Source organism: Vigna umbellata, chromosome 1 (assembly GCF_029865625.1).
Source record: "Vigna umbellata cultivar VRB3 chromosome 1, Vumbellata_1.0, whole genome shotgun sequence".
In the NCBI taxonomy this organism is placed as follows: domain Eukaryota; kingdom Viridiplantae; phylum Streptophyta; class Magnoliopsida; order Fabales; family Fabaceae; genus Vigna; species Vigna umbellata.
Window position 1 is genome coordinate 96,980,059 of NC_142165.1, and position 55,231 is coordinate 97,035,289.

The following is a 55,231-nucleotide window of genomic DNA, read 5'->3' on the forward strand; positions in this document are numbered from 1 at the left end:
GTTAGTGAATCAATCCATTTAACTCACAAACTCGTGGTGGATCGAGGCGAGTTTGAATATTTTTAGTTCACTAATAAGTGAATCGAGTTAAGTTGACTCATTAAGTGACAAACCCGTGATGAATTAAACAAGGTTAAGTCGGATTATCCATTTTGATAGCTTTATACCTAGACCAGGTTTGTGAATATTCTCCCTTTTTGTTTTCTGGTTATCTAAAAGATGTATTTGTTAATACCACTAAAATGATTAATTAATAACTATTTTTTTACTGCAATCATTTACAGAGTTTATTTTAGGGACTCTTAATTAGATTCAATCTCTTAACAAATTAGGTTCCACATTTAAAACTCTTTTAAATTTAGTGGTTCCAAAATTAAAAAAAAAATCTGTTCAAATATTTATAAAGAACTAGTTAAATGAGTTTTTCAAAAATTCGTTGTCTCTTTAACAGAGCTTATTGGTATTTGAAAAACATTGCAACATAAATTAATAAATTATGCAATGGACAATAGATAGACAACAATAGATAAACTCGTTTCATACAAATGGTATTAAATAGTCTTAACAGAGAGTGACATGTCACTCAATAATAATTATATTATAATCAAATTCTAAGAATCTAAGATTAGGTTGAGTTGAACACAAGTAATTCGTATACAATATTGGTCTTAAGTGTGTAATAATTTCTTTCTTAATATTATATGATATCTTAATTTAAGTGATATAAGTTATTTGTGAAATAAGAGATATTTGTTAAGATTTTTACTTAATACTCTCAAATGCACTGATATCAACACCATTATCGTGTATAAGACTTAACAAATTTTAATTTAACAATATCAAAATCAATTATTATTTCAATCAAATCTATCACTTAATCTATGTATGTTAATCATCATTACTTGACATCATTCACTAGTTACATATATACTTAATATTATCAAAATCAACAACTTATGATATATTTAAGCTTCGCTTTCATCAACAAAAAAGTTCAAAGTAGAATTAGAAGTTACTCATCTAATCATATTATTTGATGTAACTTAAAAACCCATTACCTCCTGTTAACTTAAATTGACTTGAACTCCAAGAAAGATCAATCAACTTACAACTCTAAGAACAAATAAAATTTTTAATTTACTAAGAAAGATTACGATCGAGAATAAGATAAATTATGTGAAATAATGAACTCATTATTTTATAACCAATCAAATGAATGTATTTCTTAATTTTTTACCATCTACATGGTGGATAAAATCATGAAAGAGATGAGAATCAGAATCAGAATTGATAAAAGGGAAAAGCTAGAGAGCGACCCATGCTAAACTTTTGTTTCTGAAAAGAAAAGATTAAAAATAAGGAAAAAAGGAGAAGAGAAACGGGCCTTGGGCCAAGTTCTGATAGATTTCACCTAACTAAACAATATTTTACATATCAACTTTTACTTTTGTTTTTTATTTTTTTGTGATTTGTTGCAGTGAAGAAGTTTGAATAGTTAAGAACGTGTTTCGGAACTCCATATAACTTATATGTGTGAGAAAAAAAAAGTAGATATTGTTGAAGAAAGAAGATGATAACTGGACATTAAATTTGGAGATATATTAAGGATTCTATATCTATATCTTGTTTTTTCTATGACTGAAATAATTTTGATTTAGTATATCTCTTCAGCGACTTCATTGAAAACAGTTTTTGCGAGTTTGTTGTTACCTAATATTTTACTTTTACAAATTTCTTAATATAAATTAAAATACATTTACTTTATATAATTACTCTTCTAAATAAAATGTATCATCTTCAATATTTAATATAAATCAACTAACTTGAATATCTTACGGGCAACCTAACTATATGTTGTATCTTTTTAAAATAAAACATTTCAAAAGTAAAGAAAAAAGAAACACAGAGCTACTTCATTTCGGGCTATGCTATGATCAGAAAAAAAAAAAGTAACGAAAAAGAAACACATGCCTATCTGGTCCCAAATTTGACCTTTCAATTGTAGGAGTAACATGGCCTTACAAGTTCGGAACATTTATTTGAAAAATAATTAAAATATTATTTTGTATAACTAAAATAATTTTCTAAGAATACTTTCATTAAATTTTATATAATTTAGTTTTAATCAATACAAAAATTATGTCATGTTTTTTAGAATTTTGTAGAAAAGTTCATTCAAATATATTTTTCAGCTAGTGGTTCAAATTGAAATTCAATTTCGACATTATAAGCCTTCAATATCTCGTTTTAGATAAAAAAAAATGAAACAGAATAGAGCAACTTGTATCAGTTTCAAGATGCTTTAGCAACACTGCATTAATTTTACAGATCTGTTGTTAGAGCTACGCATGATGGGCTGGGCTATTTTCCTTATGGACGGCCCAAAATAAATAGGAGGGTTACTCCCTACACCACCCCACTTTACTTTCTACACAACCACATTTTTTATAAATTCTAAAACTATTTTTTATATTTTAAAATATCCTACACCCCCCACCTCTTTTCTTCAACGGATGTCAACATCTTCCGAAGAAGTGTATATTTTACCAGAATTTTCTTCCATAATGGTACGGAACAATAGTATCATTGAAGTAGATACACCAATCACTGTAAATATAAGAAGTCAAGTAAGCGGGTTGGTTCGATTGGAGAAGAAAAAAAAAAAGATTCAATTAAAAATATTTTCCGGGAATATCTATTTTCCCGGAGAAATGGATAAGATATCCCGACACAGTGCCATGTTGATACCACCGAGAACGGTAAAAAAAAATTCAAAAGGATCAAAAAAAAAAATGAAAAATTGGATCTATGCCCAATGGATCATGCTACATCCGTTAACGAATGTGCCACATCCATTAAGTTTTTTATTTTTTTTAATTTTTAGTTTTTTAATTTATTGTATTTTAAATTAATATATACATATTATTTTATTTTTAAAAAATTATTACTTAATTATTTATAAATTAATTTTATTTTATTTAATAAAACAATTATTATTAATTTAATTTATGTATTATTATTTAAATAATACTTAAAATATTTTTTATAAATGTATTAAAACGGATGTGGCTTTTTTTTTTTAGTTTTTAGTTTTTTAATTTTTTGTATTTTAAATTAATATATAAATATTATTTAATTATTTTAAAATTATTATTTAATTATTTATAAATTAATTTAATTTTATTTAATAAAATAATAATTATTAATTTAATTTATGTATTAATATTTAAGTAATAATTAAAATATTTGTTATAAATCTAAGTGCCACATCCATGTGACATTGAAGTTCTTTTTTTTAGTTTTAAGTTTTTTAATTTTTTATATTTTAAATTAACATATAAATATTATTTAATTTTTTTTAAATTAGTATTGAATTATTTATAAATTTATTTTATTTTATTTAATAAAATAATTATTATTAATTTAATTTATATATTATTATTTAAATAATAAATAAAATAATTTTTAAAAATTTATTAAACGAATGTGGTCAACTCTCAATAAATACGCCATGCTGGCACGTGCATGTTAACATTCCAAACTCAAAGGAAAAAAAAAACAAGTAACGCATTTTTTAAGACTTTGGAACAGTTAGTGAGAAATTTTGTAACTTTGGCATCCAGTAAAAATAAGTAAGATATTGAATATGTAGAAGAACTCATAAATAGGTTTTAAATTGAAAATGTTCTCTTATATGACTTCTTCCCCCGAATCTCTTCACAGTCTGTCTTCAAAAATACCTAACACAGTTTAGCCTTATTACTTTATCGTTCTTTGGAACTGATATGCACAATTGCAGGAATAAAAGATTTTGTGGGAAATCTGGTGAGAGGTGAGGCTTTGTCAGTCGGAAGTGATACTCAGCACCACCTGAATAAAGTTCAGTTTTCATTGGGCATCTACCTCTACTATTTCACTACTTTACTTTGGTCTTGGGATAATGAAAAGGAACGTAGGAAAAGAATAAGTTTGATGGCATTCACTGTAATTCGAGATTATAAATAAGGACCTTAACTAATTTTCAAGTATTCGGCCTTAAGCAAAGAATCTTCTTTATACTTTGTCTAAAAAGATAAAATAAATGTAGAGCAGGGCATCTAAAAATTCTTCCACACTCCTCTTGAGTTACAGAACATGACATCAAAGAAAGGCATTGCATGGTAAACTTGATTCCCTATAGCATGTCGATGATTGCACATCTCTAATGGAGGCTACAAATTCACCACATGGTTATGTTTCATTAGAACACCCGATCAAAATTCAAGCTTCTAGTTGCTGAATGAATAATTTGGAGGGACTATAGTGGAAACTGGAAAGTAGAAACTGAAAAAAAAAATGCGACCAACAGGAAGGGATCGAAGGATTGTCCGCAGAATGGCAAACTTTCCTCGAAGCATAATGGAGGGTATTTCAAGGGCAGTGGAGGATGGTATAGGCTTTATAGGAAGAGGAAGAGGAAGAAGAAGAAATCAACATGCTAATTTTCCTCTGCAGCCTCAAGAACATGTTCCACAATCACTTGATCATGTAGTGGTTCAAGAGGAATGGAGTTTTCTAGAGAGTTTTGAGCAGCAATATGGCACTAAACACCCTTTCTTTTATGCTTGCCGTCTCGGGGAAGCCTTGAAATTAGCAGAACAAGATCACAAGTTCTTGTTCATGTTCCTCCACTCACCTGACCACCCTTTTGCAAACGTTTTCTGCAAGGAAACACTGTGTTCGGAGCCAGTGATTCAGTTTCTTGATGTGAATTTTGTTTGCTGGGGAGGACTTGCATATAGAGGAGAGGGCTTGCAAATGGTTGCAACGCTTAGCCCTGACACTTTTCCCTGTTGTGCTGTCGTAGCCCCCACTCCGGGCGAGAGTATAGCAGTTCTGCAACAGGTTGGTCAAATTTCGTGACCCATATTTTTATGGATTATGCTTTATGCCTATGCAAGATGCTTTAAAGAATTTGGCTAAGTGAGTTATTGTTTATGTTGTATTTTCTTTTCTGGTATAAATCCTAAATCCAAACCCAAGGTAGGAATGCTACCTAGCTGATGAAACATCTAGATAGAAATGACACTTACAAACCTAGGAGACTCAAAAAGATTCAAATTATGACTTGTCGGATGGGAGAATCTATCTTACTTTGGTTGATCAAGTGCTTGTGTATTTTATATTGTTGCATTGATTATGTTGATCCATGACTGCATCACCAGTTATAAACTCAAAATATTTGACTATAGCCTGTATTATACGCATTTTTCTTATGGTTTTCAGCTAGAAGGACCCCTTTCACCGGCTGAGCTAGTGGGGATTCTACAAAGAACATTGGAAGAACAAGGGGTAGCTTTCGGAAGTGCTAAAGCTAATCAGGAAGAAAAGATTCGAGCAGACCGTAGGCTTAGAGAAGAACAGGATGCTGCATATCTTGCAGCTTTGCAAATTGACAAGGTGTATATCTCTTACACTTCACATTTTAGCTTAATCTAAATACAGTCTTTCATTTTAAGTGTTATTTCTTTCCTAAAAACAATGATTAACTAACACTCTGCTAAATACAGGAAAAAGACAAACTCAATAATTTACCTTCTAGAGAGGGAGTTCAGAAGCAAGTGGAAGCTCACAGCACCAAAAATTATGGGAAACTGATGAACAATTCTATGAATGTCACTAAACAGAACAGCAGAGTGAATGAGTCCACTAAGGGAGTTGCAAGTAAAGGAATCGAGTCTCAACCCACGCAGGTACGTATACTTGAGTACTACACGACAAAGTTAGAATCATGTGAAAGTTGAACTTGACTTTGTGTGTCAGTTTTGTGTTGCAGATTCTGATAAGGTTTCCAAACGGGGAAAGAAGAGAGCATACTTTCCTTTGCACAGACAAGATCCAATCCATTTTCTCATACATCGATTCCTTAGGATTGCCAGGGATTGGAAACTACAGATTGATATCAAACTTCCCAAGAAGAGCTTATGGTGTTGACCAAATGAGAATGACTCTCAAAGAGGCTGCCATGTATCCTAAGGCTAGTGTGTTCGTGGAGCCTTTAGGCGTTAGAGTCCCATAACCCCATTTAAGATGCACATGTATGCTATTTACCACCATAAATTTCAATTTGAATTAATCAAAACCAGACGACCTCACTTCAGCTCGTAAATTGATTGAGATTTGAGTGCATCTCCAACACAAATTCTGGACTTCGATTAGATGATCATTTCGAGACCATTTTAACTTGTTTTTGTTCACACGAAACGCATAATTTTGATGAGTCTACATTTTGGTTTGTATTTAGCATAAATTTTACTGCTCGGATAAGAAAAAAACATGCATTTTTTCATGATTTATGTTTATAGTAATAATATTTTTATTTTGTTTTTTGTGTTTATTGTGTACATTTATCATCATTCTTATCCTAAGGGTAGTCACAAACATGTTATCCAAAGAAAACACCAAAGTAATTATTAAATTATTATCTTATATTAATTTGTGATTAGTAAACCAATATCTTATTTGACAACTAAGCAGGAACACAGAAAATAAATATATACCCATACTCATAGTATATGTGTCTGAGAGGAACACAGAAAATAAATATATACCCATACTCATAGTATATGTGTCTGAGTTCTCATATTCGTTGTTATACTTGTCTCACACCTAATATTTGTGTCCGTTTTAAATTATTAAAGCATTTATAAAAGTAACCTAAATAAACTTATCTTCATTCTGTTCTCATGTTCTTAATTTTGTTTAATTTGAAAGGCCCAATTATTTTTTGTTACACAATTTTTCATTTTTTTAGTTGTTTAATTTGTTCAATATTCGCAAAAGATTATGTCAAATATATTATTTCTTCCACCACAAATTTGATTACATTTTTTTTATTTGGTTTGATTTAAATGATGTATTGTATATTAGAAAAAAAAAATTCATTAAATCAAACAGTTGTTGAAATATATATTTAATTATTTTTATTTAATGTTTATTTTTTAAACGAGATTATTTAAATTTTAATTTTTAAATATTCAATTGTATAAATTAAATCCTCGACGATATCAAATTTTCTATATAATAAAGACGAGACAAAAATTTATACTCTTAAAAACAAAAATAGAAAAAATATAAAAATAAGGATGACAATAAAGTTTTATTTAAAAAGTAAATATATATATATATATATATATATATATATATATATATATATAATTAATCTTAAACTCATTCATATAAAGAAGTATGACTTTGTAATAAACAACTAATAATATAATAAAGCAATTGTATAGAAAATGTAAACATTTGATTTCACATTAAGTTAAATACAAAATCATGATCACATGCAAACGTGAAATTCATCATTTGTAAACCTATTACTAACTCATTTCGTTAAAGAAAACTAATAAGATGAATAAATATATAATTTGCGCAAAGGGTTAAGATGCATAAAGATGGAAAGTGAAAAGTGTAGACAATGTAGAAAGGGTTAAGGTTTAATGTAATGAAAATGAAAAGAAAAATATATAAATGACTTGAATTGTATTTGAATGATTGAAATGTAACTTCTTTTAAGAAAAAGGAAAACGACAATTGAGTATATAATGAACACTAACTAAAAAATGTCAATCAGTAGTATTCTCATAAATTATTTTAATAGTCGATTGTACATGGTACATAGTTTCTTATTATGTATCGGTCGGAATAATAGCCATATGACAATTATTTTGAAATAGTAAATCTATGTATATGTTATGTCATTAATAAATAATTACAAAAATACATCATAAAAGTATAATAGTATAAATTATTTTAAAAAAATTTATCTGTCATGAGAAATACATTTTTTCATTAAAAATAACGAAACAGTAATTTTCTCCAAAAAGAGAAAAAAAGGGGGTAAGTTTTATTGTGTTTGTATGTTTATAAATTATTAGTTTTTTTCGTAGACTATAAAATTATAAATAGGTAACATGAGATCTTGTTCAAAATGTGATTTATGGTTTAGAATTTCCTTATTTTAACAGTAAAAAAATATCGTCAAAAAACCAAAACCTTCCCAGGATCGAGTCACGAAGCAATCTCAAAAGAAAATAGATTTGAAAGTTGCGGAGTATCGTGATCATAGCCACTTCAGTAGCAGTTTATGAGTTTTCCAAATTCCATCAGATAATTTTGGATCAAGCTACAGCAACTCTACAGCCACAGCTCTGGTAAATTCATCTTCTATTATACTCAGTAGTAGCTACAATTAGTGAAGTAGATCGCATCTCTACCAAGTACGCGTTTTCCTCAACCCCGATTTTGGAACTCGATTAAAAGGGGTTTTCATATGACAATTACATCATTTTTCTAATGGAAGTCCCCAAATCCCCTTCCAAATGCAAACGAATCGCCAAACACAAATGGCTTATAAAATTCGGTTTAGTAATTTTGGTGATGCTGCTATTATTTCTAGGTTTTTATCTTGAGTCAGAAACTGGAAAACTCAACGCGTCGTCGTATTACACCGTGGTTGTGGATTGTGGAAGCACTGGGACACGGGTGAATGTGTATGAGTGGATGGTAGGGGTGAAAGGAGCAAGCAAAGGGAACTTGCCAGTGTTGCTGCACTCCTATCCTGATAATACAACCAGGAGGAGTTCACTTTGGAAAGGTTCTTGTCAATATCACTGTATGCAAACTGAACCCGGGTTACACAACTTTGTTAATGATTCTTTAGGAGTGAGACAGGCTTTGGAGCCCTTGATTGTGTGGGCGGAGCAAGTGGTGCCGCGAGAAATGCGCGGCAGTACTCCTGCTTTTGTCTTGGCTACTGCTGGGTTGAGGGGGCTCACCTTGGAGGACGCTGATAGGGTATTGGGAGATATTGAGGCTGTTGTGAAAGGCCATAGCTTTATGATGAGCAAGAGCTGGATAAGGGTTTTGAGTGGGAAGGAGGAAGCTTATTATGGCTGGGTGGCTTTGAACTACAAAATGGGCACCTTTGATGATAACTATCCCAAGTCTCCCACTTTGGGACTTGTTGATATTGGGGGCTCGTCGTTGCAGATTGTGGCAGAGATAGATGTTGCTGTTGATGATGTGCATGTGATGAAATCAAGGCTCGGATCAACGGAGCATCGGATTGTGGCATATTCATTGCCTGCGTTTGGCCTAAATGAAGCGTTTGATAGGACAGTTCTTAGGCTCAGAAACAATCAAAGTGAGGAAAGAACTGCCAGTATCTCTGACCTCAGACATCCTTGTCTGTTATCAACTTATGTACAAAACTATACATGCCATTCTTGCTCTGCATTGGCTTCCATTTATGAGAAAAAACACAGTCAAGACCAGGAAAGTGAGCTTTATTCTTTACGTCTTACTGGAGAACCTAATTGGGAGCAATGCCTAGAACTAGCTATTGGTGCCGCCATGAACTCTAGTTCCAAAGTGTCACATCTGACAGTTAGCAAAAATTGCCAAGCTAGTTTATTTTCTGGTACTGGTAAGGGTATAATCATTTGTTTGCATTGTAGTTTTCTTATTTTATTAATTCACGCTTTACAATTTTTATGAAATTTTCTCGTGGTCTTCTTGAAGTTTTTGAATATACATGTTAATTGAGAATTATAATAATTTCAGCATGGCAAATTTTTAGCAGTTGGTTTGGTTTGTACCCGGTGGCTATATGTAGTTACTTTCATTTTGTCAACCTCTCACCCAATCTCCAAAACGCTACTTTGTAAAATCGTAAAAATGAAAAGTAGATCAAACAATAAAGATACAATATCGTATCCCCTCTATGATGATACCAAAAAATTCAATTGTTGATTGTGTGAAACTATATCACTTTTGATGACTAAGGTTGTTATACAGTCCACCTTTTCTCTATGTAAGTGTTGACATTGCACAACCCTAGCTCCCTGATAGGAACTTACCGTGTTTCATTACTTACCTTGCAGGCACTGATATACTTAATTTAACAGCTGTTGCACAACCAGCCAAGTTTCATGCATTGTCTGGTTTCTTTTTTGTCTACAATAAGCTAAATTTGAGCCCAAGAACCAACTTAACAATGGTTTGGGAATCAGGCAAACAAATATGTTCAAATTTATGGTCTGGTTTGAGCAGTGTTTCTGGTAATCCAGATTATGCTGGACTGTTTTGTTTCCAGGTGGCTTATATGGCATCATTGATTGATTATGGTCTCTGTCTTGGGGATGTTGAAATGGTATTTGGCCCAGGTGACATTTCGTGGACTTTAGGAGCTGCATTAATTGAAGGGAAATTTTTGTGGTTAAACAGTACAAGCTACGAAGTCCATGTTATTATTTCAACTTTAAAGAATGTCAAGGTCACGTCTTCTCCTACTGTTCTATTTGCTGTACTCGTATTACTTTCATTGATTGTTTATTGTAGTCAAATTAAGCTACCAATGCCAAGTAGAAGGGATTCTGCTCCTGGCTCATCTTTGCCATCTTATACTCCTGTAAGACGTCGATCTAACTAATAATATTTCGGCATTTTTGTGTCAGTCTTTGCATAATTCATTTTTGAAGAATGACATAACATTGGAAGTTTTAGAAATGAATGTTTATTTACTTTGACTCACTCAATTTTAAACCCGATACTTTAATAGGAGGAAACCAACTTTGTCCCCAATGTTTTGGTACCAATTGCACAATATTAATGAAAAATAGTTTAGGGATTGTCATGTATTGGCAGTTTCATTTTCAGTTCATGTAACCTGAAAGTATTTTATGACCTAAAAGCCATCCAAGTCATATTTGAGGAATTCTGAAATTAAGAATATGGCTTGAGAAGTCAAAAATATGTTCTCAATATGAATATTTGTCTATGATTCGGTGCTTGTACAATCTTTACATTTGATATTAATGACTTACCTTGCCTGTATAAATTATTGTTTGAACATCAAAATAGAAGAAATAAGTATAATATAATTGTAGTATAAATATACTTGCTATAAACATTCTAAATTCCTTTAATTGATATTTCTTTTGCCCATTCCTCTTTTTTTTTCCTTGATTTTTATGGGTCACCTGGTGGATCCAGGGACTGAGATAGTGAAAGATAGCTTTCACAGGCTGCTAACTCCTTTGGCCTCTAGACTGACCAGTTAAAGTTTTTTCCATAAGCAAAGAGAAATTTTAAATAAAACAGTAGCATTGATAACATAAGATCTGCTATATGAGTACAGGGAATAAACGCACCCAAGAATTATGAGGTGCGTACATGTTCTTGTTCACTACCATCATATATTACCAAAGACAAATCCCACCCCTACATGAAGTGACTAGTTAGAGTTAACCTTAAAGCAATGTTGTATGGAAGAGAGAAAAACGAAGAAACTTAACACTTTGTAATATGTTGACTGTAGTTGAAGACATTTAGCTATAAATACATGATATTTTGTGAAGGAATGCTACTACGAGTCTTTTCTAAACACTTTCTTTTATTTAGCAAAATTCACAGGCATGTCATCATTAAATGATGTAGGTCCCTCGCTTTATTTGGTAGGTCACACTCCCATGAACATGTGTGTTGAAAAGAGCATGCTATTGATGTCTCTCTTTTATTGTATTGCTTCTTGTTTGATTTAGTACTTTTATTTTATAATCATATCTACTTGATTCTTTGCTGCATTTGATTCCAATTTTTCTAGTTAGTGAAGTTCCCCTGGCCACACTCATTTATATATCTGCGGGAAGGAGTGTTGTGCCTCATGGAGCATTGAATTAACCCCTGAAACCTGATCTTACGAGGCAACATATTATACTCATCAATGGCAAATTTAGCGTTCCTTATGGCTACTTGAAGTTTGGACCTTTTATTTTTTTCTTCCTCCAAACCTATCATTAACATTTAATTCAACTAAGAATAAGCTTTCACAAATTAGGACAATATACGAGAGACATAATTGAAGTGACTCAACTTGTAAAAAAACCAGAGTCTCATGTCGCTCTTTGAGAACATTCAGAAAAACATCATCGTGGAGATATCTTGTCAATCGTGTCGCATATTCTCCAAACATAATTGAGGTTGGGACCTGCAAAACTAGATCACCTCCTTGAGAAATGACCCTCAACTTGATCGACCTACTGGTTCGATTCTGTTTATCACAAGAAATTAATCTCACTTTATAAATCTTCTTAACTCTAAACATGTTATTCATAAATTATGGTCTAATTCCTTTATGGGCGAGAATGAATATTGATACTGTATCAGGTCAATTTTGGTACGGTAATTTTCTCTTAAAACATTCTCCTCTTCAGATAATATGGCTTTGTTGTATACTGACTTAAAAACCAGCATGACCCACCATCCCTCGAAGAACATGCAGGATCCCATTTGCAGGATACTCAGTTCCAGCGTCATTTCCATGCTACGCTAACATGACTTTTCATGTTTCGTCTTCTTTTCCTCCACCCTTTCTCTCAAATTTTCCACCTTGGCACGCTTCTCGGCAACAAAGTTCCTGGTTATCAAGAAAGCTAGCCACGGGATAACGTGGAGTATGGACTATAAAGGAGGAGTTTACTGGTTCCGCTATGTGCATTCAGGCAGACAGGAAATGGCCGAGCCTTAGTCATTGCTATACTTCCAGTTCCAGCTGTAAAGTTGATTGTGAATGAATCTCAAACGTGGGCAATATGAAAGTAAGAAAATGGTGGTGGATCATATAGATAACGGGGCACGTATAATAATAGGTATGACTCAATTGACTGACAAACTTCAATATCAAAACCAGATACATAGAAAAATGGTTCCATTTGAACGCAAAGTTGAAATCGAATCAATTTTTCTCCCAAGAACATTAATTAGACTGTTTTGAATGCTTTTGATGTACTTTTAACTTGTTTCATAGGGTAGAAAATGGAGGATGAGTGTTTAAAAATATGCCTCCTTTTTTCCATGGTGAAGCTTTTACCAGACCTGGTTATAGCCTGATATGAATGATGGACTAAAAGAATAATATATATATATATATATATATATATATATATATATATATATATATATATACTTGTGGTCTAAAATAGTGGCGGATTGCAGACACAGCCACTCTAATTCTTTCTATTTATTTATTATTATTATTATGGATTTTTATAGGTGATAACAGTATTATTTCTACGCAGAAGATGGTCATTGGTAGAAAGCTAAGAAAATTCCCTATTAGGTAATGACTAATTAAACCATCCTAATCAACTGACAGCTGTCCAAAATAAGGGTTTTTTCGTTATCTCCACTGACCCATTTGAATTACCAGTTTAGCCTCACCTTCACAGTACTATCATACTAATCAGTGGCAGTATTGTCTTTTCACGTTTCCCACTTCACCTCTTCGTAGGTGAGTCTGAAAGGTTTGGACCTTCTTCTTCTATATAATATCAGACATTCTCCTTCTATATAATATCAGACCTTCTCCCCTTCTCCCGCTTCTTGTTCTTTTTTTTTTACCTTTTCTGTAAACAAATATCAGCCTTCATTTATGTTATCCTTTTTCATGTTATCTGCATCTTTGGACGTGTGAAAGGTTAGTCATCTGTATATACTTTTCCTTCTTTGTCCACTTTTTCGCTTTCTATGTTCATCTTCTCCTTTTTGGACCTCATCTCGCAACTTTTGACTTTCTTGGTCTATTTCCACTTATTCCTTCTATTTACATGTACAGAACTCGAAACTTGACTTCTCCTACTTTGTTTAATCGAACTCTGTTTCTTTTTATACAGAGTGTTATAAAGGATGAAGATTTGGTGAACATTGAGTTTATCAAGTTACGTATTTTATATAACCGAACACAAGTTTTTTATTTCGTGTGTGTATCTTTGTGGTTTTGGCTTCAAGTTTGTATTTTTATCTCATTAGACTGATTCTTCAACTATTTCCATCATGTATTAGAAGACAGAGAAATTTGACACGATCAAGGATATTGATGGAACAAGAGAAACATTGACACTTGAGAGAATCATAGATTTATGGTTTGTTGAATCATGGGATTCCAAACTACATATGGAGATGATTCTTACATATCAAAAGGTAATCTAAAGTATCAATGCATGACTTAAATTTGGCTTAATGTATATCAAATCTTCATTATATATATACATAACATGATAGATGTTATGATGGTCAGGGTGATGATACCTGCAATGATTGAGAAGGAAGATATGGGTTTGGGAGGACAAGAGGGTCAAGTAAAGGATATCATTGATGGAAAGTACTGTGCTGATTTGTTTGATTGATAAAAAAGCATAATGTTGATTTCTTCAAAAGCATATATGTTCTTCGTTGATAGATATATTTGTTTATAATTATTTGCTGATGTAGTTTATAATTTTTTACTTTTTAGATGTCATCGGTGTGGTGGACAATGTCAAAGAGAAACCCCAAACAAAAAATATTGTATTTGTTGACTTGAGGGATTTCAGGTTGGTTATATTATGTACGTTGTTTATATTACCTTTAAGAAATTATTTTTATTATGCAATTAAGCTTTTGTTGTCATTTCCTTCATTAAGTTGTGTTGTAATCTGCTGCACTTTCAAGAATTTGTATTGGGTAAAATTCATGACTTCTTGAAACTATTCTTGAAATTCTAATAAGTGTCTCTTGACCCGCTTAAATGTATGTAACCGTTATATAGTATGTGATGATTTTTGTATCTAAATGTTTCAGGCACTGGTAATTGAATAGTTTATCAGTAATAAATAGTGCATGTGATTTAGCAACTGATACTGGTATAGTTAACTAACCATTAACTAACCATAATTAACTAACAATAACTAGCCCACAATAATTAAGTAATCATAATTAACTAACCCTAGTTAACTCATAATTAACTAACCATATAGTTAACTAACCATAGTTAACGTAGTTAACTAACCATAGTTAAGTAACCATAGTTAAGTAACCATAGTTAAGTAACCATAGTTAAGTAACCATAGTTAACCATAGTTAAGTAACCATAGTTAAGTAACCATAGTTAAGTAACCATAGTTAACCATAGTTAAGTAACCATAGTTAACCATAGTTAGGTAACCATCATAACCATAGTTAACTAATCATAAACCAACCTTAACCATAAACCCTAACTCTAACACTAACCCTAACCCTAATCATAACCCTAACCCTAACCCTATCCCTAACCCTAATCATATCCCCAACCCTAACCCTAATCCCTAACTCTTAACCGAAACCTAAAACCGAAACCCTAAACCGAAACCCTAAACCCTAACCCAAAACCCTTGTCCCTGGACCCTGGCCATTGGACCCTGGACCCTGGACCTTGACCCTGACCCGCGCCAGGGCCCTGGACTCGGGACCTTGGACCTCTAACCCTGGACCCCTGACCCTGGACCCCTGATCCTGGACCCCTGGACCCTGACTAACTATGCCTAAACCCTTACCCTAAAACCAAAACCCTAACCCTAAACCCTAATTCCTAAACCGTATTCTCCTCTATGATTATACCAAAAACTTGAATTGTTGATTGTATGAAACTATATAACTTTTGATGACATTGCACAGCCATAGCTCCCTGATAACATGGAAGAAGGGTGGTTAAAAGTTTTGTTTGTACTATGTGTTGATAGGAACTTAGTGTGTTTCATTACTTACGTTGGAGGCATTGATATAGTTAATTTATCAGCTGTTGCACAAGCAGCCAAGTTTCATGCATTGTTTGGTTTCTCTTTTGTCTACAATAAGCTAAATTTTAGCAGAAGAACCAACTTAACAATGGTTTGGGAGTCAGGAAAACAAATCTGTTTAAATTTATGGTGTGCTTTGAGCAGTGATTCTGATAATCCAGATTATGCTGGACAATTTTGTTTCCAGGTAGTTTATATGGCATCATTGATCGATTATGGTCTCTGTCTTGGGGATGTTGATATGGTTTTTGGACCAGGTGACATTTGGTGGACTTTAGGAGCTGCATTAATTGAAGGGAAATTTTTGTGGTTAAACAGTACAAGCTACGAAGCCCATGTTATTATTTCAACTTTAAAGAATGTCAAGGTAGCGTCTTCTCCTACTGTAGTTTTTGCTGTACTCGTATTACTTTCGTTGATTGTTTATTGTAGTCAAATTAAGCTTCCAATGCGAAGTAGAAGGGATTCTGCTCCTGGCTCATCTTTGCCATCTTATACTCCTTTAAGACGTCGATCTAACTAATAATATTTCGGCATTTTTGCGTCAGTCTTTGCATAATTCATTTTTTAAGAATGACATGACATTGAAAAATGTATCAGTAATAAATAATGCATCTGATTTAGCAACTGATACTGGGATAGTTTACTAACCATTAACTAACCATAATTAACAAACCATAATTAATAAACCATAACTAACCAACCATAATTAACTAATCATAATTAACTAATTTAGTTAACTAGTAGTAGGCGAGTCTGAAAGGTTTGGACCTTCTTCAATATACTATCAGACATTCTCCTTCTATATATTATCAGACCTTCTCCCCGTCTCCCGCTTCTTGTTCTTCTTTTTTTAACTTTTCTGTAAACAAATATCAGCCTCATTTATGTTACCGTTTTTCATGTTATCTGCATCTTTGGACGTGTGAAAGGTTAGTCATCTCTATATACTTTTCCTTCTTTGTCCACTTTTTCGCTTTCTATGTTCATCTTCTTCTCCTTTTTGGACCTCATCTCTCCACGTTTGGCTTTCTTGGTCTATTTCGTCTTATTCCTTCTATTTACATGTACAGAACTCGAAACTTGACCTACTTTGTTTAATCGAACTCTGTTTCTTTTTATACAGAGTGTTATAAAGGTTGAAGATTTGGTGAACATTGAGTTTATCAAGTTACGTATTTTATATAACCCAACTTAAGTTTTTTATTTCGTGTGTGTATCTTTGTGGTTTTCGCTTCAAGTTTGAATTTTTATCTCATTAAACTGATTCTTCAACTCTTTCCATCATCTATTAGACTACAAAGAAATTTGACATGATCAAGGATATTGATGGAACAAGAGAAACGTTGACATTTGAGAGACTCATAGATTTATGGTTTGTTGAATCATGGGATTCCAAACTACATATGGAGATGATTCTTACATATCAAAAGGTAATCTAAAGTATCAATGCATGAGTTAAAGTATCAGGTTGGTTATATTATGTACGTTGTTTATATTACCTTTAAGAAATTAATTTTATTATGCAATTAAGCTTTTGTTGTCATTTCCATCATTATGTTGTGTTGTAATCTTCTGCACTTTGAGAAATTTGTATTGTGTAAAATTCATGACTTCTTGAAAATATTCTTAAAACTATTCTTGAAATTCTAATAAATGTCTCTTGACCTGCTTAAATGTATGTAACCGTGATACAATATGTATTGATATTTGTATCTAAATGTTCGACGCACTGGTAATTGAATAATGTATCAACAATAAATAGTGCATGTGATTTAGCAACTGATACTGGTATAGTTAACTAACATTAACAAATCATAATTAACTAACCCTAGTTACTCATAATTAACTATTAACTAACCATACTAACTGTAGTTAACCATAGTTAAGTAACCATAGATAACTAATCATAAACCAACCATAACAATTAAACCTAACCCTAACCCTAACACTAACCATAACCCTAAACCCTAAACCCTAACCCCAACTCTAAACCCTAAACCTTAAATCTTAATCCTAACCCTAATCCTCTTCTTAAACAGTAAACCCTAAACCTTAATAGCTAAACCCTAACCGTAAAAGCTAAAGCCTAATCAAAACTGTACACCATAAACCATAACCCTAACTCTAACCATATCCCCAACCCTAACCATAAACCCTAATTCTAAACCCAAACCATAAACCCAAACCCTAAACCCAAACCTTAAACCTAAACCCTAAACCCAATCCCTAAACCTAAACCCTAACCCAAAACCCTAAACCCTGGACCTTGGAACCTTGGACCTTGGAACCCTGGCCCTTTACCCCTGGACCATGGACCCTGGACGATGGACGATGGACGCTGGACCCTGTACGATGGACGATGGACGCTGGACGCTGGACGTTGGACGTTGGATGCTAGACCATGGACCATGGACCATGAACCCTGGACCCTGGACCCTGGACCCTCAACCCTAAACCCTTAATCCTAACCTTAACCCTCTTCTTAAATCTTAAACCGTAAACCCTAAACCCTAAACCTTAATCGCTAAACCCTAACCGTAAATGCTAAAGCCTAATCAAAACTGTACACCATAAACCCTAACCTTAACTCTAACCATATCCTAACCCTAACCATGAACCCTAATTCTAAACCCAAACCCTAAACCTAAACCCGGGACCCTGGACCCTAAACCCTTAATCCTAACCCTAACCGTCTTCTTAAACCTTAAATCGTAAACCCTAAACCTTAATCGCTAAACCCTAACAGTAAATGCTATAGCCTAACCAAAACTGTACACCATAAACCCTAACACTAACTCTAACCATATCCCGAACCCTAACCATAAACCCTAATTCTAAACCCAAACCCTAAACCCGGCACCCTGGACCTTGAACCCTGGACCCTGGACCCTGGACACCCTGGACCCTGGACTCCTTGGACCCTGGACTCCCTGGACCTTGGACCCTGGACTCCCTGGACCCTGGACCCTGGACCCTGGACCCTGGACCCTGGACCATGGACCTTGGACCCTGGGCACCCTGGACCCTGGGCACCTTAGACCCTGGACCCTGGACCATGGACCAAGGACCTTGAACCCTGGACCCTGGACCCTGGACCCTGGACCCTGGGCACCCTGGACCCTGCAGCCTGACACCCTGAAGCCTGGAGACCCTGGACCCTGGAGACCCTGGACCCTGGAGACCCTGGACCCTGGACCCTGGACCCTGGAGACCCTGGACCCTGGACCCTGGACCCTGGACCCTGGACCCTGGACCCTGGACCCTAGACCCTGGACCCTGGACCCTGGACCCTGGGCACCCTAGACCTTGGACCCTGGACCATGGACCCTAGGCACCTAGGGCACCCTGGACCCTGGACCCTGGACCCTGGACCCTGGACCCTGGACCCTGGACCCTGGACCCTGGGCACCCTGGACCCTGGATCCTGGACCCTGGACCCTGGGCACCCTCCCTGGACCCTGGGCACCCTGGACCCTGGACCCTGGACCCTGGACCCTGGACCCTGGACCCTGGACCCTGGACCCTGGACCCTGGACCCTGGACCCTGGACCCTGGACCCTGGACCCTGGACCCTGGACCCTGGACCCTGGACCCTGGACCCTGGACCCTGGACCCTGGACCCTGGACCCTGGACCCTGGACCCTGGGCACCCTGGACCCTGGACCCTGGACCCTGGACCCTGGACCCTAGGCACCCTGGACCCTGGACCGTGGAAACCCTGGACCTTGGACCCTGGACCCTGGACCCTGGGCACCCTGGATCTTGGACACCCTGGAACCTGGAGCCTCGGCACCCTGGACCCTGGACACCGTGGACCTTGGACACCCTGGACCCTGGACCCTAGGCACCTTGGACCTTGGGCACCCTGGATCCTGGACACCCTGGACCCTGGACCCTGGGCACCGTGGACCCTGGACACCGTGGACCCTGGACCCTGGACCCTGGACCCTGGGCACCCTGGACCTTGGACACCCTTGACCCTGGGCACCCTGGACCTTGGACACCGTGGACCCTTGACCTTGGGCACCCTGGACCCTGGGCACCCTGGATCCTGGACACCCTGGACCCTGGACCCCCTGGACCCTGGACCCTGGACCCTGGACCCTGGACCCTGGACCCTGGACCCTGGACCCTGGACCCTGGACCCTGGACCCTGGACCATGGACCATGGACCCTGAGCACCCTGGACCCTGGACCCTGGGCACCCTGGACCCTGGACACCGTGGACCCTGGACCGTGGACACCCTGGATCCTGGATCCTGGACCCTGGACCCTGGGCACCCTGGATCCTGGACACCCTGGACCCTGGACCCTGGGCACCCTGGACCCTGGACACCGTGGACCCTGGACCCTGGACACCCTGGACCCTGGACCCTGGACCCTGGACCCTGGACCCTGGACCCTGGACCTTGGACCCTGGACCCTGGGCACCTTGGACCCTGGACACCCTTGACCCTGGGCACCCTGGACCTTGGACACCGTGGACCCTGGACCCTGGACACCCTGGACCCTGGACCCTGGGCACCCTGGACCCTGGGCACCCTGGATCCTGGACACCCTGGACCCTGGACCCCCTGGACCCTGGACCCTGGACCCTGGACCCTGGACCCTGGACCCTGGACCCTGGACCCTGGACCCTGGACCCTGGACTTTAAATTCTAGACCCTAACCCTAACTAACTATTCCTAAACCCTTACCCTTAAACTCTAAAACCTAAACCCTAACCCTAACTCCTAACTATATCCCTTAACCTAACCCTAACCCTAACCCTAACTATCCCTATTATCGCTAACCCTATCCCCAACCCTAACTCGAAACCCTAACTCTAAACCCAAACCCTAAAACGAAACTCTAAACTCTAACCCTAAACCCTAAATCCTTAACACTAACCCAAATCCTAAACCTTAAACCTTAATCCTAACCCTAATCCTCACCTTAAACCCTAAACCCTAAACCCTAATCCTTAAACCCTAAACCCTAACCGTAAAAGCTAAAGTCTAATCAAAACTGTAAACCATAAACCCTAACCGTAACCCAAACCATATCCCCAACCCTAACCCTAAACTCTAACTCTAAACCCTAACCCTAACCCTAAACCCTAACCCTAACCGTAACCCTGAACCCTAACCCTAAACCCTAACCCTAACTAACAAACCCTAACCCCTAAAACCTAAACCCTTACCCTAAACCCTAACTCTATCCCTAAACCCTAAACCTAACCCTAAACATTAATTCCTAAACCGTATTCCCCTCTATGATTATACCAAAAAATTGAATTGTTGATTGTATGAAACTATATCACTTTTGATGACTAAGGTTGTCATACAGTCCACCTTTTCTCTATGTAAGTGTTGACAATTCACAACCATAGCTCCCTTATAACATGGAAGAAGGGTGGTTAAAAGTTTTGTTTCTATGATGTGTTGATAGGAACTTCCTGTGTTTCATTACTTACCTTGCAGGCACTGATATAGTTAATTTATCAGCTGTTGCACAACCAGCCAAGTTTCATGCATTGTCTGGTTTCTTTTTGGTCTACAATAAGCTAAATTTGAGCTGAAGAATGACATTGTCTGGTTTCTTTTTGGTCTACAACCAGTCTTTGTATAATTCATTTTTGAAGAATGACATGATAATAAAAAATGTATCAGTAATAAATAATGCATCTTATTTTGCAACTGATACTGGGATAGTTAACTAATCATTAACTAACCATAATTAACTAACCAACCATAATTATCTAATCTAGTTAACTAGTAGTAGGTGAGTCTGAAAGGTTTGGACCTTCTTCTTCTATATAATATCAGACATTCTCCTATATAATATCAGACCTTCTCCCCTTCTCCCGCTTCTTGTTCTTCTTTTTTTACCTTTTCTGTAAAATAATATCAGCCTTCATTTATGTCTTCCTTTTTCATGTTATCTGCATCTTTGGACGAGTGAAAGGTCAGTCATCTCTATATACTTTTCCTTATTTGTCCACTTTTTCGCTTTCTATGTTCATCTTCTCCTTTTCGGACCTCATCTCTCAACTTTTGGCTTTCTTCGTCTATTTCGACTTAGTCCTTCTATTTACTTGTACAGAACTCAGAAACTTTACTTCTCCTACTTTCTTTAATCGAATTTTGTTTCTGTTTATACAGAGTGTTATAAAGGTTGAAGATTTGGTGAACATTGAGTTCATCAAGTTACAGTTTTATATAACCCAACTTAAGTTTTTTATTTCGTGTGTGTATCCTTGTGGTTTTGGCTTCAAGTTTGTATTTTTATCTCATTAAACTGATTCTTCAACTCTTTCCATCATGTATTAGACGACAAAGAAATTTGATGGAACAAGGGAAATGTTGACACTTGAGAGAATCATAGATTTATGGTTTGTTGAATCATGGGATTCCAAACTACATATGGAGATGATTCTTACATATCAAAAGGTAATCCGAACTATCAATGCATGAGTTAAAGTATCAGGTTGGTTATATTATGTACGTTGTTTATATTACCTTTAAGAAATTAATTTTGTTATGCAATTAAGCTTTTTTTGTCATTTCCTTCAATGTGTTGTGTTGTAATCTGATGCACTTTGAGAAATTTGTATTGTGTAAAATTCATGACTTCTTGAAATTATTCTTGAAACTATTCTTGAAATTCTAATAAGTGTCGCTTGACCCGCTTAAATGTATGTGACCGTTATACAATATGTATTGATATTTGTATCTACATGTTCCACGCACTGGTAATTCAATAATATATGAGTGCTAAATAGTGCATGTGATTTAGCAACTGATACTGGTATAGTTAACTAACCATAATTAACTAACAATAACTAACCCACAATAATTAACTAACCCTAGTTAACTCATAATTAACTATTAAGTAACCATAGTTAACTAACCATACTAACCGTAGTTAACCATAGTTAAGTAACCATAGTTAACTAATCATAAACCAACCTTAACAATAAACCCTAACCCTAACCCTAACCCTAACCATAACCCTAATGCTAACCCTAACCGTAACCCTAATGCTAACGCTAACCCTAACTATAACCCTAACCCCAACCATAACCCCCACGCTAACTCTAAACGCGAACCCTAATCCTAACCTTAAACACTAAATCATAAACCCTAACCCCAACCCTAATACCTAAACCTTAATCCTAACCCTAATCCTCACCTTAAACCATAATCCGTAAACCCTAAACCCTAATCCTTAAACTCTAAAGTCTAAACCCTAAACCCTAACCGTAAAGGTTAAAGCCTAATCAAAACTGTAAACCATAAACCCTAAGCCTAACCATATCCCAAACCCTAACCCTCAACCCTAACTATAAAACCCAAAACCCTAAACCCTGGACCCTGGACACTGAACCTTAAACCATAAACCCTTAATCCTAACCCTAATCCTCTTCTTAAACCTTAAACCCTAAACCTTAATCGCTAAACACTAACCGTAAATGCTAAAGCCTAATCAAAACTGTACACCATAAACCCTAACCCTAACTCTGACCATATCCCCAACCCTAACCCTAACTCTTACCATATCCCCAACCCTAACCCTAACTCTTGCCATATCCCCAACCCTAACCCTAACTCTTACCATATCCCCAACCCTAACCCTAACCCTAACTCTTACCATATCCCCAACCCTAACCATAAACCCTAATTCTAAACCCAAACCATAAACCCAAACCCCAAACTCAAACCCTAAACCCTAACCCAAAACCCAAAACCCTGGACCCTGGACCGTGTAACCTTGGCCTTGGACCCTTGGCCCTGGCCCCTGGCCCCTGGCCCCTGGACCCTGGACCCTAGCCCCTGGACCCTAAGCCCTTAACCTTGAATCCTTAAACCTAAACCCTAACTCTATCCCTAAAGCCTAAACCTAACCCTAAACTGTAATTCCTAAACCGTATTCCCGTCTATGATTATACCAAAAACTTCAATTATTGATTGTTTGAAACTATATCACTTTTGTTGACTAAGGTTGTCATACAGTCCACCTTTTCTCTATGTAAGTGTTGACAATTCACAACCATAGCTCCCTGATAACATGGAAGAAGGGTGGTTAAAAGTTTTGTTTCTATTATGTGTTGATAGGAACTTACTGTATTTCATTACTTACCTTGCAGGCATTGATATAGTTAATTTATCAGCTGTTGCACAACCAGCCAAGTTTCATGCATTGTCTGGTTTCTTTTTGGTCTACAATAAGCTAAATTTGACCCGAAGAACCAACTTAACAATGGTTTGGGAGTCGGGCAATTTAATCTGTTTAAATTTATGGTCTGGTTTGAGCAGTGATTCTGATAATCCAGATTATGCTGGACAATTTTGTTTCCAGGTGGCTTATATGGCATCATTGATTGATTATGGTCTCTGTCTTATGGATGTTGATATGGTATTTGGACCAGGTGACGTTTGGCGGACTTTAGGAGCTGCATTAATTGAATGGAAATTTTTGTGGTTAAACAGTGCTACGAAGCCCATGTAATTATTTCACCTTTAAAGAATATCAAGGTAACGTCTTCTCCTGTACTATTTGCTGTACTCGTATTACTTTCATTGATTGTTTACTGTAGTCAAATTAAGCTACCAATGCGAAGTAGAAGGGATTCTGGTCCTGCCTCATCTTTGCCATCTTATACTCTTGTAAGACGTGGATCTAACTAATAATATTTTGGCATTTTTGTGTCACTCTTTGCATAATTCATTTTTGAAGAACGACATGACATTGAAAAATGTATCAGTAATAAATAATGCATCTGATTTTGCAACTGATACTGGGATAGTTAACTAACCATAATTAATTAACCATAACTAACCAACTATAATTAACTAATCATAATTAACTAATCTAGTTAACTAGTAGTAGGTGAGTCTGAAAGGTTTGGACCTTCTTCTTCTATATAATATCAGACATTCTCCTTCTATATAATATCAGAACTTCTCCCCTTCTCCCGCTTCTGGTTCTTCTTTTTTTACCTTTTCTGTAAAATAATATCAGCTTTCATTTATGTTATCCTTTTTCATGTTATCTGCATCTTTGGACGTGTGAAAGGTTAGTCATCTCTATATAATTTTCCTTCTTTGACCACTTTTTCGCTTTCTATGTTCATTTTCTTCTCCTTTTTGGACCTCATCTCTCAACTTTTGGCTTTCTTCGTCTATTTCGTCTTATCCCTTCTATTTACATGTACAGAACTCAGAAACTTTACTTCTCCTACTTTGTTTAATCGAACTCTGTTTCTGTTTATACAGAGTGTTATAAAGGTTGAAGATTTGGTGAACAGAGTGTTATCAAGTTACATATTTATACGAGGTTGCAGATATTTTATTTAGTGTGTATCTTTGTTGTTTTGGCTTCAAGTTTGTATTTTTATCTCATTAAACTGATTCTTCAAGTCTTTCCATCATGTATTAGACGACAAAGAAATTTGACATGATCAAGGATATTGGTGGAACAAGGGAAACGTTGACACTTGAGAGAATCATAGATTTATGGTTTGTTGAATAATGGGATTCCAAACTACATATGGAGATGATTCTTACGTATCAAAAGGTAATCTAAAGTATCAATGCATGAGTTAAAGTATCAGGTTGGTTATATTACCTTTAAGAAATTATTTTTATTACGCAATTAAGCTTTTGTTGTCATTTCCTTCACTATGTTGTGTTGTAATCTGCTGCACGTTGAGAAATTTGTCTTTTGTAAAATTAATGACTTCTTGAAATTATTCTTTAAACTATTCTTGAAATTCTAATAAGTGTCTCTTGACCCGCTTAAATGTATGTAACCGTTATACAGTATGTGATGACTTTTGTATCTAAATGTTTCACGCACTGGTAATTGAATAATTTATCAGTAACAAATAGTGCATGTGATTTAGCAACTGATAATAGTTAACTAACCATTAACTAACCATAAATAACTAGCAATAACTAACCACAATAATTAACTAATCATAATTACCTAACGCTAGTTAACTGATAATTAACTAACCATATAGTTAACTGACCATACTTAACGCAGTTAAGTAACCATAGTTAACCGTAGTTAAGTAACCATCATAACCATAGTTTAGTAACCATAAACCAATCTTAACCATAAACCCTAACTCTAATCCTAACCCTAATCATAACCATAACCTTATCCCTAACCCTAACCATAACCCCACAACCCTAACCCTAAACCCTAACTCTAAACCAAAACCCTAAACCCCTGTCCCTGGACCCTGGATTGTAGACCCTGGTCCCTGACTTTGTACCGAGACCCTGGACCCCTGACCTTGGACCCCTGACCCCGGACCCCGGACCCCTGACCCCGGACCCTGAACTTTAAACCCTGAACTTTAAACCCTAGACCCTGACCCTGGACTTTAAATTCTAGACCCTAACCCTAACTAACTATCCCTAAACCCTTACCCTTAAACTCTAAAACCTAAACCCTAACCCTAACTCCTAACTATATCCCTAAACCCTTAACCTAACCCTAACCCTAACTATCCCTATTATCCCTAACCCTATCCCCAACCATAACCCGAAACCCTAAGTCTAAACCGAAACCCTAAACCGAAACCCTAAACTCTAACCCTAAACCATAAATCCTTAACACTAACCCAAACCCTAAAGCTTAATCCTAACCCTAATCCTCACCTTACACCCTAAACGGTAAACCCTAAACCCTAATCCTTAAACCCTAAACTCTAACCCCTAACCGTAAAAGCTAAAGTCTAATCAAAATTGTAAACCATAAACCCTAACCGTAACCCAAACCATATCCCCAACCCTAACCCTAAACTCTAACTCTAAACCCTAACCCTAACCCTAATTTTTTTGGTTAAACAGTACAAGCTACGAAGCCCGTGTAATTATTCAACTTTAAAGATCGTCAAGGTAACGTCTTCTCCTGTACAATTTGCTGTACTCGTATTACTTTCATGGATTGTTCATTGTAGTCAAATTAAGCTACCAATGCGAAGTAGAAGGGATTCTGCTCCTGCCTCATCTTTGCCATCTTATACTCTTGTAAGTTGTCGATCTAACTAATAATATTTTGACATTTTTGTGTCAGTCTTTGCATAATCATTTTTGAAGCATGACATGACATTGAAAAATGTATCAGTAATAAATAATGCATCTTATTTTGCAACTGATACTGGGATAGTTAACTAACCATAACTAACCAACCATAATTAACTAAGTAACCATAACTAACTAACTATAATTAACTAACCATAACTAACCATAACTAACCAACCATAATTAACTAATCATAATTAACTAATCTAGTTAACTAGTAGTAGGTGAGTCTCAATGGTTTGGACCTTCTTCTTCTATATAATATCAGACATTCTCCTTCTATATAATATCAGACCTTCTCCCCTTCTCCCGCTTCTTGTTCTTCTTTTTTTACCTTTTCTGTAAAATAATATCAGCCTTCATTTATGTTATCCTTTTTCATGTTATCTGCATCTTTGGACGCGTGAAAGGTTAGTCATCTCTATATACCTTTCCTTCTTTGTCCAATTTTTCTATATACCTTCCCTTCTTTGTCCAATTTTTCGCTTTCTATGTTCATCTTCTTCTCCTTTTTGGACCTCATCTCTGAACTTTTGGCTTTCTTCGTCTATTTCGACTTAGCCCTTCTATTTACATGTACAGAACTCAGAAACTTTACTTCTCCTACTTTGTTTAATCGAACTCTATTTTTGTTTATTCAGAGTGTTATAAAGGTTGCAGATTTGGTGAACATTGAGTTTATCAAGTTACAATTTTATATAACCCAACTTAAGTTTTTTATTTCGTGGGTGTATCTTTCTGGTTTTGGCTTCAAGTTTGTATTTTTATCTCATTAAACTTATTCTTCAACTCTTTCCATCATGTATTAGACGAAAAAGAAATTTGACATGATCAAGGATATTGGTGGAACAAGGGAAACGTTGACACTTGAGAGAATCATAGATTTATGGTTTGTTGAATCATGGGATTCCAAACTACATATGGAGATGATTCTTACATATCGAAAGGTAATCTAAAGTATCAATGCATGAGTTAAAGTATCAGGTTGGCTATATTATGTACGTTGTTTATATTAACTTTAAGAAATTATTTTTATTATGCAATTAAGCTTTTGTTGTCATTTCCTTCATTATGTTGTGTTGTAATCTGCTGCACTTTGAGAAATTTGTGTTGTGTACAATTCATGACTTCTTGAAATAATTCTTGAAATTCTAATAAGTGTCTCTTGACCCGCTTAAATGTAAATAACCGTTATACAATATGTATTGATATTTGTATCCAAATGTTCCACGCACTGGTAATTGAATAATGTATCAGTAATAAATAGTGCATGTGATTTAGCAACTGATACTGGCATAGTTAACTAACCCTTAACTAACCATAATTAACTAACAATAACTAACCCACAATAATTAACTAATCATAATTAACTAACCCTAGTTAACTATTAACTAACCATAGTTAACTAACCATACTAACCGTAGTTAACCATAGTTAAGTAACCATAGTTAACTAATCATAAACCAACCTTAACAATAAACCCTAACCCTAATGCTAACCCTAACCCTAACTCTAACCCTAACCATATTCCTAATCATAACTCCAACCCTAACCTTAACCCTAACCCTATTCCTAATCATAATTCCAACCCTAACCCTAAACCCCAAACCCTAAAACATAAACCCTAATGCTAACCCTAAACCGTAAACCCTTAACCCTTAACCCTAAACCCTTATCCCCTAACTCTAAACCCTAAACCCTAAACCCTTAACCCTAACCCTAACTCTAACCCTAACCCTATTCCTAATCATAACCCTAACCTTAAACCCTAATCCTTAAACCCTAAAACATATATCCTAAACCCTAAAAACCCTAATCCTAAACCCTAAATCAGTAACCCTAAACACGAAAACCTAATCCTAAACCCTAACCCTAACTAACTAACCATAAACCCTTACTCTAAACCCTAAACCTAAACCCTAACCTTAACCCCAAACCCTAAACTCTAACCTTAAACCCTAAACTGTATTCCCCTCTATGATTATACCAAAAATTTCAATTGTTGATTGTGTGAAACTATATCACTTTTGATGACTAAGGTTGTCATACAGTCCACATTTTCTCTACGTAAGTGTTGACATTGCACAGCCCTAGCTCCCTGATAATAATAAACCTTAACCCTGAAACGTGAACCTCGAATCTGAACGCTAAACCTTAAACCATAAACCCTAAATCCTAAACAATAAACCCTTAAACATTGAACCATGAAGCCTGAATCCCGAACCCTAAATCTTAACCCTAAACCTCGAACCCCAAACCCTCAAAGTTAAACCCCTAAACCTAACCATAAACCTTAAACTATAAACCCTAAACTCTAAACACTATATCCTAAACCTAACTCTAACCTAAACCTTAAACCCCGAATCCTGAACCCCGATCCCAGAACTAGAAACCCTGAACCTTGAACCTTAAAGCATAACCCTAACCCCAAACCTTGAACCATGAACCATGATCCCTTAACCCTAAACCCTAACCCTAAACATTAAACTATAAACCTTAAAATCTAAACACCAACCAAAACCCTAACCCTGGCCATAACCTCGAACCCCAAACCCCAAACCCCGAACCCCGAACCTCAAAACCCTGAACCTTGAATCCTAAACCCTAACCCTAAACTTGAACCCTTAATCCTTAACCCTTAACCCCGAATACTGATTTTGAACCCCGAACCACGAACACCTAACCCCTAACCCTGATCCCCGAACCTTAAACCCTCAAACTTAAACCCCCAAACCTAACCATAAACCTTAAACTATAAACTCTAAACCTTAATCACTAGACCCTAAACACTAACAAAAATCCTAACCCTAACCTAAACCTTAAACCTTGAACCTCGAACCCTGAACCCCGAACCTTGAACCTTACCTACGAACCCTGAACCAGAAACGCTGAACCTTGAACCCTAAACGCTAAAAAAACCCTAACCGTAAAACTAATCTTTAACCCTGAACCCTAAACCCTAAATCCTAAACCTTAAACCCTAAACTCTAACCCGAAAGATTAAACTATAAACCCTAAAACCTAAACACTAACATAAACCCTAACCCGACCCTAAACCTTAAACCTTGAACCCTAAAACCCGAACCCCGAACCCTGAACACCGAACCTCGAACCTGACCCTCAAACCCCAAACCGGAAACTCTAAACCCTGAACCCTAAACTCTAAATGCTAAACCTTAAAGCCTAACCCTAGAGCCTAACTTTAAACTTCGAACCTTGAACCCTGAATGCGAACCCGAACTCAAAAAGGAACCCGAACCCGAACCTGACCTGAACCCGAAACCTTAACCCCAAACTTTAATCAATAAACCCTAAACTTTAAACCGTGACCCTAACCCTAACCATAATTGTAACCCTAAACTCTAAACCATAAACTTTAAACTCTTATCCCTAAACCATAACTCTAACCCTAACCCTAAACCCTAAAACAATAACTCCAACTCTAAACCCTAAAACAATAACCCCAACTTTAAACCCTAAACCTTAATCATAAACCCTAACCCTAGCTCCAAACCCTAACCCTAACCATAATCATATAACCATAACCCTTGTCCTAACCTTAAACCCTAAACCACCCTAAACCCTAAACACTAATCCTTAAACCTTAAACTCTAAACCCTAAAACCATAAACCCCAACTCTAAACCCTAAAACCATAAACCCCAACTCTAAACCCTAAACCTTAAACCTAAACTCTAAAGCTTAAACCCTAATCCCTAAACCTTAAACCCTAAACTATAATCCCTAAACCATAAACCATAACCCTAACCCTAATCATAAACACTAACTCTAAACCCTAACCCTAAACCTCGGAACACTTACCCTAAACCCTAACCTTAAATCATAAACCTTAACCATAAACCCTAACCCTAACCCTAAACCCTAAATATTAACCAAAAACCTAACCCTAACCCAAACCTTAAACCCTTGACCGTGGACCCTGCACCCTGCACCCAACACCTTGGACCTGAACCCAAACCCTAAACCTTAATCTATAAACCTTAAACTTTAAACCCTTACCTTAACCCTAACCATAACTGTAACCCTAAACCCTAACCATTAAACCCTTATCCCTAAACCCTAAACCATAAACCCTTAACCATAACCCTAACCCTAATGCTAAACCCTAGCCCTAGCCCTAAACCCCAAACCAATAAAAACAAATGTTTTATAAATCTTTTCGCAAATTTAGAATGATCTATAACCTTTCTTGTAATCTAAGTAATACGTGTATGGAGTGAAAGTAAAAGAGATAAGGAGAGAAATACAAACAGAGGATTTATACTGGTTTGGCCTCAATGCCTACATCCAGTTTCCCTTCCAATCAACCTTAGATTGGAGGATCTTTCACTATAATGATTTGAGTTTTACACCAAAGGTTTTACAGAGACTCTCTCCAATGTAAACACCTCTCTTACTCAACAATCAAATATAGAAAGATAGCATGTGCACAAAGAACCACACGTCTTCACTGCATAACCCTTTGAGAACACCTCTCAAAGTACTAAGAGCTCCTCACTCTTCTTCTTGGTCGCACGCACAGGGAATCAACACAATTTGAGATTGCAGAAAACGAAGTTTGATCAGTTAAAAATACACCTCACTCGTGCAGTAGTTGATCAGTAGTGTAAATCCATATTTGTTCTTCAAGAAACCTTCAAGATGTATCAAACTCTATGAATCATGTTTCTTGGAGCGTCTCAACACGTGTAACACTTTTCTCAAATCAAAGATATCAGATATGAAAGTTTAGAATGATCAATAATGTTTCACTTAAACAGATTTTGAAAACTTTTTCTCTTCAAAAACTCATCATAGCACATTTCAACAATATGTTTGCAAAGACACGACTTTTAATTGATTTTACATTTAATGTAATCGATTTAAAACTTGTTGTTTTGCCATAATTTAAAAACATAAGCTATCTGATGAACTTAATAGATTACAACATCACTGTAATCGATTATTTCATACAGAGTTGCTTTGTGCTTGTGGTTTTAACACACAAAAACATCCAGTATGCATATAGAGATATAAGCAAAATTATGATCACAGAAGTATGCAAACCAATTAACATATCAACATATGTATTCATTAAGAATCATTTTCATAGCAACAAATGTATCAAACATAAATACACATTTATGTTGTGTCATGACAACATTTATGTGTTATTACAATCAATGTGTTGTCATCATCAAAAACAAAACAGGGATTGGGTTTAGCACTCACATTGATATCCCTTTCAACACTAACCATAACCTTTGTCCTAACCTTAAATCCTAAACCCTAAACCATAATCCTTAAACCCTAAACCATATACCCTAACCATAAACCCTAAACCCTAAAGCTTAAATCCTAAACTCTAATCCCTAAACCATAAACCCTAAACCTTAATCACTAAACCATAAACTTTAACCCTAAACTTAAACCCTAACCCTAACTCTAATCCTAAACCTTAAAACCCTAATCCTAAACCCTAGAACACTTACTATAAACCCTACCCCGAATCACTAAACCTAAACTCTAAACCATAACCCTAACCCTAAGTCTGACTTCAACCCTAAACCCTAAACCTTAACCCTAAACCCTAACACTAAACCATAAACCCTAAACCCTACACCCTAACTCTAACCATAACCCTAAACCTTAAACCTTAAACATTAACCAAACTTTAACCCTAAACCCTAACCTTAAACGCTGAACCCTGAACCCTAACCTTAAACCCTAACATAACCCTAACCTAAAATCCTAATCATAAACGCTAAACCCTAATCCAAACTATAAACAATAAACCTTAATCATAACCCTAACCTTAAACCTTAACCCTAACCATAATCCTAAACCATAAACCCTAATCCTAAGCCTAACCTAAACCCTAAACACTAACTCTAACCATAACCCTAAACCCTAACCCAAACCTTAAACCCTAAATCCTAACTTTAAACCCTGAACACTGAACACTAAACTTTGAACATTGGACCCTGAACTGTGGACCTTGGACCCTAGACCCTCGACCCTCGACCTTGGACCCTAAACCTTAAACTACAAACCTTAAACTTTAAACCCTAACCCTAAGACTAACCATAATCGTAACCCTAAACCATAAATCGTAAACATTAAGCCGTTATCCCTAAACAATAAATCCTAACCATAAACCCTAAACCCTAAATCAGAACCCTAACCCTAAACCCTAAAATAATAACCCTAACCTCAACCCCAACCCAAAACCCTAACACTAAAACCTAGCCTAACCCTAGTTACACATAATTAACTAACCATATATTTAACTAACCATATATTTAACTAATCATACTAACAATAGTTAACCATAGTTAACCATAGTTAACTAACCATAAACAAACCCCAACCATAACTCTGACTCTAACCTTAACCTTAACCCTAACCTTAAACCTTAACCTTAACACTAACCCAAACCCTAAACTCTAACCCTAAACCTAAACCCTAACCACTAAACCCTAACCACTAAACCCTAACCACTAAACCCTGACCCTAACCCTAGACCATAACCATAACCATAAAACCTAAATCCTAACTTTGACCTTATCCTTAACCCTAACCCTATCCCTAAACCCTAACCGTGAAGCCTAACCCTAAACCCTAACCTTAAACACTAAGCATTAATCGAAACCTTAACCCTAAACCTTAACCCTAAATTTTAAACGTAAACGCTAAACCCTGACCGAAACTCTAACCCTAAACCCTAACCCCTAAACCCTAACCCTAATCCTAAAATTTAAACCATGAAAACTAACCCCTAATTCCTAAACCATAACCCTAACTCTAAACCTTTAGCCCTAAACCCTAAACCATAAACGCTAAACTCTAACCCTACCCATAAACCCTAAACCCGAACCCTAAACCGCAAACCTGAAAACTAAACCCTAACCATAAACCCTAAACTCTAACCCAAACCCTAATCCTAAACCCTAACCCTAACACTTGATCCTAAACCTTAAACCATAAACCCTAAACCCTCAACTATAAGCCCTAAATCCTAAACCTTAAACTCTAACCTTAACCGTAACTGTAACCGTAACTCTAATCCCTAACCCTAACCTTAAACCCTAAACCCTAACCCTAACCTTAAATCCTAAATACTAAACCATAAACCTTAAACCCTAACTCTAAACCATAAACCTTAACCCTAACATTAGCGTTAATCCTAAATCCTAACCCTAAACGCTAACCATAGCCCTAACCCTAACCCTAAACCTTAACCATAACCCTAAAACACTAACCCTAATCCTGAACCATAAACCCTAAACCATAACGTTAAACCCTAACCCTAACACTAATCCTAACCCTAACCTTAACCCTTACCCTAAACCTTAACTTTAAACATTAAACCCTAACCCAAACCCAAACCCTAACTATTAACCGTAAACGCTAAACCCTAAATCATAAATCTTAAACCCTAACCCTAATCCTAACCTTAATCGTAAACTTAACCCTAAACACTAACACTAACCATAGCCTAAACTCTAAGCCCTAACCCTAAATTATAGTCATAACCCTAAACTATATTCATAATCGTAAACCCTAAACTATAGTCATAACCCTAAACTCATGAAACCTTGGGGGAACAACTTTTGGAACATTTCTTTATATAGTGTTTTCTTGGAAAGTGTTTTTTTATGTTATTAATGTGATTGATTATTCAAATAATTAAAAGTATAGAGTTTATTTGAGAACAGACACTGAAAGCATTGGTTTGTTACGCTGAAAATTGTGGTTCAGTGTCTTTTAGTTAATGTTATGTTAAAAATAATAATAATATATATATAAAGAAAAGAAGAAATTATCTAGTAGTTTTCAACTAGTAGAAATGTTTTGGTGGTGTTTAAAGATAATTTTAGGTTTTATTTTAAAGCTTTTAATTAAAGTCTATTATCCGGGTAAATGAGTCATGTAATGAGTTGTCTTTATATTTTCGAGTTGTCAAATATGGTTGTTTAATGATTGAAATGAAGATGTTGGTTTGATTCTTGTGCAACTACAAATTGCATTATTTATAATTTTTCTATGGGACATGTTTTTGATAAATCCAATTTTCGAAGCGGAAAATTTTTGTACATAGGGAGAACGTAAGATCCAAGAAAAATACGTGTGATTTATGGGTGAGATGTAAAGTGAGTAGTTTTGCTGTATAAAAAAAATAATACATTATGTTTAAGTATGTATAACCTAATTGGTAAGAACTTTTCTTGGGTTATATTATCTTCGTAAATTATTTGTTTAATTGTTTTAATAATTTACTAGTATATGAAAATGTATGGTGTATAATTTATATTTATATGTTGCATGTATTTATCAATGAAATGTGAATAGCATAGTGGTTAAGGTTTTAGGATTGTGTACTATATTAGATGTTTATTTTAATCTGCTGCTTTGGTCATGAGTGGGAGTTGTGGCTATTAAGTGAATTAAAAAGAAACAATGTGGATGTTGGGAAGGAGCGTATAAGAGGGAATGGAAAGGAAACGTGCTTATCATTTTTTCGGCTTCATTTTCGGTCAGTTTTAAGTGCATTTTTCTTTTAAAAAATAAGTTTCATTATAATAGGAGGATATTTTTGGTGGTTGGGGAGGATGAAAAGAGATTTTTGGAATAGGGGAATAAAGGTGAGGGCAACAGAGGTGAGTTTTTTTTAAAACATAAACACAAAAACCTTACGTGAACTGAGAGACCGAGAGAGGTTGGACTGTTTGAAGAGAAGAAGAGGAACTTCTAGCTAGTAGCAGGACTTGAGTGAAAGATGGTAGGTTTTGCTATGAAAATTAGATCAAGATAGTAGCCTTGGCCAAGGTATGGGAAGCTACCTTAGTTATTTTTCCTTGCTTTCAATATGTGTTCTGGGTTCTTGCTGTGTTCCGGATTTATCCTATTATGATGTGTTGAGTGTGTTATACGTCCCAACATTTAAGGTCCAGATAGAGCCTTTAGTGTTGAAGCTAGGATCTGTTTTATTGTCTTGACTCTGCATGTTGGTTTTTAAGTTTGTATGATGCTAATTTTTTTTTTTGTTTTACGTGCATATGGGTTGTTCGGGGTTGATAACAGCAGCTATGTTGTAGCCATGAGAGTTTCGTGATTTTATGCTTGGAGAGTGGCTTATAAGTAGAACCTGTGACTTTTATAGTTATATCCTTCCTTGTGGCTTTGCATCTTGTTTATAAATTGTAAAAAGAAAGTGTTTTCAAGTTCTGTATAGCAAAATGAAGAAGTGTTTTTGTTTTGGTTTTGGCTCATTTATTTTGAGCAGGACCCGCTTAAGGGTAGTAGTTTCTTTTGGTTTTATTATACTTTATAAATCATTTTATTGTAAAAGCATGAGTGAATAGGAAGAAAGTTATATTGGCTACGTAAAAGCATGGAAAGAATGATGCATGGACTAGTAATTTGTGAATTTGTGGGACCCGCGACATTAATGGCTAGTAAGACACAGACTTTTTATTTGTTCAAGTGGGGCCACTTCATGAAAAGTGAAGTTGATGTTCATTTTAATATGAAGCAACGTGAATTGAGAGGAAAAAGAGGGAGGGGTGCGCTTAGAAGAAAGGAAAGAATGTGTATATGTTAGTTAACTTTTGATGGTGTTGACCTTTATTAGAAATTGGTTGGAAATGTTTTTATACGAGAATGAATGATTTATTATTTTTGGATTGGTATGGAATGTTATTTATTTATTTGTTTTATTTATTTTATTCCTTGAGTAGAACTCATGAGAAGTTCATATTCAATATATTGAGTTTCGAATGAACTTTAGATAATGATGAATGAATAGTGTTAGACAGAAAATGAGAATGGTTATTATACTATGATGAACTTTGATCGATGAGTGGAATGATTGAGTGTTGAAGTTATACTTGGTGTGACTAATTCTTTTCACTATTGAGTTATGGTATTGTGGAGGCTCATGGTGTTATTGATGATGAATGATTAATGATGAGGTTATTCTAATAGAGGTACATGTGATGATGATTCGTAGTGACGATGTGTTTGGAGATGATGTTGATAATGATCACGGTGTATAAATGATTCTGTTAGTAGGATAGTGTTGTGGTGATTGATTTGTCATTAAGTTGTGTTTACTTTGATTGATTTGTCATTAAGTTGTGTTTACTTTCTCTGTACAGATTTTATTGTTATTGGTTGTGCTATGGTAGCTTATCCATACTTGTGTTTGTGGTCGTGTGTGTCTTGCGATGATCGTATAACTTTTGGTTATACGGGAGCAGATGTTGCAGATGCTTCATATGCATGATAGAGATGCGAGAGTGGGAAAAGATTATTTAATGTTTTTGTGTTATAAATGTCAGAGACAATGTAATTGGAGTTACTTTATTTCGTTTTTATTATACTAATTTCGATATTATATAAGTGGATTTCCATAATGGTATTATGATTTAAAAAATTTTAAATTTTACTCTTAATCGAAGCATCCCAAAAATTGGATGTTACAAAACCTAAACCAAAAACCCAAACTCTAACCCTAAACTTAAACCTTGACCCTAAACCCTGACCCTATCCTCAACCACAACCTCAACTTTAATTATAACCATAACCCTAATCATAAACCCTAAACACTAACACTAAACCCTAGCTTGAATCCTAAATCCTAGCCCAAACCATAAACTTTAACTTTAAATATAGTTAATTAACCCTAACCTTCACCATAAATCTAACCCTAATCATGACATGTTTTTATTTCAATGTTAGTTAAGAAACGTGTTTGACATGTTAATAAAATTTAACGTAATAAAGTATATAACTTTTATAATTTTATCATATATTTTTTTATTAAATATAGTAAGTTAATTTTTAATAAAATACAAAAACTTAAAAAATAAAATAATAGAATAAAACATATTAATTAAGGATAAAATTGATAAAAAGAACTGTATGTATTAAAATAAAATTGCTAAAAATTATTGAAGTGAATCCACTTTATTAATAAGATTATTAAATATTACAATTAAATTAACAAGTTATAAAAAATGAAAATTTAAAATATATTTTAATTCTAAATTTTATTTGTTTGATGTGTGATATATTAAAAAAATAAAAGTTGAATAATCAATTATATAAAAACTTGTCTTATGTAAGAGATATTAAGAAGTAAACATTTAAAATTAGAAATTAATCATTTATATATATATATATATATATATATATATATATATATATATATATATAAATGGTTATAATTAAGAGTAATTTTGTTATATATAAAAATAAATAAAATAACAATTTATTGATAATAATATATGAAAGGAGAACGTGTGGTATAGCCGTGGAGCAACCTAAAGCTTCACCCACCGTTAACGTAAGGAACAGCACGGAATTGATAGACATGCGTACTCTAAACCCAACCGTCGCTGCTCCTCTTTCTCTTTCAAACTTTTCCCTTAGGACAAATTTCCTTGTTCGATGCAGTAATCTTCACTCGCAACCGCAACTCGACACGCGCAAGGTAACCACTTCTTTCTCAATCTTCCATCCACGGCATTTCACACTTTCTTCTCTTTAAGTGCACAATAACAGTTTAATGCTCGGTCAAATTCAAATGCATAATTTTTAGTTTAGGGCATATCTCCTCATGTTCATTACTATCTTAATTAAAAAAGAATATTGCAGTTAGTTCTTTCAGTGAAGGAAAATCTTGAAAAAGAACACCATAGCCTCCCTGTTGGAAGAAATGGAAGGGATGACGAAGATATGATACTGTGGTTTCTCAAAGATCGCAAGTTTTCTGTTGAAGATGCTATTTCCAAGTTGACTAAAGCGATTGTATCCTTCTCGTCATTGTATCAATGTCCAATTTTATTCATAACGCATCACCACCGTTGTTTGAGGAGTAGGAAATAAGCGAATTTGACAAATTTTATTTTCTACTCGCATGTGTAATTTGATCTGTCCGAAAATGAGCCTTGTTGACGTGTTCAATGTGGACTGTAAACTTGGGTTTTGCTCTGATGTCTTTTGACCATGGTGTGCTTTGAGCAATTAAGGTCCAAGGTCTTTTGAGTTCGGCTAACGCTCCAGCCAGGTTTACACGCCATGGCGATGCATGTATACCTGTAAAAGACGCTCATACTTTCCGGTCATTAAGAAACCTACTGCGTCAATAAGCAATCCTTTGTCAACACCCACCAGGGTGAAATCCAAGTCCAAAGGTCACCTCGAACATGTCAATTAGATCCATTTTCGATATATCTGAACTAATCTTGTTCGTATTAATGGGATTAATTTTCTTTCAAATTTATGCCTACTACTCATCTTGTTGCTTTGCTTTCTACTCTATAAGAAATGGCGTCAAGATTTTGAGGTGTCTAAATTGACCGATGAAACTGTTAAAGATGCTGCTCAAACTGGAAAAGGATATGTACACGACTTTCTAGATATTAATGATAGACCTGTGCTTGTGGTGGTTGGATCAAAGCATATTCCTATGGTAAGAGTAGAAGTGGTAGTTGTTAGTATTTTATTATGCTTTATTGCTTTATATTTCTTGTTATTTTTATATTCCGTGAAATGAAACGGATTCGAGAAAATGTTAATACTGGCATGCAGCGAAAATTTGCTTTGCAGTGAAAGATATGTTTCAATTTTCTGAGGATAATAATTAAGAGTTTGACGTTGGTACTCTGATTTGCGTTTGAACACCTATTTAGTTTAGAACGCTAATGACCATAGAGACAGGGACTGATGTTGTAAATTCATTGGAATGTGGGAAATGAGTAAAACAAACACAGTCCCTAACCTCAACAACTTCCCTGCCATGCTTCCCCTCTTTCTGCTTCTAGAACCTCATCACTTGCAATTGATACTTCTTCTCTGTATCATAGATGTTAAATTTGGGGAATTAATGTGATTGCCTAATTTGGTACAAATTTCTGGTTGTAAGTATATGCAGCTTGATGTCACTGGAATAACTGAGGTCAACTGCATTACATATTACACACTGTACTTTACTTCTTTAGTTTATGTATATACCTCAGATATAACCGGCAGCCTTGTGACCTTTGGATAACTATTTGTGACAATGTGGACAAATAATTATGTGACAGGCACTAGACCCTGTAGATGATGAGAGGCTGTGCGTTTTCTTAATTGAGAAGGCATTAAGTAAGCTTCCAACTGGCAAAGAAAAACTACTTGGAATAGTTGATCTCAGAGGCTTCAGAACAGAAAATGCTGATCTTAAATTCTTGACTTTCTTGGTAATAGTTTTTAATATCTGCCAAACATAATTCAGTTAAGAAGTCTGAATCATCATCACCTAATGTAGTTTGAACTGTAGTGCCTCACTAGAAAGAAATTGTGCAAAGAGCAGCACAACAGCTAATATATTTCTTTATTTTTGGCAGTTTGATGTATTTTATTATTACTATCCGAAGCGATTGGATCAAGTACTATTTGTGGATGCACCTTTTGTTTTTAAGCCAATTTGGCAGCTAGCCAAACCCTTGTTAAAATCATATGCTTCCCTGGTAAGTGATTCTTGTCTTAAATGCCTGTTTTTAATATGAAAAAAGTTGTTTTCCCTTTATGTTTAAGGGCTGAGTGCTTGAGATGGCTTGAGTTTTCTGAAGGGTTACCCCGTAGTATAACCTGACCCTATGTGTTGAAACTCAAAATTTGAGGGGGAAAAAGGGAGTTATCTGGTGGAAACTGTGGGCTTGGACCAATAGGGTTTGTGGTGGACCTTACTCATTTTTGTGAATTTCTTTGGAATGTGAACTGGTTTACTGGGTCCTAAGATAAGATAAAAATTAATGTTGTTCATTGTAATTTGATCTAATATCACAGAAATAGGAGGCAATTGCCTGCTGAAGAGTAGCTATAGTGCCACCTTCTCAATCTGAGGTTGAGGGCTCCTGTCTTAGACCCTTCCCTTTAGGTTCAGTCAGTTCCGTGTGATTTTCGCCAGGGGTGTAGTGACAATGTGTAGGTGATTGGGTAGTGTTGCTGGATTAGAGGCCAGGAATATTGCCTCCCGAGAATAATGACAGAAAAGAGATGAATGATACTTTCTGTTCATTCGTCATAATTCATTACGGCGGGTTATATATAAGGGAAAATAACCAAAAGCATAACAAAAAGTAAAGGAATGCAATAGCAAATGCGTAACAGAAAATAGAGGAAGGTAATAACAAACATAACAATAGCCCATAGCGGATTGACACCACAGCACTGAATATCTTTGCCAGATTTGAGGAATCTTCAGTGCACATAGGTATCTGTGTTGAGGCTTGATATCCTCCTCACTAATAAACCCAACTTCAGATGTAGCTTCTGTAATGACTGGATCAATAGGTACTGGGCTGCTGCGGTTCATAGAACAATGTTCCCATCCAGGAGTTCCCTCGTTTCTTTGGGATGACGATTGTGTAACTGACTTTAGGTTGTGATTAAGTCAACTAGCTGAATGTAATTGGGCTTATGGGATGTAAGATTGTTGGCTCATATGTTTAAGTTAAACAATAACCCAAATGATTAATTTCAGCACTGTTTGGCGTTAAATATCAACTCTTTGTGCTGCTCCATCATCATCTTCTTCTAATTATTTCTTCTCCTGCCTCCCCCCTTTTATTTTACAGGTAAGATTTTGCTCTGCAGAAACTGTTAGGAAGGAATATTTTACAGAAGAAACTTTGCCACCAAACTTCAGAGATTGAAAATTGGATGGAATAAAAAATTGCAGCAAAAGTTGCAAACACACTCGTATTAAGCGCGTTTATCTTGGGATTTAGAAGAAACACAACATTTATTTCGTCAAAAACTTAGAAGAGCTAAAGGAAGGAATTTGATAAAAGCAGTGCTGATATAGGCACCCTTAATGTTAAAAGCTTAAAGTAGCTAAAGAAAGGAATTTAAGAAAAACAGTGCTGATATGTAGGAATATGAAACCAAAAGAAAAAAAATCGTTTTCAGTTAATTACTTGCGTTTTGGAATTTTGTCATGTGTTCTGTCTAATTTCTGTTGTACAAGCGGTACAAACTTGTGTTTTAAATGCATATTATTTTAATTTTTTATGGGTCATTTCAATACTTCTAAATATTGGACGTAACCCGTCATACAATTGTATAATTGTTTAGTATAATATTTAGTCCTAAAGAAATAAAAGAGAGGGGAAAGACATCTAATTTAAAAGTCTGTCTTTTCCATTTTCCTGTCAATAATTTATAGATATTTTAGAGGATTTACTCGCAATACTTCTAAAATTGGCCAATTAAGAAATATCTCACTTAAATAAAATTACATTTATGCTATACTGATCAAACATTATAAACAACGATACTAGCAATGCATTTAAATATTATTCAATATAAAATTGTCCAAATCATACGATATCAGGGATTAAGAGGAATTTCCTTAATATCAGTATCTGGCCTCAATGAAATTTAGTTCATCACGCAATGAACTGATCATATAATGAAAACGGCTGATAAAGAAGCTCTTGATCACAATAAGATCAATAGTAAAGGGAGGAAATCTTTACGATACTCATTACTGTATCGTAGGAAAACAATCTCGAAGTGCCTTCCCTACACGCCTAATGCTTTGAGTTTGAGGTTCTTTTCTTTGAGGAAAGTGGTCCACTAAACTGGTTTATGATCTATTTCTTCAAAGACAAGATGCTGAGGTAACTTCTTCCTGTAGGTGAGGAATGTTCCACCATAAGCTGTGTAGTTGAAGTACTCACGTTCTAAATACAAGTCCATCATTAGTAGTTAAAAATTACACATCGAAGCATGAAGTGGTAGAAGACCTTAGCCACTTTAAAAGTTTTGGATGCATTGCATATGCTCACATTCCACAGATCAGCACAGAAGCAAATTGGGGGGAGTAAAGCAGATAAATGAATTTTTCTTGGTGTTAGTGATATTTGGAACGCTTATAAATTATATAATCCTAACACTAAGAAAATTGTCATAAGCGGAGATGTTGTATTTTATGAATTTTTTTTTTGGAATTGTAATGAAGATGCAGGGCAGCAAGGCCAACAACTTAATTTCCTAGATTTTGATGATGAAAATGGAACAGAAAAGTAACCAATAAGCGCTTCACAAGATGAGCAAGGTGTAACCCAATAAATTCCAATAACTATAAGAGAGCTGAGACCACCACACAATAGAGGGAAGCATGCGTGGATGTGTGATTTTGAAGTGGTAGGAATTATCAATATGATGATCCACTTGTTCACTCTGTCTTCTTTACAAACTGTGATCCAATATCCTTTGAGGAAGCAGTCAAAGAATCAAAATGGAGACAAGCAATGGATGATGAAATCACAGCCATAAAGAAAAATGATACGTAAGAATTAACAAAACTTCCAACAGAGCAAAATACAATTGGTATTAAGTGGGTACATAAGACAAAATTAAAAGACCATGGAGAGATTAACAAGCACAAGGCGCATTTAGTAGCAAAAGACTATAAACAAGAATTTGGTATTAATTATAAAGAAGCTTTTGCTCCAATCGCTCGACATGATACAATCAGACTTGTGATTGTTTTGGCGGCACAAAACTCTACCTTTTAGATGATGTAAAATCAACTTTCCTTTATGAAGAACTTGCAAAACATGTATTCATTGATCAACCTCCTAAATATATTGAGTCTGAAAATGAGCACAAGGTTTATAAGTTAAAGAGAGTCATGTATTGACTAAAACAAGCTTCACAAGCTTGGTATAGTTGAATTGACGCTTATCTTTTTTAAGGATTTAAAATAATGTTCATATAGACACATTTTTTTGTCAAGATTGGTGATGGAGGGAGAATGTTAATTGTGGGTCTATAGGTTGATGATTTAATTTTTACTGAGAATGATGGTGTTATGTTTGAGAATTTTAAAAAGTGTATGATGCTTGAATTTGACATGACAGATCTTGAAAAATTGTATTATTTTTTAGGCATTGAAGTAATATTATTAACTATAGAAATTTTTATTTTTAAAAAAAATGTGCATTCTGGACAGGTTTAAAATGAAGGATTATAATCCAATTAGCAAATTTATAGAGACAAGTTGGAAGTTGGTTAAAGAATCCGGAGGTAAGAAAGTTGACAACACGACTTACAAGCAAACTGAGAAAAGTTTAATGTACTTAAGAGTGAGAAGACCAAACATAATGAATGTCATAAGTATTATTATCAAATACATGAAATGTCCGGAAGAAATACATCTTGTGAGAAAAAGAATTTTTCTTTACTTAAAAGAGACTATTGAATATCACTTATTCTATCAAAAGAATAAATCATATTTATTTAGTTTCACAAATAGTGATTATGCAAGTGAATTTTGTGATAAAAAGAACATAATATATTCATTATGGATTCAACGACCATCGTTAAAGAAGAGACTCTGTTGTAACCGTTTTTCTAGATAGAAATCATTCTTATGTCTTGCTTTAGAGTATACTTTAGAATCATACAAATTAATTCTAATATATAACTCTTTATATATTTCACTGTTCAATTCCACTTTCATCAGAAAATCCATATGTAACAAAATAAACTATTTTTCAATAATCAACTTTAGTATCTCACTCTAAAACACGAAAGTATTCACTTGCCTTGTTCACTTGAGTGGATTTGAGGGAGAGTAATTGAGGGGATTTGAGAGGATTTGAAAATAAATTTTTTTGTTGTTTATTTGAGTCAATTTGGAGGTAAGTGAGAATGAATTTGGAAGTAAAGACTCTGAGAATTAGTGTAGGATTTGATTGACGTGACAGATTAAAAAAATTTACTTCCAAATCCAATCTCATTTACCTCCAAATTCATTCAAATAATCAATAAAAAAAATTATTTTCAAATCCTCTCAAATCCCCTCAATTACTCTTCCTCAAATCCACTCAAGTGATCAAGTCCTTAATATTTTATAATAGTAATCTTTTCTGATAGTTTTCTTTACAAACTGTGTAGCTGTTACTTGTCTTTTACTTGCCTAGTTTTTCACCCTCTCTTATCCAAACTCTGGCGCTGAAGACAAATAATTCTGATTGATATTGAAATCTGCAATTCGGTATACAATCACTAGAAATCAGAATCAGAAGAAGAATAAAACAATTGTCACAAAAGTCAACGGCCAAGAGCCTTGATAAAATCACAGAAGAGGTATATTGAGAAAAAGAGGAAGGAAATAGCAAGAGAGAAGGGGGAAGGAAAGGAGAATGAAGAAGGGAATAACACTACTAACCATAACAGTGATCGCGATATGTTTGGCTATGGTTAGCAGTGCGCCGGAGTCCCCACCATACACTGTGGTACACTCGCAGTCCGATTTCGAGATCAGGCTCTATGGAACCTCCGTTTGGATGTCTGCTCCCGCTCTCGACATTTCCTTCGAGAAAGCCTCCTGGGACGGTTTTCACAGGTAATTCTTCTTTACCCCCCACAAGAACTAAATGATAACTAACCAACTAACCCGATTTTACTATCTCCCAGGTTGTTCCAGTTTACTGAAGGCGCCAACCTCAATTTCTCACGAATCCCAATGACCGTTCCCGTCTTGACCACCACCGTTCCCGGAGCCGGTCCCCTCAAGTCCCAAGGCTACTACGTTAGTTTATACTTACCCGTTAAGTTCCAAGGAAACCCACCCCTGCCGCTTCCAGAACTCAATATCAGGCCCTATGAATTCACCACCCACTGCGTTGCGGTTAGAAAGTTCTCTGGATTCGCCAATGATGAGAGGATTGTCAAGGAGGCGGAAAAGCTTGCCACCAGCCTCAGTCGCTCTCCCTGGGCGCAGTCCAAGACTCGCCGTGGTTACTCGATCGCGCAGTACAATACTCCCATCCGAATTGTGAATCGCAAAAACGAGGTCTGGGTGGACATTGATGCTCCTCAATTAGGCTGTGAATCGGTTGGTATTTCCACGTATTGATGGAAGGGGTATGGAAGAATGGTTCGGTACTTGTGAAGGTGTTCTTCCCTGCTTCTTGTACAGGTCTGTCTGATGTGTGATATATGTTCATATTGTTTAACTGTCATGAAACATAGACTTGTGTTGTGTCTGTGAATAATAGGTTGCGTGAGATTTCTCACACGATCATGTCTATGGACAACAGATCGACTCGCTTGCACTGTGTCAGTTATGTTATGATGGGATCTGTAGAAGAAAAACGTCACTTTCTTTCCTCTTTCAACTGATCAATTGTTAAACTTAGTGACAGTGATTATTGGAGGAGTGTCGGAAAAGATGAGAAGTTGGGGAAATAGCTTATGAGAACTAATGAAAGAAAACACTTTGTAATTATTAGAACATAAAGGGACGATCTTGGTTGAGTTTGTTTAGGAGTTTAGCTTAGAGAACATTGGAATTTCATAACGTTTTTATTTTTACACTTTATAAACTAACTTGAATCAAGACTTTCTATATGATTAATTCTAGTCATTGAAAACAAGTTAGGTTGCATGGATTGATTTTTCTACTTGTTTTTTATCTTCCGCACTGTCACTTTTAGCTTAGAAATTCAATGTTGTCAAATTGGTGCTATCTAAAGAAAATAATTTAGACCAAGAAGTTGGTTTGGGTTGAGACATTAGGATTAACATATCGAGTCACAACTTTTCATGATCCATTTTAAGGACTTTTTCCTAAATTTCAGCCCAGGGTCTGCCACCAGCCATTGTGGAGGCACTTTCTGTATCATATGCAATTGTCAAGTTGTCTAAAATAAGTACAGCAGTGTCTGCAAGGTTACTTGCAGAGATTACATAAACAGAACCTGTAACAACTACTCCCCTCTTCATGTTTTAGACTGATACACCTCTACCATAAAAAAAAAGTGCACTTGATCTGTATGTTAGTCTTAATCATCAGAGGTAATATAGTTGCAGTTACAGATACCAACATTTCAGAGATTTACATTTGTTTGGTATCGAATTTTCAAAGATAGAGGATTCAAGTATTCACTCTGATGACTTTAGAAGAACAGTTATGAGCCACGGATTAGCCACCAAACCAAACTGTTCATTTCTTTGTTCAGTGATTGCTTGCTTAATCTAACATTTTCTGTGCTGAAATTGCTATTGTAATTTTCAATTAACACGTCTTTTACATGCTTAAAGAAAGCGGGGAAAGAAATTATTAAAAGCACAATGGAAACAAAAATGAATTAACTTGGCAAATTAACTTAAACTTAAGAGAAAAGTCAAATTTAAAATAATAGTTCATCAGGTCAAAACTTAAATATTAATTCAAGGGATTAATGTTACTCAATGTAAAACTCTTAATAGAGACAGTTTATTGCTCAAAAACCAGAACAATTAGTAGTTACTTGCTGTGTTGTTAGAAGGCTCCAAAGCCTCTTTTACTTAAGTTTTATTGCAATATGAATGCGACAATTGTTTGTAAATTCTCTTTGCTTACGCTACCTACGTATGACACACGGAGTGCAATATGACATTTTCATTTTATTTTAAGCTGAGATTGTTACGACCAAAAATACAGGTTATAAATGGTTCATATATAGACTAAATACGCAAGATTCTATTTCAAAATAAATCACACTTTTAAATGTGTTCAAAATTTCCAGTCTTTTTTTTTGTTGAAAAATCAATGTTCCAAAGTAATATTTTTGATAAAATAGATATAAAATCTATGAGTATCAAAGATGAGGTGGTTCTCTCAAATTTGAGAAAAATAAATTTTACACCCTTTATTTATTTATGTCATTAACGTGTTCTCCTAAATAATATATTTCTTTTCTTTCTCTTTGTTGTTTTTCATTTTTCTAATAACAATCGATTAAACAATTATCTACTCATTTTCTTTTATTTATCTTTCTTTCTTGAACCAAACAAAACATTAATCATATACAAATAAAATGTATTCAAAATATCCTGTATAATTGGTGAATGTCCAGAGTCTTAAAAATAAGAAAAAAAAAATGAAATAATTGACCTAGATGGAGACGACTCCTAAATTTTTTTTTGCTTATGTGATAAGACAAATAAACAAACGAATAAAGAAAATTAATAAATCAGATAAATTTTAATTGAGATTTCAATAAATTAGTTAAAAATATTCCATGAATATATAACATGTTAAAATTTATTTAAAAATAATATTTATCTATGATCTAATTTCCAAAAAAATTATTAAAATTGTTCATTCACAATTTTTTCATGAATATATGGTCAATCCCAAAAAAAAAAACATTACTTCATGTTCTACAATAAATGGTGTGAGACATATAAATTTTCTTTTTGATATATTTATAAAATTAAATTATTTAAGTGGTTATTATATTTAATGACATTACAATAGCTCAATGAATAGTTTTCAACTAATAGAAATTACTTGTTTTTATAATGGTCGAATACATCCATCCATTATAGCATCAGCCACTTTCACGAGAAACAAGTGACTATCTAGTTAATATACTTTATAATAAACTAGTAATCAATAAAAGTGGTTATATGTTTATTATCTTTATTAGTTTTTTTTATTGTTACAGAGAATTATATTAATTTAAAAAACGATAAATTTAATAAATAATCATTAAAGATAAATAGTAAAATAATTATTTTAATTTAAAAAACAATTTAACTTAAGTAAATGATCACTAAAAAGATAAAAGTTATAAGATACTTATTTTAGTTTAAAATTTTTAAAATATAATTATTTGAGGAGTAAAATTGAAAAAAAATCATGTATAAAAAAAGTCTTCTTTAATAATATAGATAATAAAAGATATGTATTCCTATTAGTTTTACATTTTATAATTTTATTATTTTTTATTTTCAAAGATATAATTTTACAATTGCAGATAATATATTTGTAAAAACTTAAAATATTTTTTTAAATTAAAAATTAAGAAAGATTTAATTATGAAAGTTAGTTGAATTATTGTTGTTTCATTATCTTCGATTTTAAAAATATTAACAGAAAAGTATTCTTTTAGTTATTAAATAAATTGAATATATATATATATATATATATATAATAAACTATTGATAAACCCATGAAAGGCCCATACTAACTCGGGCGCTAATATAAGTGTGCAAAATGATTTATGAATGATAATTAAATTTAGGTTTGGTTGAATCTTTAATTTATTTGATGATATATTTTATGTGGTGTATGTGTTTATGTGAAAGGATATATATGAAAGAAAAAATAGGTGTTAGTATTTTGGCTTGTTTTGCTCTTTAAATGGTCTGGGAACACTTTTTTTTAGAGACACTACAAAAAATAAGAAGAAATGTGCAAGAAGATAATTACTTACGGAAATTTACAAATCAAAGATAGTCATTTTAATTTTATTTCAATTAATGGCTTAAATTAACAATATTTTAATTTAGTTTCATAGATTATCAAAATTATATTATTATTTTTTTTATAGACATAATATTTACAGAGTTTATAACTATACAATGTTGTTAGTGTAATTTGTATATTCTTGACTAATAAAAAAATATTGCGATTAAGATTTTTACGACGGTTATTATCCGATTGAATGAATTATCATATACAAAAAATTAATGTTTGTGCAACCTTATATTTATCATTAATAATTAATCGACCACAGTTATCTAATATTTATATAAAATAAATAACAATTAATGAAACGATTGATGTGATTTTATTTTATTTTATTATGGTATATTCTCACTTGATAACTGGCACTACTAGTAAGAAGCATCTTTCTTAAAGTAGGGTTCATGTTAAACTATACATTTATTTAGTAATATCTATTTTGAATTGGAATCTTAATATTTAAACAACACATTACACATCTGACTAAAACGATTCAAGCCATACCTGACTACTACGAATAATAAAATTATTCTTATCCACTTTTAACATCCATTTTCGTTCTCCCTCTCCGATCCGAAACCCATCGCCTCTAACTCTCTCAGATCTCTCTTTCTAAGCCTCACTCAACACCTTCCGCGAAATTCCCCTAACCTATTGAACGTATATTCGTCTCCTTTTATCTTTCCTTTTCTTCGCAGCTTTCTGCAATTGCTTCGCTAGGGTTTCTCCGAGGCCACGGATTTTCCACTGTATGCGGTACACTTTCGTTTCCACTTCCAACTCTAATTCATCCGCGATTGATTACGGGGAAAGAAAGGAAAAAACACGTATTTCGTGGGGGATTAGAACTGGCATTTTTGCAACTGTAACTTTAACTGCTGTGGGATTTTATATGCATTGTTTTTTTTTTCTTCTATTGCGGGATATTAAATGGGGCGGTGTAAAATATGTTTTTGTCGCGAAAGTGTATTTTGTACAATCGTTTGTTTGTATATATTTTTTATTTTGAGGAATATAATGATTAAATGTCTTTTTATGGCGATTGTGCCTGTGAACCTCGTTTGGACCGTTTTCTCGGTTTTTGAAGATGTTGCGCATGTGTGATTTTTGGGCGTAACTTGCCTGTGATAGCATTGTTGAGGAGCGCTCGTTGTTGAAAGTTTGTGTTCCTCTTGTTACCTCTGCTTTTGGATCTCTGGTTTGCTGATAAGATAACTACTATGGAATTGGCGCATGATTTGTTGTGGTGGAATTGATTTGTTCATGGGCTTTTGGAATGTTATCTGATAGGCTTGGTATGGACACATGGTTGTGAGTTGTGATTGTAAAAAAGGGTTATACCTATGTTTGTCAAGTGGTGCTATAAAAAAATAGTGAGTGATCATGATCAGAAGAAAAAGCTGTTTTGTATTGGTTGATTCATTGCATGAAGATCAGGTCCTTTTTGTAGTTGTTTCAACTTTGAATATAGCAGTGTGATATTGCACTGGTGGAAAATATGATTAGAAACCCTTAATACAGCATTTCTACACGAGGTGGATGGGCTAACTGCAAACATGGATATTATTTCATTTGATTGTCCGATTGAGTAAAATGAAAAGTTATAATTGTTTATTGGAAATTTGATTGTTGATACACATGTATTTTGCTGCTATTTTATTGGCAAAAATAATTGACGGATCCTTTGATAGTAAGGAACAGCACGGAATTGATAGACATGCGTACCCTATACCCAACCGTCGCTGCTCCTCTTTCTCTTTCAAACTTTTCCTTTAGGACCAATTTCCTTGTTCGATGCAGTAATCTTCACTCGCAACCGCAACTCGACACGCGCAAGGTAACCACTTCTTTCTCAATCTTCCATCCACAGCATTTCACACTTTCTTCTCTTTAAGTGCACAATAACAGTTTAATGGTCGCTCAAATTCAAATGCATAATTTTTAGTTTAGGGCATATCTCCTCATGTTCATTACTATCTTAATTAAAAAAGAAAATTGCAGTTAGTTCTTTCAGTGAAGGAAAAGCTTGAAAAAGAACACCATAGCCTCCCTGTTGGAAGAAATGGAAGGGATGACGAAGATATGATACTGTGGTTTCTCAAAGATCGCAAGTTTTCTGTTGAAGATGCTATTTCCAAGTTGACTAAAGCGATTGTATCCTTCTCGTGATTGTATCAATGTCCAATTTTATTCATAACGCATCACCACCGTTGTTTCAGGAGTGGGGTAAGCGAATTGGACTAATTTTATTTTCTACTTGCATGTGTAATTTGATCTGTCCGAAAATGAGCCTTGTTGACGTGTTCAGTGTGGACTCTAAACTTGGGTTTTGCTCTGATATCTTTTGACCATGGTGTGCTTTGAGCAATTGAGGTCCAAGGTCTTTTGAGTTTGGCTAACGCTCCAGCCAGGTTGACACGCCATGGCGATGGATGTATACATGTAAAAGACCCTCATACTTTCCGGTCATTAAGGAACCTACTGTGTCAATAAGCAATCCTTTGTCAACACACACCAGGGTGAAATCCAAGTTAAGAGGTCACCTCGAACATGTCAATTAGATCCATTTTTGATATATCTGAACTAATCTTGTTCGTATTAATGGGATTAATTTTCTTTCAAATTTATGCCTACTACTCATCTTGTTGCTTTGCTTTCTACTCTATAAGAAATGGCGTCAAGATTTTGAGGTGTCTAAATTGACCGATGAAACTGTTAAAGATGCTGCTCAAACTGGAAAAGGATATGTACACGACTTTCTAGATATTAATGATAGACCTGTGCTTGTGGTGGTTGGATCAAAGCATATTCCTATGGTAAGAGTAGAAGTGGTAGTTGTTAGTATTTTATTGTTCTTTATTGCTTTATATTTCTTGTTATTGTTATATTCCGTGAAATAAAACCGACTTGAGAAAATGTTAATACTGGCATGCAGCGAAAATTTGCTTTGCAGTGAAAGATATGAATGTTTCAATTTTCTGAGGATAATAATTAAGAGTTTGACGTTGTGCTCTGATTTGCGTTTGAACACCTATTTAGTTTAGAACGCTAATGACCATAGAGACAGGGACTGATGTTGCAAATTCACTGGAATGTGGGAAATGAGTAAAACAAACACTCTCCCTAACCTTAACAACTTCCCTGCCATGCTTCCCCTCTTTCTGCTTCTAGGACCTCATCACTCTCAATTGATACTTCTACTCTGTATCATAGATGTTAAATTTGGGGAATTAATGTGATTGCCTAATTTGGTACAAATTTCTGGTTGTAAGTATATGCAGCTTGATGTCACTGGAATAACTGAGGTCAACTTTTGTCAATTATCTCACTTTCTGCATTACATATTACATACTGTACTTTACTTTTTTAGTTTATGTATATACCTCAGATATAACCGGCAGCCTCGTGACCTTTGGATAACTATTTGTGTCAATGTGGACAAATAATTATGTCACAGGCACTGGACCCTGCAGATGATGAGAGGCTGTGCGTTTTCTTAATTGAGAAGGCATTGAGTAAGCTTCCAACCGGGAAAGAAAAACTACTTGGAATAGTAGATCTCAGAGGCTTCAGAACAGAAAATGCTGATCTTAAATTCTTGACTTTCTTGGTAATAGTTTTTAATATCTGCCAAACATAATTCAGTTAAGAAGTCTGAATCATCATCACCTAATGTAGTTTGAACTGTAGTGCCTCACTAGAAAGAAATTTTGGAAAGAGCAGCACAACAGATAATATATTTCTTTATTTTTGGCAGTTTGATGTATTTTATTATTACTATCCGAAGCGATTGGATCAAGTACTATTTGTGGATGCACCTTTTGTTTTTAAGCCAATTTGGCAGCTAGCCAAACCCTTGTTAAAATCATATGCTTCCCTGGTAAGTGATTCTTGTCTTAGATGCCTGTTTTTAATATGAAAAGAGTTGTTTTTCCCTTTATGTTTAAGGGCTGAGTGCTTGAGATGGCTTGAGTTTTCTGAAGGGTTACCCCGTAGTATAACCTGACCCTATGTGTTGAAACTCAAAATTTGAGGGGGAAAAAGGGAGTTATCTGGTGGAAACTGTGGGCTTGGACCAATAGGGTTTGTGGTGGACCTTACTCATTTTTGTGAATTTCTTTGGAACGTGAACTGGTTTACTGGGTCCTAAGATAAGATAAAAATTAATGTTGGTCATTGTAATTTGATCTAATATCACAGAAATAGGAGGCAATTGCCTGCTGAAGAGTAGCTATAGTGGTTGTAGCTGACCATGCATTTCACCTTCTCAATCTGAGGTTGAGGGCTCCTGTCTTAGACCCTTCCCTTTAGGTTCAGTCAGTTCCGTGTGATTTTCGCCAGGGGTGTAGTGACAATGTGTAGGTGATTGGGTAGAGTTGCTGGATTAGAGGCCAGGAATATTGCCTCCCGAGAATAGTGAGAGAAAAGAGATGAATGATACTTTCTGTTCATTTGTCATAATTCATTACGGCGGGTTATATATAAGGGAAAATAACCAAAAGCATAACAAAAAGTAAGGGAATGCAATAGCAAATACGTAACAGAAAATAGAGGAACGTAATAACAAACATAACAATAGCCCATAGCGGAGTGACACCACAGCACTGAATATCTTGGCCAGATTTGAGGAATCTTCAGTGCACATAGGTATCCCAATCTAAGGGATGTTTATTGCTGTTTTTAGGCTTGATATCCTCCTCACTAATAAACCCAACTTCAGATGTAGCTTCTGTAATGACTGGATCAATAGGTACTGGGCTGCTGCGGTTCATAGAACAATGTCCCATCCAGGAGTTCCCTCGTTTCTTTGGGATGACGATTGTGTAATTGACTTTAGGTTGTGATTAAGTCAACTAGCTGAATGTAATTGGGCTTACGTGATATGGGATGTAAGATTGTTGGCTCATATTTTTAAGTTAAACAAACCATAATGATTAATTTCAGCACTGTTTGGCGTTAGATATCAACTCTTTGTGCTGCTCCATCATCATTTTCTTCTAATTCTTTCTTCTCCTGCCTCCCCCCATTTATTTTACAGGTAAGATTTTGCTCTGCAGAAACTGTTAGGAAGGAATATTTTACAGAAGAAACTTTGCCACCAAACTTCAGAGATTGAAAATTGGATGGAATAAAAAATTGCAGCAAAAGTTGCAAACACACTCGTATTAAGCGCGTTTATCTTGGGGACTTAGAAGAAACACAACATTTATTTCGTCAAAAACTTAGAAGAGCTAAAGGAAGGAATTTGATAAAAGCAGTGCTGATATAGGCACCCTTAATGTTAAAAGCTTAAAGTAGCTAAAGAAAGGAATTTAAGAAAAACAGTGCTGATATGTAGGAATATGAAACCAATTTAAGAAAATTGTCATAAGCGGAGATGTTGTATTTTATGAATTTTTTTTTGGAATTGTAATGAAGATGCAGGGCAGCAAGGCCAACAACTTAATTTCCTAGATTTTGATGATGAAAATGGAACAGAAAAGTAACCAATAAGCGCTTCACAAGATGAGCAAGGTGTAACCCAATAAATTCCAATAACTATAAGAGAGCTGAGACCACCACACAATAGAGGGAAGCATGCGTGGATGTGTGATTTTGAAGTGGTAGGAATTATCAATATGATGATCCACTTGTTCACTCTGTCTTCTTTACAAACTGTGATCCAATATCCTTTGAGGAAGCAGTCAAAGAATCAAAATGGAGACAAGCAATGGATGATGAAATCACAGCCATAAAGAAAAATGATACGTAAGAATTAACAAAACTTCCAACAGAGCAAAATACAATTGGTATTAAGTGGGTACATAAGACAAAATTAAAACACCATGGAGAGATTAACAAGCACAAGGCGCATTTAGTAGCAAAAGACTATAAACAAGAATTTGGTATTAATTATAGAGAAATTTTTGCTCCAATTGCTACACGATACAATCAGACTTGTGATTGTTTTGGCGACACAAAACTCTACCTTTAGATGATGTGAAATCAATTTTCTTTTATGGAGAACTTGTATTCATTGATCAACCTTCTAGCTATATTAAGTCTGGAAATGAGCACAAGGTTTATAAGTTAAAGAGAGTCATGTATGGACTAAAACAAGCTTCACAAGCTTGGTATAGTTGAATTGACGCTTATCTTTTTTAAGGATTTCAAAGAATGTCCGTATAGACACATTTTTTTGTCAAGATTGGTGATGGAGGGAGAATGTTAATT

The 55,231-nt window shown here is 35.0% G+C and overlaps 6 protein-coding genes across 22 annotated transcripts; all 6 read left to right on the top strand.

Annotated features, from left to right (window-relative positions):
- Positions 1–4,061: 4,061 nt before the first annotated feature.
- LOC124842782 (plant UBX domain-containing protein 10-like) lies at positions 4,062–6,427 on the top strand. The gene is made up of 4 exons (XM_047319344.2): positions 4,062–4,884; positions 5,266–5,439; positions 5,550–5,732; positions 5,816–6,427. Exons 1-4 carry the CDS (start codon positions 4,336–4,338, stop codon positions 6,056–6,058), a joined length of 1,149 nt encoding a protein of 382 aa, XP_047175300.1. The 5' UTR covers positions 4,062–4,335; the 3' UTR covers positions 6,059–6,427.
- Positions 6,428–7,996: 1,569 nt separating this feature from the next.
- On the top strand, positions 7,997–10,498 carry LOC124842788 (putative apyrase 7). 3 transcript variants are annotated; one of them, XM_088104956.1, is made up of 3 exons: positions 8,003–8,195; positions 8,441–9,469; positions 9,927–10,498. In XM_088104956.1, the coding sequence occupies exons 2-3, from the start codon at positions 8,545–8,547 to the stop codon at positions 10,472–10,474; spliced, it is 1,473 nt and encodes a 490-aa protein (XP_087961082.1). In that variant the 5' UTR covers positions 8,003–8,195; positions 8,441–8,544; the 3' UTR covers positions 10,475–10,498. The 3 variants fall into 3 exon arrangements, with proteins under 3 accessions (XP_047175308.1, XP_047175307.1, XP_087961082.1); XM_047319352.2 differs by having other exon boundaries at positions 7,997–9,463; XM_047319351.2 differs by having other exon boundaries at positions 8,001–9,469.
- A 2,608-nt stretch (positions 10,499–13,106) lies between these two features.
- LOC148206927 (uncharacterized) lies at positions 13,107–27,785 on the top strand. Of its 8 annotated transcripts, none has more exons than XR_015783805.1 (11): positions 13,107–13,759; positions 13,885–14,022; positions 14,120–14,203; positions 14,336–14,414; positions 15,823–16,002; positions 16,762–16,805; positions 16,931–17,068; positions 21,950–22,069; positions 24,049–24,154; positions 24,896–24,956; positions 25,059–27,785. XR_015783805.1 is itself a non-coding variant. In XM_088104962.1 (11 exons), exon 7 carries the CDS (start codon positions 18,959–18,961, stop codon positions 19,814–19,816), a length of 858 nt encoding a protein of 285 aa, XP_087961088.1. In that variant the 5' UTR covers positions 13,107–13,759; positions 13,885–14,022; positions 14,120–14,203; positions 14,336–14,414; positions 15,823–16,002; positions 16,762–16,805; positions 16,931–18,958; the 3' UTR covers positions 19,817–22,069; positions 23,767–24,154; positions 24,896–24,956; positions 25,059–25,196; positions 27,526–27,785. The 8 variants fall into 8 exon arrangements, 6 of the variants coding, with proteins under 6 accessions (XP_087961088.1, XP_087961087.1, XP_087961083.1 ...); XM_088104962.1 differs by having other exon boundaries at positions 16,931–22,069; positions 23,767–24,154; positions 25,059–25,196; positions 27,526–27,785; XM_088104961.1 differs by adding an exon at positions 23,767–23,978 and having other exon boundaries at positions 16,931–22,069.
- Positions 27,786–38,019: 10,234 nt separating this feature from the next.
- LOC124835991 (Sec14p-like phosphatidylinositol transfer family protein) lies at positions 38,020–41,785 on the top strand. Of its 2 annotated transcripts, XM_047311041.2 has the most exons (6): positions 38,022–38,212; positions 38,377–38,529; positions 39,047–39,193; positions 39,810–39,962; positions 40,110–40,232; positions 41,343–41,785. In XM_047311041.2, the coding sequence occupies exons 1-6, from the start codon at positions 38,093–38,095 to the stop codon at positions 41,418–41,420; spliced, it is 774 nt and encodes a 257-aa protein (XP_047166997.2). In that variant the 5' UTR covers positions 38,022–38,092; the 3' UTR covers positions 41,421–41,785. The 2 variants fall into 2 exon arrangements, with proteins under 2 accessions (XP_087961089.1, XP_047166997.2); XM_088104963.1 differs by lacking the exon at positions 39,810–39,962 and having other exon boundaries at positions 38,020–38,212.
- Positions 41,786–44,767: 2,982 nt separating this feature from the next.
- On the top strand, positions 44,768–46,131 carry LOC124835992 (uncharacterized). Its single transcript, XM_047311042.2, has 2 exons — positions 44,768–45,124; positions 45,196–46,131. Exons 1-2 carry the CDS (start codon positions 44,922–44,924, stop codon positions 45,635–45,637), a joined length of 645 nt encoding a protein of 214 aa, XP_047166998.2. The 5' UTR covers positions 44,768–44,921; the 3' UTR covers positions 45,638–46,131.
- Positions 46,132–49,498: 3,367 nt separating this feature from the next.
- Positions 49,499–54,464, top strand: LOC124823658 (uncharacterized). 7 transcript variants are annotated; one of them, XM_088104968.1, is made up of 7 exons: positions 49,501–49,774; positions 50,106–50,855; positions 51,020–51,172; positions 51,688–51,834; positions 52,476–52,628; positions 52,776–52,898; positions 54,057–54,464. In XM_088104968.1, exons 2-7 carry the CDS (start codon positions 50,736–50,738, stop codon positions 54,132–54,134), a joined length of 774 nt encoding a protein of 257 aa, XP_087961094.1. In that variant the 5' UTR covers positions 49,501–49,774; positions 50,106–50,735; the 3' UTR covers positions 54,135–54,464. The 7 variants fall into 7 exon arrangements, with proteins under 7 accessions (XP_087961096.1, XP_087961097.1, XP_087961094.1 ...); XM_088104967.1 differs by having other exon boundaries at positions 50,710–50,855; XM_088104965.1 differs by having other exon boundaries at positions 50,714–50,855.
- The last annotated feature ends 767 nt before the right edge of the window (positions 54,465–55,231 follow it).

Excerpts from the sequence above, each read along its gene's own strand:
- LOC124842782 (XM_047319344.2), top strand. The coding sequence starts at position 4,336 with ATGCGACCAACAGGAAGGGATCGAAGGATTGTCCGCAGAATGGCAAAC. Across the intron at positions 4,885-5,265 it reads GTATAGCAGTTCTGCAACAG|CTAGAAGGACCCCTTTCACC; the intron begins GTTGGTCAAATT and ends TATGGTTTTCAG. Across the intron at positions 5,440-5,549 it reads CAGCTTTGCAAATTGACAAG|GAAAAAGACAAACTCAATAA; the intron begins GTGTATATCTCT and ends TGCTAAATACAG.
- LOC124842788 (XM_047319351.2), top strand. The coding sequence starts at position 8,338 with ATGGAAGTCCCCAAATCCCCTTCCAAATGCAAACGAATCGCCAAACAC. Across the intron at positions 9,470-9,926 it reads TAGTTTATTTTCTGGTACTG|GCACTGATATACTTAATTTA; the intron begins GTAAGGGTATAA and ends CTTACCTTGCAG.
- LOC148206927 (XM_088104957.1), top strand. The coding sequence starts at position 18,959 with ATGGACCCTAGGCACCTAGGGCACCCTGGACCCTGGACCCTGGACCCT.
- LOC124835991 (XM_047311041.2), top strand. The coding sequence starts at position 38,093 with ATGCGTACTCTAAACCCAACCGTCGCTGCTCCTCTTTCTCTTTCAAAC. Across the intron at positions 38,213-38,376 it reads CGCAACTCGACACGCGCAAG|TTAGTTCTTTCAGTGAAGGA; the intron begins GTAACCACTTCT and ends AGAATATTGCAG. Across the intron at positions 40,233-41,342 it reads TAAAATCATATGCTTCCCTG|GTAAGATTTTGCTCTGCAGA; the intron begins GTAAGTGATTCT and ends TTTATTTTACAG.
- LOC124835992 (XM_047311042.2), top strand. The coding sequence starts at position 44,922 with ATGAAGAAGGGAATAACACTACTAACCATAACAGTGATCGCGATATGT. Across the intron at positions 45,125-45,195 it reads TCCTGGGACGGTTTTCACAG|GTTGTTCCAGTTTACTGAAG; the intron begins GTAATTCTTCTT and ends ACTATCTCCCAG.
- LOC124823658 (XM_088104965.1), top strand. Across the intron at positions 51,173-51,687 it reads CCAAGTTGACTAAAGCGATT|AAATGGCGTCAAGATTTTGA; the intron begins GTATCCTTCTCG and ends CTACTCTATAAG. Across the intron at positions 52,899-54,056 it reads TAAAATCATATGCTTCCCTG|GTAAGATTTTGCTCTGCAGA; the intron begins GTAAGTGATTCT and ends TTTATTTTACAG.